The sequence below is a fragment of the Momordica charantia genome (genome assembly GCF_013281855.1).
Source record: "Momordica charantia cultivar OHB3-1 chromosome 10 unlocalized genomic scaffold, Mcharantia_2.0 BLBB01000010.1, whole genome shotgun sequence".
NCBI lineage: Eukaryota > Viridiplantae > Streptophyta > Magnoliopsida > Cucurbitales > Cucurbitaceae > Momordica > Momordica charantia.
Window position 1 is genome coordinate 20,121,813 of NW_028275158.1, and position 72,089 is coordinate 20,193,901.

Consider the following 72,089-nt stretch of genomic DNA (forward strand, 5'->3'; position numbering starts at 1 on the left):
ATTCAGGCATTTTGAGATGACCAAATATATCTTACCTTCCTATAAAACAAACATGAGATTCCAGATAACCGTCCAATGAGACTTTTGGATTCCAAATGACCTCTTAAAAGTTAGAAGTTCAAACCTACACTCCCACCCTTTCGTTGATGATGAAAAAAATGTAACTCAACCATTATCAACATCAACAACATGCCATCTTCGGTTTAAAAAATCATAACTTTTTTGGAAAAAATCTTAACTTTTGAAGCTCAATGAACCTTCAGAAGAATTTTTTTTAAATACTTTTCAAGAGGCTTAGGAGCAAAAAGAAAAAAAAAAAGAAGAAAAGAAAACGTATATTAGGAAAATCAAAGGTTCATTGTTAGTATTATTATTTTTATAATATAAAAAAATCAAAGGTTCTTGATTTAGAAAAAACATGATCTAAAATGGAAAAGATTCTCCGAGTTTCTTTGGAAGTGTAGGAAGATATAATATTAAAGTATTTGGTGTCTAATACAGAAATTTGGAAATAAGAGATTAAATAAAAAACAAAGTTATATTCGTGTTTCATAATATATATTTGATACTTGGTAGCAAATTTAGAAATGGAATATCAATTTAAAAAATTATTCAACGTAATATATTTGATAAACTAGTGGGAGTTATCAACTAAATATTTAGTTTAATCTAAATAATATTAATTAATTTATCAACAATTTTTTTTGTTATAAATTTTGTTTAGAATTATTATTTTACAATATTATATTTTACGTGCATACCAAGCCGATCCTAAGTCACTGTTTAAATCCAAATATTTCATTTTATGAGTTAAGGTAAATTTAATCATTTATTTATATTTTAACACTCCCCTCACTTGTGGGCTTTAAATTTGCACAAAATCTAACAAGTGGTTATCAATATTAATTAGAGAGGAAATGACATTATAGAGGTTCGAACAATTTGCACTTATATCATATTAAAATCATCAATTCAAAAGCTTATAGATATTGGGTTTGTAAGGTGAATGCAAACAAAGTCTCGCATTGACTACTGAATAGCATGATCCATGGTATATAGATAAAGACAATTATCTCGTATGAGACTTTTTGGGTGAAACTAAGAGAAAAGCCATATAAGATGGCATAAACTGACCTGAAGAGTTACCCATATAAGATAATTAGGTTATATGATAGATATTAAATGATTGGAGAAAAAAAAATCACTTGTCATGTGCACCACAAACAAATTTATCCAAAATATTGATTATGGAAAAAAAGGTGCCTTCTTTTTACTTTTTTATCCCAACAAACTATGTTTGGAATTGTAAAATTAAACTTCTATAATTTTATTCGAAAATATATAACTTAATTAGTTGAGATAAATTCAATACAGAATATTAGTTGACATTTATTTACAATAAATTTAAAGTAAGCCATTTGTCCCCCACAGCAACCAATCGTGCGTATTAAAAGCGAACCATTCAATAAGTTGCACTTTCCAAAATATCAGAGACAATTTTTTTCTCAATACTCATCAATTTTTTGTTATTATCAATTATCCATTCCTAAAAATAATTATAACAATAGATTATCTAATCTCGCTTTTTTACCGTGGCAACTCTTATTTATGTCTGGGACAAAATTTTACATTCTTTTTTCCTTGAAAAAGAAAACACCGAACCATTAATTCAAAAGGTAGGTGAGAAACATATAATAAGAAGAGGCTAAATAGAAGTGTTACAGTGAGATGATGGGAATATCATAATTACAAAAGAAGATCGATTTGATGGACCTAGAGGAAGCAGTCGTCTTAATATCATCTCACAGAGAGCCTGCAGATCTATATTTATCTGAGAAATTTATTTCTCTCCAGCCAAATAAATTAAACCAAATGACAGAACAGAACCCATGACATGAAAAAGCACATTTCTACTATTTGAGAGAGGTGTATTTATGCATTCTACTGTTTTGACAAGATTTTACATTTAACTTTCTAAAAATGTATATAAACACTCAATTTTGAAAATTTAGGAGACAAAATAAAATTATCCCTTTTTATTTAATCCATGTGCAAATATTACTCTCTTAGATCGCGTCAAAACTTTTGTTAGTATAGTAACAAACATGTCAATTCTTAACTTTTTAGAAAATAATAATCTAAAGTTCAATGGTTTATGATTTCCACGTAAAAGAAAATTTAACATTTGCACGTAGTCAGAGTTTGTATAAAGTACAAAAAAGTAAATAAATAAAAAAGCATATACCAAAAGTACTTTTTAAGTTAAAAGCACTCATTAATTACCTCAAATTTTTTTAGCACTGATTTATATTCTTTTTATTTTTTAATTTCTTTGTTTCTTTTACTATTTGAGAAAAAAAAATTGCCATATTTTATCACTTATTTTATATATTTTTTTTAGTACAATACGTGGGTGGGTATCGAACTCACAACCTCAATTATCGTTGAACTATGTCCGTTTTGGCATTGGCATATTTATTAGAGTTACTGATTTATATATATTTGGTGGTTGCAAATTGTTTACACTAAGAGAAAAGGAAAAAAGGACAAACATCTTTGTTTTTATTACAAAACTAAGTATCAAGATATATTTATATTATATGTAATAAAGAACATTGCTATAATGAAGCTATAGAAGATGGTGGAATCTGAGAAGGATCTCCAAACCATCCCATCACAACAAACGATCAAAAACTGACCATTATTGAACCATAACGCAACCAAATATAACACAATCCAAAGGGAAAATCCAAGAAGAAAACACGAACTTAGAAGGTAATTAGGGAGAGAGAGATCAAGCTGGGCATTGGAAGCCATATGGAACCTTCTTTCCACAGTAGTTCAAAAGCAAGCTTAGAGAAACCGATAGGTCAATGTTGAGTCCCAAAGCTTTAGCCTTAATCGCGGTGCAGAGGCAGACAGCAGCTTCAAGATCAGCCAGGCCCTGGATCAGCGTGCAACATGGGGTTTTCGGTGGTGTGCCGATCACCACGTGCACCAAACCGTCTAGCACGTCGGCGCAAACCCCCAACTTGAGGGTGTCGGTTGGGCACCGGGGCTGTGGTGCGTGGTGCTTCGGGGGGCCGCCCTTGTAGGGCTTTGATGGCGGTGGCGGGCAAGGGACACGGGTGGAGGTAACCAGAGTGAAGAAGAGGAGGTTGAGGAGGAGGAGAAAGGAAGTGGATGATGTGAGTTTGGAAGCCATTGATGGAAAGATATTGAAGCTTTTTTGTGATGATTTTTTCTTGAAATGGATGCCAATGGTGTGGAGAGTGGGGAGGTGAATTAGGGTTTTTATAGATGGAGGGATTGAGATTTTTTTTTTAAATGGGGATTATGATAATGAGCCAAAATGGCCAACTTGAGCTGGGCACATTGGATTGGAGAAGGGACAAGCTTGGCAGCTCAAGATCATATGAATATGAGACTTTTTTTTCATCTTGGAAATTTGGCATTTTCCTAAAGGATTGGTTGTCAATTAAAAAGAATATATAATAATAATAAAGAAAAATCTTTTTTAGAATGGTTGGTTGTCAATTGTACCATCTATCTCTCTCAAAAAAATATTTAAATTCAGTTCATACTTTGTAATTTCTTGTTATGATCTTTTTTTCTTTTTCTAAATGAGTTATGATCTTTGTTTAGGTTTACATTGATATGATTTAAGAGTTGTAGTGATTAAATTTTTAAAAATTGTTAAATGAATCAAGTAATTATTGGATTTTATCCAAAATAGCAAAGTCACTAAATCACTTTTTATTTTTTTATATCAAAGTTGATACTAAAACTTTATAAGTTCATCAAATTGCACCTTCAATTTTGATAACTATTGCAAAACATTCACCTTAACTTTAAACAACGTTATGATAATTGAAAAAGACTCTATGTCTTATGAATTATAAAACATTTGGTATGAAATCGATTGAAGTTCATACAAAAAAGACACTAGAGCTCGTGTTCATTTTTTTTTCTTTTTTAAAGTATTAGTTTTGATATAGTTATTTAAGGGTGGATTATGTACATTAATCCAACTTAATTTTGTACCAAGATTGTTTTCATTAAATTAGCGAGTTTTTAGAACTTTTTACATTTTTTTATTAAACTAATGAGAGATTTTAAAAAAATTGAAGTGATTGGTAAAAGTCGTAACACTTATCAAAATTTTAACTATAATTTGATTAAATTAAAAATTCATGGACAAAATTGATACATCTTTACCAAATTTAGGATCAAAATTGATCTTTTGCCTATTTTTAACACTTAGGGGTAACTATTACATTTTGCCAAAATGAAAATACTAGATTATTGTTGCAACAAGTATAGGAAAAAAAGTATTAAGGGATTCTACGTTGAAAAGATGAGGGACCTAACAAGAGCTTATAATAGATATAGGTTACTTCTCTCATTGCCAATTAGTTTCGAAATGAAATCCTATGGATATTGATATGGTATCAGAGTCCAAAACACTCAAACAAGCATCTGATCCAAAAAATAATATTCGATCCAAGATTGGTGAACCCAAAAGAGGCACCATCATAAAGGGGTCCGCTAAGGATCCCACATTAAAAAGATAAGAAAAAAAAAGACTCCGACATAAAGAGCTCGTTAAAAATGAATGTATATGGAACGCCCAAGTTTTTGGTCTACTTAATAAAGCTTTAAGGTTAGAGTTGAGAGAGATGGGATTTGAATTAGTTTTGTCTGTGTTGAAAATGAAAAGACAATACAAGAGCTACGAAAAGCTTATTGAAAAAATACTTTGAAATGCAAAGATGTACGAAACTTCCCAAATGGGATTCGATAGCTTTTTCAATGTCAAATTGTCAAGCAATGAAAGAAACAAAGCTCTTCGACAAGTCCTTTCGACCATTTAGTCTTTTCAAAGTTTTTATTTTATCCATTTTTAAAATAATAAAGAAGTGGTCTCTGTTTAAATTCATGGTTTCATCTCAATGGATCATGAGAGGAGTAGTTCATACCCCTTCGAATGGTAGTTCTTTTTGGGGTCATCAAATCTTGGCCTGATCCAAGTTTTGGACTGATTTCATTTGAGTTTGCCAGGTTCTGATGCTCTATTAAGATTATAGTGCTGGTTTTGACAATGAAATGTAGTCTATCTTTTCAAGGTAGTATCCCGATACTAACGCTCACAACGGTAAATTTGAATTTTTTTTATGACTAAAGTCAAATCTAAAGTATTTAAATAAGGTGGGATATTTAAGTGTCAGTGTAGGAAGTGTTTTCTCTCATTTCACGATTTTAGTTTTTCTTTCAGTATTTTTGTTTATTTAATTTTTGTTTTTTAAGAAAGAAAACCAGGAAAAGAAATGTCTTTTTAGAAATTGTGTTTAATTGAAAAATGTTTTTTTTACAAAAAAATATTCAAAATCATTGTCATCTTTTTTCTTTTTTCTATTTATTTTAAAAGTTAAAAATAATAAATTATTGTCAATATTTATGTTCTTGAAAATAGAAAAAAAAAAATTCCATTTCTTTTTCCTTCTACAACTTGTATACATAAATTTAGAGACAATTATTACACAATGAACCATTATGTGTCATACACGTTTCCCAAAAACTAAAACAATGAAATACTATACGAGAAACATGAACATTGTCAGACAACTATTTTTCAGCATAAGGTGTCACAATAGTCACTTTTTAAACATACACAAGTGAACAAAAATTGAAATTACAAAGGTATAAAAAAAATTGAAAACTACATATACCAAAATAAATAAAAAATCGAAAGTAGGGATATCAAAATAGTATTTAAACTTGGAAGAACAAAAGATCTCTTATAAGTAAATGGTATTTTGATAATTATGAAAAAACCCTCCAAGCTAGTTAATGGATAATTGATGACATCCAAAAACTTTCCAACCTTAAATAATGTTTATTAGAGCCAAACCGAACATAGCTCAAATGATTTAGACACTTATCTCTGACCAGAAGATCATGAGTTCGAACCTCCACCTCCACAATATTGTACTAAAAAAATAATGTTTATTAGAAGAAAGATAATTATTTTGCGAAGATAACTGAGTCTTCTCTATGTTTATTCATATTAATATGTTGCTAATAACTTTAAGTTTAAGTTTACATGATTTATTTTTAGACTCTACTTAAAAAAGAAAATTTTATATTGACAAAGATGTTTTCCTTATTTATAAAATTCATGGTTGTTCACTCCCAAATTTCCAAGTAAATTGTTTTAATCTATTTATGAAATTTGGGCCGACGTCTAAAAGTATGTACATTTCATCATTGTTTGACTTCCTAAGTGTACGAATCGTAACAACTAATATAGAAGATAATAACTCATTGTCTCCGCAGAGAATGATAATTACTAAATACTAAACTCTACCCTTCAATTTTATTTAAATGCTGAAAATTTAATGGCGCGCTCTATTAAGGATCCCACAGAAGAAAAAAGAGACCTTACATAAGTTTGTAATAGATATGGACTATTCCTCTCATGGTCAATTGGTTACCCATGAATATTAATACCCTCCTCTCTGCTTTTGGCATAATCTTCGTGGCTTTACTTTTGATTTCACCAAAAAGATCTCATACCAATAAAGATAATTACCCTTACGTATATACCATGAATCAATCTCTTTATCAACTATTGAAGACACAAGAAACGCAATTACACAAAGCAATTACCTCTTGCATATGTACGATTATAGAGATATTAGGCATACCCCAAGTATAAGGACAAAAAGGTCAAAGGGCCGCCAACTCCTAGGTAATAAAAAAAAAATCTCTTCCTCAACTAATGTGAGACTTTCTTTGTACTCCTTACAAGCCCGAAACTTAAAAAAAGTAAAACTAAACGCTCGAAAGCGCCCCATTTTTACTAATTCCAAAATTAACGCATCATTCATCTAGCTATAGATGTCTAAATCAGAAGGCATGTGATTACTTTGATACATGTTCTTGTCATATACTTGGGAAAGTGAGAGAACAATATATAATTAATTAATAGTGTACCAAAATATGAAATTTTATGCTTCAATACTTGATGTTTTGGTGTTGTATGGATCAATGGAAGCACATGGGTTGGGGACCTAATCTTCCATTAACATGAAAGATTCTGATCTAATGCTTCATCTATCATAGGAGAAAAAGAGGGTATCATTTTACCATTTTAGTCATTTCTATTATTTGGATTTAACTTGGGTCCATATAATTTTAAAATTATTTTTAATTTAATGATTCCTATCATGCAGTCAAATCTTTCAAAACATTCATGTTGTTATCAAATTTGAATAAAACCTCCATATGACTATTACAATTTTATCGTTGTAGTCCTTTCTATTATTATAATTTTTGTCCATATAATTTTAAAATTATTTTAATTTAATAATTCCTATTAGGTAGTCAAATCTTCCAAAATAGTCATGTTCTTATCAAATTTGAATAAAACCTCCATATGATTATTACATGACATGCTATTTTGGATATCTGCGGTAAGCTCACATCCTAAAACTGTTGGACAAAATTACTCTCTCGAAATTTTCTCAAACCGTCGGAAAAGTAAAATTTTCCCTACCATATTATATTAAAAAAAAGTCGAGAAAAGTGACATTTTCTCGACCTTTTCTAAAAGATTGGGAAAATGTAACCGTCGGGAAAAAAAGATTTAATTATTTTCTTTTGGAAAATAAAAATTCTTAATTATCATGTAACTACGTTTTAACAATGTAAATTTTTTTGTCATAAAAAGAAACGTTGAATATTATAATTTTTTTTCTTTGAATGATATTAAATATTTCTTTATTTATTAAATTTCTGTTTGTCTCGACATTTTTTAGTTTTGGATACGTTATTGTAACAAAAGTTAATAGTTTGATCTCTATCTACCGTTCTTAAACCAAAAATAGACTACCTCGTCGATATGGAGTGTTGGAGTTTACCATTGCCATAAGTGTATTTAAACTCGTTTTTATGATACTTTTTTAATATTATAAAAACTATAACTCATTATTAGCTGTATTTTTTGTGATATTAAAAAAAGTTATCAGAGAAAATAATTAAGGATTATGGTTTTCCAAATTTCTATTTCTTCCTATTTTCTTTGTTTTATTTTTTGTTTTTATATTTTTCTTTTCTAGTTGATAGATTATGGTTTGTTTTGTTTTAATCCTAGTTTTATAAAGCTAGGATATGGTTTAATTTAATTATAGATATTCATGACTTTTGTTATTTTTTATTAAGTGCATGAATTATTTCTAACATGTTGGGCGTTTTTTATTCTGAACTTTTGTAATTATTTTAACCACCACTTGCATGATTTAAATATAATCTCATACTGACAGATTATTATTAAATTAGTCATTGTATAAATAACCACAAATATTTTTTCATAAAAATAGAGATTATTGGTTCATAAAATTATTAATTTTTTTCATTTGGGCACAAATGGAAATTTTAATAATGTTAATTGAAGGAGTGATATTGAATAACAATCAAAAGTAAGAAACGAATTGTGAGAGAGGGAGGTGGAAAAAAAGTTACATATAAAATTTATAATCCAAATTGATAGGATTTATTTTAAGACTTAAGAGAACAATTTACTCTCTCTGACGTAAAATTCTAAATCAAATAATTTTTTAACATCAATTTTTTTTTAATACTTAGTTGGTCCTGTACTTTCGAATTTGTTTCATTTTAATTAGTCTCTATACTTTCAAAATGTCTATACTAATTTGGTTTTTATAATTAAAATTTTTTTATTTTATTTGATCTACTTTCAAAATCGATTTATGTACTTTTAAAAAGTGACAATTTTGATTTCTATTTGCAAAATTTAAACACAAATTTTATACATAAGAATACCTTTGATACAAATTTATGGATCTATTTGAAGAAATTTAATTAGTCGAGTGTTATGCTAAAATTGTGATAAAAATTAAAATGAAAAAATAAAAAATGATCATTTTTAAAAAGTAGAAGGACCAAAATGTACGTTTTGAAAATACAAAGGACTGAACAAAGTTGAAGAATGTGACCTCAATGTACCAAAAGTGAAAGTACTGGAACCAAAATAGTATTTCAATCTTTAATATAGGGAGAATATCATTTCCAAACAAATTATTAATTAAAGATATTTCTCAATTTGCTAGACACCCAAAGAAATAGTTGTATCACACATCCAAAACTTCCACCCATTGAACAATATATTCAAATTTAGAAGCATTCATGGATCAATTCTTTGGTTATTTTTTTCTTTTCTTTTGACTCTTAATTTGAACCTTTTTCCCCACTTGGATCTTATATTTAGAGCATTATAATTCTTTTTTTTTTTCCTTAATCAACCAAAGAGCCATGTGAACTCTACCAATAATCTCTCTTCAGACAATGGAAAGATTATGTAGTTTGCATGTGAACAACAAAACTTAAATTGCAAGCATTATATGGTAGACCATACTAAATGATAATCATAGAAAAATTTTATTTTCTTGGAATTTGAAATTTGGTTCTGGAAGAGTATATATTTTTATGATTTTATATATCTAATGCACTCAACCTGCTATTTATTTTTAGGTTAAATAATTATATCTTTGTTTATCTACATTCTTTTTTTTTTTAATTTCCCCCTAGAATTTTTTAAAGTTTTAATTTTGTTTGACTAGTCATATCTATAGATGTTAATGGGTGTTAAATTAATGGTTAAATATATAATATTTTTATATATATTAGACCACATCAATAAATTTTGTTAGTTCACACCGTTAAAGATGAATAAACCATCACAAGCTGATGGATTGAATAAATTTAATTCATTTATATAGATTATCAACGCACGCTAACAGTATCATTTGGCATCCTTAGGCGAATTTTCTAAGATGTAGCTCAAAATGCAAGATTAAATAGAAGTGATTTTGTCCATCAAAATCACTTCAAAATATGTTCTATTGTTTAACAATGATCCAAAAGATCCACTTTATTTTATAATTATGATATCAACATGTACTAGTGCTCTTATAATTACATAAACCTCATTTATTTTGTTTTATTTACCTTACATATAGGAATAAAATGGTTTCTAGTAATTAAAAAAAAAGGTAAAAATCACTTTTAGTCTTGTAATTTCGTTGGAGTAACAATTAGTTCCTAAACTTTAGTTAAACCAATTAGTTATGAGAGGAGTAGCTCATGTCTATTATAAACTATTATAAAGTCCCTTTCTATTCAATGTGGGATCCCTAATACTCTCGATGTAACAATTTAGTTCTTGTAGTTTAAAATTTATAACGATTAAGTCCATATTCTGAAAAATGTTAATAAGATTTAATGAAATGTGTGATCAAATGTGTTCATAAACTACAAAGTCTAAATTGTTACAAAATAAAAATCGACACTTATAGATAGAGACTAAATTGTTACATATTAAGATTGAGAGACACTATAAATTGTTACCAAATTTGAAAGTATAACGACTAGATGATTACAAACTAAAATTCATTAACTAAATTGATTAAAGTATTGAAACAAAAGTGTTTTTTAATTGGAAATTTTTTTTTAAATCCAATCAAGCCAAAACTCATATCAAATCAAGAAGACAAAAAGAAGCTCAAAATTCTAGATGGATTTGATCTGTTTTTCTTCTTCTTTTTTGGTCTGCCTCATGTTATGCAGCAAAATGAGACTTTTGTATTATGGAATTTGAAGCTTTTCTTCCGAGGCCTCATATAAGTATTTTTTTCAATGATACAATTTGTGCTGTGGTTTCTCTCCACATAAATTAAAAATATTACAAAAATCAAAAGCTAAGAAATAATTATCAAAGCTGAGACATAAAATGACAACAATCATATGGCACTCCATCGTCTGACCCTCCCAAACTTTTGATTTCTTTTCAACCAAAAAAATAATTACAGATGAAATTCAAATGTTGGAAAATCACTAGTTTTTTTAAGTACAAATAAGAAGTTAACGAGAGAACACGAAAAAACATCGAGTAGGATCGGTGAAAAGAACTCTTTCTACCTGCATTGGGTACTCTTTTTTCAGATCCTTGAATGTTGATGTCTAAAATCACTGGTTAACTAGCTAGATATTGATGAATTAGGTCTCGTCTGATAACCGTTTTATTTTTTGTTTTCTGTTTTTTAAAATTAAACTTTTACATCATTTCCATCCATATATTTCTTTGTTTTGCATCTGTTTTTTTAATTGCTTCCAGAATCTAGGCCAAATTTTAAAAACTAAAAAAAACAATTCTCAACAACTTTTTTTTTTTTAAATTTGGTTAAGAGTTAGAAATGTGAGAACATAGCAAAGAAATTGTGATCAAACAAACATAATTTTTAAAAACAGAAAACAAAAAACGAAATTATTAACGAACAAGAGCTTAGTAATTTTATTTTATTTTTATTATAATTCATATATGGGAGTTGGGTGAGTACTCAAACCTACGGTTTTTGAGGAGAAGTTACTAATGGTCTCGACCAATTGAACTAATACTCAAGACAGATCACATTCATTCATTCTTCTTTTTTTTCCTGATATTTGTAATTATATTTTTTATTATTAGCTCCTATTTTGGTTACTTTTTATCTCAACTATATTAGATATATAGTCATCCCTAAATATAAATAAATATTCATCAGTGGAAAGACTTTTAAGTAGAGTTCAAAAGTAAACTATGTAGACTTATCTCTGAAAATGACTATATATTTGCATTTTGAGGTTTTTTTTTTCTTTCTTTCTTACTAATGTTGAAGAGTAACAATTCAATTTCATTACAAATTCATATAAACAAAAAAAATTTAGTTAATTGATCTCAAATCTAATAAATTATTTGTCTTTGGTATTTAGAAAGAGACAATGAAAATTATTCTTTTGTCCTTTGATATTGTGGTGAATCTTCATTATCTTTATTCTTTTGCCTGCTCCAAAATTAAAGTTCAGATCCATTCTGATAAAAGTACAATTATTTTGAGAAGTGGTTGAAGACAACCATTTGCGTTTAAAAGAGAGAACAAAAAATAAATAAATAAAAGTTATTGATGGCTTGATAATTAAGATGTTCATATAAATTGGAATAACACCACCTTTGATACAATAATTATGAGCATTAATTCAGATTTAGATTTTAGGAAGGGATCTTTTGATTTATTTAAATCCTATTTGCCATTACTTGATCTACCTTTTACCTTTTTCAAATATAAGATTAAATGCTTTTTTTAATGGTTTTTAGTACTATAGATACGAAGGTACGGTATTTGACCATCAAATTTCAAAAGAAGAAGTATATGTCAAATACTATTGAGTTAGGTTCAATTTCGATTGTTTATATCTACTACTTTTGAATTTCAAGCCCTAGTTCGTAGTTCTTTTTTAATTTTATTTTTGTGGATAATAATTTTGATTTTATTTCTTGATTTAAAAATTATGCTTGTATACTTTCAATTTCCCTTAGCAAAAATACTTTTAAATTTTGACAAAATCTCAAAACCCAGAAATGGACATTCGGAAACTATTGTCATGTTTAAATTTAGCTAGAACTTTAAAAATAATATTGATTTAACTCAGATTAATAGCTTAAAATCAATTTTTTAATTTGCCAAACATAATCAATAGAAATGAAAGTGATTTTCACCCTAAGGTGCCGTTTGTTTTTCGGAAATGTAGATAACCGGCATGTAGAGATGCCCGGAATTTCAGATGTCCCGAATGTTAGATGTCCGACATCTTCAGATAACCACCTTTGTTTTGTATGAATATTTTTTAAAATATCCGGGAATATTTAGATAGCGAGGTTTGTTTTGCAGGATTTATTCTTAGGAATGTGTTAAATTTATAGAATGTTCCAAAAATACCCTCACAAATATTTATATAATTTATAAATTCATCTAATATAATAAATTTATTTGAATTAATTTAATATTTTTATTTCTTTTTATGTTTTTTTACTTCTTTTATTTTATTTTTTATATGTTATTTTGTAAAACAAATTAATTCATTATTAATTTAATATAAGTTTCATTTTCAACTTTAATCGTTTTCTAAAAAGACAATTATATAATTTGGGTAAAATTTATTTATCCTATCAAAACATTATATATTTTTTTTAAGAGGAAAAATATCGTGTTGGCTGTAAAAAAAATGTTGCTTTACAATTATATATTTATGATAATAAATATTATTAATAATGTAATTCCTTCACAATATTAAAAATAAATGGATATATTATATAATTTAATTGTAGTTAATTTTACATGTAAATCTAATGTACAAATATACTTAATAGCATAAAGTTAAACTATGGTTATATTAATTTATTTTAATTATAAAATAAAAATAAAGAAATCTTTTAGGAAAAATTTCAAAAAATTGATGAAAGAAAATATATGGAGAAAAAATGGAGGGCAAAAATGTAAAAAGTGGGTGCCCTCGACCTGGGAATCTCTGAAACTCATGTTTCAAAAGGGCATCCAAAACTCGTAAGATGCCTCCCGTATGGACATCTTAGGATACTCGGGATACTCATGTATCTTACATTACTGCAAAACAAACGTGAGAATTTAGATGTCCGTCTCATGGGAATCTTGGATTCCCACGAAACGAAGGGCCCCTAAATGGTTTAGGATCAAAAGTCTTTTAAAATCCTGATCATGGTTGTATTAAAATATTAGATATTAAAATAGATATATACATAGGTAATTCATTTATATTAAGATATTTTTTTAATATAAATAAAAAGTTGAAGTTTTACCCGAATTAAGAACTTGTAAAGTTTTAATTTACTCAAGCAAGTTTATAACAAAATTGGGTTTGTGATCAAATCTTTTTTAAGTAATTGAGTTTTAGAAATTTTCTTTTCTTTTCTTTAAACATAACATAGTTTTTAAATGATCAAAATAGTTCAAAGGTACAGCACAAATAGCTTTCACATTTTCCTTTTTTCTTTTACAAAGATAACATAGCATAATTCTTTAAATATGTGAACATGTTCAAAACCATTATTTTTTAAGTTTAATATTTAAAACCATTTTCTGAACAGGAAAACTTTATGAACTCCAACTTCCATTTCATTTCTGACGTTTAAACAGAAGATCAAAAAATCTCCAAATTACCGATAAAGATGATTAATATAAACTAAAATCACATGTGAAAGACAAACGAAACGAGAAATCGACACGTTATCAAACAATAGAGTTCATTTGAAGAGTGATTGAATTAAATAAGATTTCTCATCCAATCTCAAAATGGTAACACCTATTGAAATATTATTCAGCATTGATGGCAAAAAGTCTTGAGAATCTCATCATAAGAATCAAAATATAGAAGTGATTTACACAGTGCCAAAAAGAGATTTCAGCACAGGCAACAACATCCATTATTTTGATGCATAGAAAATTCCAAACGCTTACAATTCAACAAGGACTTGTATCTGAAGAAACAGTACCAAAATGGAACGGTCGTTCATCGTGAGGTCTACCTACGATTCTGGTTCTCCGCCAAGCTCAACTCTTAGGTTGTCATAAGGATACACTTTTGGGGCCTGAATAAAAGAAGGGTTGAGCTAATATCAATAATCTTAAGAACAGTAAATAAATGAGAAATCTCCTAGCATAAATTTAATATGTATTTTCAAATATGTCACAACTTTTCATTCTTTTCAAATATAGCCTAAGTGTGCTTTTTCTCAGTATGTTTAGTCATATCACTGGGAAGATGGCCTACAGATTGGTTTCTATGCAAATATCAAAGTAAAAGTACTGAATTGAAACCACCTTTAAGAATACAAAGCAACAACCATAACAAGAACATTTTGAATTATTTGATGCATGTCAGAGAGATTAATCAAAAGTATATCATGCGCTCTGGTGGAAGAATTCCCCCTCACATTTTGTCACCATGCGAGCATTTGGGAGTAGTGGCCTGGTTGCAAAGATAACACATCAGTGTTCCTTTTTTAAGTAGTAGAGGGAACGGAAGGAAGGTCATGATTCGAGAGAAAGGGGTGGTCCAAATCTTTAGACAGGACAAATATCTTCGCAGAAGGCTATGGAAGTTGCTGGTCCAAATATTTCTGGAAGAAGAGAAGATTATAGTTGGCCTACATTCTCCTTTTAATGTTGTCCAAACAGAAAGGGGTATCATCATTCCACTGCATACATCACGAGAGTTTGATAGCCTATCATTCTAAGTTGAACTCTTCTTAGTTCTTCCTCGCCCAAAAGGATGTAGATAATCCGGCATCGACAGACAGTTGTTTGTTTCAAATGGTGATAGGCCCCTTGGTGAACTATTTCCTATTTAACCTTTCTCTTGCAAAGAACTACCCATCTCTCATTTTATCCTAGGTTCGGGAGTTAGCTTAACCCATCCATGAAGGTAAACAGGTTTAAACTCTTGAACCTTCAGATCTTTTCTCAGTCGAATCTTTGTTTGGAGGAATGGCTTGCCCCACACTATACCCATCTCCTTCTCCTTTTTCACAAAGCTATGGAAAGCTTACATTCCTAAGAAGTTGAGTTCTTTGGTTTGTCTCTTATGGGAGGATTAATGCCCCTATGAAACTATCTAGAGATTTTATCGTTTTATGTTAGGGCCACTGTGGTTTGTTATATGCAAACATAAGAGCGAGAGTCTGAATCATATATTACAAGGATGCTCCTTCATTGGGATATCCCAAATTGGCAGAGTTTCTTTAAGGTTTTTGACTGGTCGAGCCACCTCTCTTGAGATATCTTTAAAATTCCAATGGAAGCAATTCTTAATTCCCCATTTTGCAATAGAGGATTTTTTTTTTTTTTTTTTTTTTACAGGATAGTTTTTTGGTAATTCTATGAAAACTTTGGCTTGAAAAAAATAAGAGTGCTTAGTCTCCTAAAAAACAGGTAGTGGCCCTCTCAAATCTACCTTCCCAAAACTACACAATGTAGCTAAATGAAAGGAGTTCACCATTAGTCGTATTCCTCCTGATTAGTCACTACCATATATTAGACTCCAAAGCCTAACCTAATTAGCCACTACCAGCCCATAGCACCCAGGAAGACTATAGACGGTGAATAATCCACAGCAGTGGCTCCTTAACAGTGGGCTCTTTCACCCCCTACCTCAATGGGAGAATGGCGGCTCGTCATCAAATCCCTAATCAGTGTGATTTGGAAGGCCAAGAAGCTGAAAGTTTTCTATTGGATATTTATTCGAGAAAGAACTGAAACACTTGCAATAGGATCCAAAGGCAGCTCCCTAATCTGCTAGTTTCCTCTAGCTGGTACATCATGTGTAAAAGTAATTTGTCCCTTCGGGGACATCTGATCTGTAAAAGTAATTTGGTGAGTCGACATCACCCATTTTTCCAATACCCCTTTGTGCCTACTAGTTGATCCAAGCTCCTTAATTCTTTTGGCTTAGGCTGGTGTTTCCTACAAGGTTGTGAAACCGCCATTTCCCAGCTTTTGGAAGGCTCTCCTTTCAACAGTCAAGCACTTATTTTGTGATCCAATGTCGTGACAGCCAATCTTTGGAGACTCTGGTTCGGGAGAAACCAGAGAGTTTTTAAATAGGCAGAATCTAGTCTTGAGAAACTATGGGATCTTGCAAAAATCTTTGCCTCCGCTTGGTGCACTCTCTCTAGTGTTTTTTGTAATCATGATCTTATGCATATTGTCGGCTGTTGCTAATTGAGAGTTTTTTTTGTAACCCATTACATCTGTGGGGATATCTCATTGCTCTTTCTTTGTATGGGATTCTTTCATCAATGTAAGTTCAGTTTCTTATCCTGAAAAAGAAAAAAAAAATAAAGGTGATTAGGAGGATGTCTGGAATATTGCTCACAATTTAATTCCTCTGTTTGGGCTTTTGCCTTTATGTGTTCTCTTTTTCTTTTTCTTTTTTATTATTTACCTTTCCTTGTGATCATTGATCACAAAAAGCACTTTCCTTAATTTTTTTGACTATTAGGCTTACCAATCACTCTTGTTCGGGCCCCGAGTATTCCTACCACACAGCTAGGTTGTATTCCTACCACACAGCTAGGTTTTTTTACCATGGCCACTTTCCTGTAATTATTTTCTAATGGCTCAAGTGTTTCTGTTGGCCTGTGCTCTGTATGGAACTTCTTGTAACTTCATTCCTCTTAATGAAAGTGCCTTTTTAAGCTATTCAATAAAATTTCTTGATAAGGGTATAGAAGGTCAATTCGCACAGTTTTTTCATTTAGGGAGGGAGAGAGAGAAAGAGATGCCAAAACTGAATTTCTAAGAATTGAACCAACTGGACTGACCAAGCCAACAAACCAACCAAAATCGAACAAATCCGACTGAAACCGACAAAGTCTATAAAAATGAGATCAATACACTAACTTTTTATTTTATATTTTATGAAATCAAACCAACCAATACATGCTGTTCGAACAAATTAAACCAACTCAACTTGCAAATTTCGTACTTTTTGAGATACAGGTTGCACCTGCAGAAACCCTCTTTCCCCTTGATGGTTTCAAGGGACATCAAACGCAAGAACAGAACGGAATCATCTTGGTCAAGTTTGAGGTTAATTTTTCTTTTGATTTATCCAAAGTTGCATTGGTGACCACCGTGTTCTCTTTTCAAGTTAGAGTGTTGGTGGCCATTGGCCAAGCTGAATTGGAGAGAGAGTGTGGGTTGGAATCAAGCTCGATTTGCAAAATTCCTTGGGAGTGGGCCGAGTGGCTACAGTTATCAAACCTTTTTCAGACATGGCGAGGGCTGTAAGGTAGTCCTTACAAATTCTTGATATTCAAAAGTAAAGTTGCCCTAAGGCTTACAACCGCCAGCCAATCCGAGAGGGCTGGAGTCTCTCCCAATAGCTAGTGCTATTCCTTTACTAAAGCAAAAAACTGACTACCCTAATCCCAAGGGGATCCTTTCATATAACTCCCCCCTTACATCCGTACCACCCCTCCCCATAACTAACTGCTATGAGAAATTCCCATCCTGCCCCTCCTAGTGTAAGTATTCACAATGGGTGGATGGTTTCCCTATGTCAATGCAGTTATGGGGCACAAAGCTGGTGGCTGAAGTTTGCAATCTAGAAATTTCTAGAGGCGGCATCATTGCTATAGATGTCCCCCTCCATTTGAGATCACAAAATGTGGTGACGGAGTTGGCTTCACTCTGTAGAGGGTTAGTGCAATGGTGGGGATCTATGCTGAGGTTTGTTGGTCAAAGAATATTTTATTTTTGGGACAAAATGGATACAGGTAAAAAAAAATCTCAACAAAGATGCCTCCCTCATCAGATTCTCTCTTATTTCGTGCATTCCTGGTTGGAGGGGGTAGAGTTGGTTGGTGGTGGGTTCAATTCCAGATTTGGTTTTCTCGATCACCAAAGATGTCGTTGTTTTCAACTTTTTACATCTCCAGCTAAAAATGCTTTATGTTCTCATTATCTTAGTTATGCTACAACCTTCCTTTTTCATCTCTCTTTCAAAAGTTGATTTTGATGTCTAAGACAGATAGGCCAAGTTAAACCCAATAGTTGATATGCTTGAGGGTATTCTAGCAAGCAGGTGAGATGTTTCAACCCAAGAGTCGCTCTCTCCATTAGCTTCCAAGAGAACGTGTGTACTTACTGTTAGGATGAATATTTTAAATCAGGCTTATTTTTCAGAGAAGATTATATTGGCCGAAAAGAAAAGGAGGCCCAATTTGCTAGTGAGCTCATTAAGCTGGGGAACAAAGAAAGGTGTCCTCATGTCAATTCTAGTGCATCTGTCAAGGAAGGCGCAACGTTTTAAAAGGCTAAAGGCGGCCTCGAGGCTTTTTCTCTTGAAAAGGCGAGGCGTAAGCCTCAAGGCGGTATGAGGCGTAAGCCTCAATTTTAATTAAAAGAATTAAACAAATCCTAAATTTGTGTGGTCAAGTATTACCAAACATAATAGTTATATAAAATTATCAAAATATCCACTTGTTACTTGTCACTCAAAAAAAATTCTAAAAAAACATCATAACATCACTACTATTATCACCAATAGAACTTACTTATTCTATAAATTGTTGTCTTTCAATATTTTTAAAGTCTAGGTAGTAAAAGTAGTAATAGATTGAATTGTTACAACTCCTGCTTAGGATTCCATACAAAAAAAACCTTGATATTTTTTAGGAATTGGAAAAATTAATAGTATTCTTGTAATCATTACACGAGACGTATACTTTAAGCCTCAGTGCGTTTTCAAAGAGGCGTAAGCCTCTTCTATGCGAGGCGTAAGCCTCTTATAGTCCAAAGAAGGCGTAAGACTTGAGGCTAAAAGTTAGAGCCTTGCCTCGAGGCGAGCCTCAAGGCGTAAGCCTCAAAAGCCTTTTAAAACATTGGGAAGGCGTACACAATCCTTCCATTTAGTACTACGCCAGACTCTTATGTATCTTCACTGATGCTATGGGGTCACTGCATTGCAGTGGACCATAAGAAGTTTTTTTTCTAATGCTAATGAAGCATCATCTTTTCTATGAGGGGATCAAGTTTTCCCTTTTTTTATAATAAGAGGAATGAGACTATAAAGGCAAACTAACATAGACCAAACTGAAAACAAAAAAGACAAATTACAAAAGAAAGCTCCAACTATTAATATTTAATAATCAAAGGTGATGGAAGTTAAAAAGAAAGCTTTGATTATGAATGCAAGAGGCATTAAATTGCGTTAAACAGTACAATTCAACATAGTATTAGAGCAGAAGATCATGTGTTCGAACCTTGTAACGTTATTCCCAATTATTTTTTATTATTATTTTTTTATATCCGTGTGTCAATGTCAACTTGCGCACACCTCAACTAATCACGGGTCAACTACCTAACCCTATTACATTTGGTTGACAAGGAAACTCGTAGGATATTAAATCCTAGGTAGCTGGCCACCTATTAGCTTAAGCTTATCTTTCAGTTATTTAACACCCTAGACCATCATAATACCAAGTGTCTACCAATAACAACCTCACACATTTGAAGCAAAAGAAAAGCCAAGCAAAGAGACTATACAATATACACCAATTTGGGAAAAGAAGAGACTCTCTAGATAAATCAAAGGTGTTAAATGTTAATCCTCCTAAGGTTACAAGCCAAGCAAAGGATCATCAATAGAATCGGAATGAAGATCTTTGAACTCACAAGGGATGAACCGCAATAATATTTTTGAACTTCTTCCAAATCTCCAATCAATGTTAACTGTTTTCTTTGCACAACATAGGAATCCCCCACACTTGTCTCCAATGGTTAAATACTTCCTCCTTCCACATATTGATTGGTAAACCTCTCGCTTTAATCCATACTCTATAATAAAGGTATAACTTTTGCTTTCCCATGAGTCTTCTTTCCATATTTCAAACTTCACCACAAAATCTTTTGCCTCCATCCACCCAACATAGGCACATAAACCATTTGGCAACTCTCAAACTGAACATTTTAATGGCGCAATTTCTGCACTAATAGGACTTTGCACAGAATTCCCATTGATCATCTCCTTCATTCTCCAAAGCTTCAAGATGAAACAACATTTGGTAGTGATTATCATTTCTTCCCCAACTTGATATTGAATCAGCGATTTCCACTCCCTTCTTTCATCTTTTTTCCTTCCTTTGTTCCTTTATACCACACTCCTTCCTTATTTGGAACTCTTTTAATCTCACCACGTCCCAAGATTTGATTGTTATAATTGTAGGCTACTAGACTCCTTTTTCCTTCTTCAGAAAACTACAAACCAAATCCTAAAACCCTTCCCAACCTACCAAGTTCCTTCCTTCTAGAAAAAATAGGAACTTCCTTTTCCACCGTTTCAATTTATTTTACAAATCTCTACCACTGCTCCGCTTTTGTTGATAGCCTTCTACATCCACAAAACATAATCACATCTTAACTGACAAAAAAATATGTTATTCCTTGGACTACCCAATAAAAATCCTAAGTGATCTCTAATGCAAACTGCCAAAACCAACTGAATTGATAACTATGATATTATTCTTCCAAATTTCTCAACCTTCACTCTTCCAACCATATCTTACACCAAAACTAAAAGACTTGGACTCGACTAAAAATGAGGAAGGAAGCATAAGACTTCTATTCACTCCTACTTCCCTTTTCTTTCCTGCATCTAATTCCTCTAACGTACTCCACTTTTCTCTAGTACTCTCCCAAGACCTCATTGCTTGAATAAAGAAGGGAGAATAACAGTCCAATTATCAAACAAGGTATGCACATCAGTAAGAGTGCCTCGAATCAGGCGGGGGTCAAAAATCCAAATAATTGTGTGAAATAACAAGCTCTTTTGACCTGCTACTATGGCCATTAAAACCTCATATTACTAGCCATGGTAAACAGATACTCTCAGAGAGAGAGCCTCCAGAGCCATAGGATAAAATTGATCTAAAAATTTGTTCTATCATATTATAAGTTAGCCTTCTCAAGAGTTATTTTTCTAGCTCCACCCATGTTTCCAACCCTAAACCTAAGGAATAAACACAATATGATTTCATGGAAAAAGAGACCTTCACAGTTCGCACTGGATTGTGCACCATCATATTTCACAATATGCACAATGATGAATGAAAGATTTTCCCCTGTTCTCAACAGTCACCCACCTATGCACCTGGGATTTCAGATAAATCTAACAGAGAACGGAGCACAAGAGATCCGCAAAATAAGTCCAGTTCAGTAAACTTACAAATGGTATCTTAGAGGCTTTATCGTTCCACACAGCCAAAAATCCCAGAGATGCAAAAAATCCCAAGCCCCCACATAACCAAGCCAGGGCTTCGTACTGAACAAGAGAGAAGAACATCAACAACAACAAGATAAAGATACAAATTGGAGGAGGAATTAAAATACAGAATCCTCAGAAGAACCGATACACCTACCTTCCCAACCGTATCCGCAATGCGATCAATACAGGGCTCGGGCAAATTAGTCCCATTGTCCCAAACCAGTTCGTCGTTCACATGAAGCTGAGAAGGGCAAAAAGTAATAAGAAATCCCACAAAATTTGAGTCAAATGATACTGATTTCGCGAGGAAATTTAGCGATTAGGCTTACGGGTTTATCGGGGACGATGTGTTTGCCGACGGGGAGGCCCATGCCGGAGCGAAGTCGGAGAGATGAAGCGATTGAACGAGTAACAACGCCATCGCCGCCGAGGATCCTTGAGCCAAAATTGCTGAGTCTCCCTGCCATATTTCGGTGCCTTTCCCTCTTTCGAACTCCTAAATCGTCGTCTGTTCCTCGTTTTGAGTTCTTCCCAGATCAGAGAAATGGGCCAAAATATTTACGAAAAAACCACAGAATTGATGCCCTTGAATTTAATATTTGCCCCCAATCAAAATTTGGTACCTGTTTAAAATATTCATTTTTGACAAAGCGAGCATATACCTCTCATCGAAAGGTTGTGAGTTCGAATCCCCTCCCCAACATGTTGTATAAAAAAAATAATAAAATATTCACTTTTATCCTATAGTTTCAATTTTGATCCATTTTAATTCGTGTATTTTTGCTTGATTTGATTCAATACTTTTAAAAAGATATTGTTTTTTCGTGGCATTTACTTTTTATCTCATTCTTTTCCACACAATTTTAACACAATATTATACCGAATATATTTTTTTAAACGTATTCATAATATTAAAGGGTTTCCACTTTGTATAAAATTTGTGTCAGAATTTTACGAATAGAAACCAAATTTTTTACTTTTTAAAACGAATGTTTTGAAAGCAGAGAACTAAAATGAACCAAAGTTTGAAAAATAGTAACCAAAAATTGACATTTTAGAATTAGAGGGACCAAAATGAACTAAAGTTATAAGCACAAAATTAAAATAGTATTTTAATCTACTATCTAAAATTTTCTTTGTCATCTTTATCCTCAACTAGTTAAAAAGTTAAGATATCACATTTTTAAAAGATAGGAACCAACCCTAGATTCAAAATAAATAAATATATATATTACCCAGGATAAAAAGATTTTGTAGCTGGCTTAAATATAGTTCACCAATTTAAAATATAGTTTAGTAGATAAAATATCTATTAATATCTCAAACGCGAGAGTAAATGAATTGAATCTTGAAGCTAAAGTATTGTAATTGGGTACATTATCACAGTTAACTGCCAATTGTCAATTGATTAGAAAGATTTTATAGGCATACAAATTAATTCCAACAAATTATAAGGAAAACTTTCATTTCTTTCAATTCAGAAAGACAAAACCTCTATGTATTATTTTAATATAATTTTAAAAGACAAAAGTAATTAAAAATTATGTTAAAAATATATCAGATAAGCAATAACAAGTTTTCATGAACATATATTCAGAAGGTTATTCCTTGAGACTTCAAGCCACCCAAGCTATCCATTAGGGACATCTTTCATGATTGTTGTATGAGATAATTTCGTAATTGGATGATGATTCCTAGTATGAGATAATTTCGTAATCGGGTGATGATTCCTACTTACGTAACATTCGAGCACCTTCTCCCCATATATAAATCAAAATTTTCATAATCATTTGAGGCATGCATTCTTTTATGTGTTATATATAGAGGCTCCATTTGTTGGGTTGTTAAGTGAATGCAAACAAAATCCCACGTTGGCTAAGGAAGGGAATGATGATGAGTATATAAGAGAGGACAATTATCTCCATTGGTATGAGACCTTTTGGGTGAAACTAAATTCAAAGCTATGAAGGTTATGCCTAAAGCGGACAATATCATACCATCGTGGAGACTATTAACATATGATTTTAGAATTAGCATCACTCCAACAAAGTTAATGTTGAGAATGTGACCAAAGTTTCACATTGGCTAGAAAAATATCATGTGTATATAAGCAACGACAACTATCAGCTCTATTGGTACAAGGTTTTTTTTAATTTTTTTTTTTGAAACAAAAAACAAAATCTTGAGGGCTCTTACGCACAAAGTAAAAAATATCACATCATCGTAGAAATGTTGAGATCAAGAACATTGTCCTATCAAGTGGGGCATCAAAGTCCATGTCTCAAATTTAACTAGGTTGGTAGAACCCTCAGAGTGTAGATCCGTGTTGAGCTCTATTGGATAGGCCGAGAGAAGTTGTCCTAAGGTAGAGTCAAATTCTTAATGCAGAGAGAGCTAATGTAGTAGAGCCAAACTCTTAACGTAGTAAATGTGTTCATAACTCAAAATTTGCCACAAAAGATTTCAAGAGATAAATTAAAAGTTGAACTGAGTCTAACTTGAAAACATGAGGCGCACACAAAGAGAATTGATTGAACAATAACCACACAACGCATAAAAATTTAATAAATATCCACAAAATTCAAAGTAAATAAATAGATAGAGAGTTTTGAAAATGAGAAAAGTCATGTGATTTGTGTAAAATCCCTGTGCGAAGTTAACAAATGTGAGATAGAACTACTACTTTCTGAAGTATTTGTAGGACAAAATATACGAGTTGGAAGGAATGTGAAGTTCATAAAGGATAGGGAAAGGTTTAGAGAACAATGACTTTTCGTGACAATTAAAAAATGTCATAAATGATTAGTTGAAAAATAATTATGACCTTTTGTGACACTTAAAAATTGTCATAAATCATGGTTTGAAAAACAATTATGACCTTCTGTGACAATTAAAAATGTTATAGATAATATGTAAATGTTTAAAAATTGTTATGGGCTAAATAAATAGAACCCAACAAAGCAACGAGTCGGATGTTCGAACGACCAACAACCTGAGCCAATAGGTTAAGACCAAACAAGCCCAAGGCACCTCGACCGACCCGGGCTCGGTGCCGACTTGGGCTCGGTATCAACCCCACCAAGCAGCCCTAGGCCCGATGACAATAGCTGTATCCCTCATGATGTGTATGACTTGAGCGAGACGACATCTCCTAAAGACCTAGGATTAAATCTTCGTAATTCCTCAAGGAATTAGGGTTAAAACCCTTATAAATAGAGAGGCAAAGGAAGCCCCAGAGGTAAGTCTAATCTTCCACTATCCATACACAACAACTCCAAATGCTAACTTAAGCATCATATGGCAAGAACCACGTCGGTTTTAGTGCTATTATGTTTTGCAAGTCTTGTCGATTGCCTTAATTTCAGTAGATTGGTGCAAATTTGGCGAGATTCACAGAGGTCAAATTTCTACATCAACAAAAATAATTATGACATTTCGTGACAGTTATAAAAAAAGTGATAAAAATTGGAAAAATTCATAAATCTCCGTTTTTCCCTCTAAAATTGCACTCACACCATTTTGTGACAATTTTTCATTGTCGTTGAATAATAAAAAAAAAATTCCAGTTTTCGTTTTAACTTTCAATTTTAAAAAATCCGCAAAGCTTTTTTTCCCACAAAAAATGCGCCCCCCAATTTGTGACAGTTTTTTCTCCCCAAACTTTTTTACTGTTCATACTGTCATGGAAGCCAATTTTATACTAAGGAGTGATATTTTAAGGGGGGCTCAATGGTCTTTCATTCAAGAGAATGATTGTTTAGGAATGCAACCAAAGTTCTACATTGACTAGACAAGGAAAAAATCATGGAATCAAGAATGCAACTATCTTCAATTATATGAGTCTTTTTTAGTGGAATAAAAATCAAAGACATATGAGAGTTTATGTTCAAAGTAGACCATATATTCATACATTAATTACGGAAAGATCTCTTATCCTAACCCACCACATTTTTAGTTTTAAAAAGGGGAAAATTCAAACCGCCAACCTATGTAAATAATATCATGACCAATTAAACTATACTCACGACAATACATCACATTAGTGTTAGTTTAACATTTATATTTTGGTAAATTTGAACATAGTTCAACTGGTTAAAACATTTCTCTCCCGTTAATGGACCGTGAGTTTAAATCTCTGTCCATATTGTATTAAAAAAAAGTACTGAGAGTTTTCTATAGTTTGCATGTTAATTACTGAAGGATAGAGAGTAGGTTTCAATAACTATTGCAACAAAAGTCAACTAATTAATTATTTATAATTGATTAATTTTTTTTGAATTCATTTATAATTGATTAATTACGTTTAACGACTTAGTCAAATTAATGGTTTATATTATTAATAGTTTATTTACTTATTTGTAATAAGTTATTTGTTTTGTTCTTTTTACAAATTTGCTTTTTGATTAATTGTGAATTTGCCAAAACATACCACTCAATAGTAATTGACATATATCTCAAAGCAAGAGGTTGTGGATTCGCTTCACATTCCCACATGTTAGTACTAAAAAAATAATAATAATTGCATACTCATTTCATTTTTTATTTCTAAAGAAATACTTGTTTAATTTTATGTTTGATATTGTAGCCAACTTAAGCATAGGTCAACTGGTTAAGGTACCTATATTCGACCAAAATATTGGTAAGTTTGGATTTCCACCTTCATTGTGACATGAAAATCCTAGCCAATTGGAATTAAGAGTCATTTGGGTATATGAACCACTAATTCACAAACACCCAAACCTCCAAGTCGAATTTGATTTCAACCTTAAGGTTTAGGTTAGACACGGACTGCCTTAAGATTAACGCTCTCGAGACAAAGAATAAGTCCTTGGCCTAATAATCGAACACTCCACAAGCTAGTGACCAATCTCACTCTTGAATATTCTTGGTATGCAACTCAAACAAACATGAAATTACAAAGGTTCAAGGAAAACTTCCGCTAAACTTGAAAAGAAAAGAGCTTGATGGTTAATTCATCATCGAAATTGATCTATCTTCTGAACAACCTAATGGCAAGGCTTTAGATAACTCAACTAAACCTTAAATGCCACATCATCAACCCCATAACAAAAAGATGAAAATACCCCTAATTAACATGTTCGAGGAAGGGTAAAAATTGAATAGAAATAAAATTACACAGCAGAAACTCTTGTAAGCAGTCTTAAAGTCATAGGAAGGAAATTGTATAACTCAGTGGGCTTCTCTTGGATGGTCTCCCTTGTAAAGCAATGTTGTAGTCAAAAGATGTCAAAACTTATCTCACTACTACAAATTCGAGCTTCAACGACAGTTAAAAACTGTCATTAACATAATTCGTGATAATTATAAATGCCATATAGATTAAGCCATCGAGGAAAAGGAGAACGTGACAGTTTTCATTTGTACATTTACAATGATAGTTATAATTTGTCACGAATGGATCTTTTACCACAATTAAAAAATGTCATAAAAAAACTCATCTGATGACAGTTTATAAATGTCACTCAAACAATCAAAGATTTTGTTCTCCTATCAACAAAAATTTAATGACGATAGTTTATAATTGTCATGAAATGCTTTTTAACGATAGTTTATAATTGTCACGAAATATTTTTTTACGATAGTTTATAATTGACATAATCTTTTTTTAACAATGTTTATAAACGTCAAAATAAACGTAATAATGGCCAAAGTGAGCATAGCTTAGTGTTAATTGGCATATATCTCCAACCAAAAAATTTTTTTATAGTGATAGTTTTAACGATCAATATTAGAAGTAATAAATGTCATGAAAATCTTTATATTGACAATTTTTAATCATCATGAATACCTTTGTATGACAAATTCAACTATCACAAAAATCTTATATATGACAATTTTTTTAATCACAATTTGTGTTTAATAAAGGCTTGCAATGCCACGAAGAGTTTATATATGACGCTTTCATAACTATCATGAAATATATTTAATAATATTATACACATTTCGAAGAGATTCTTTATACCTATAAATTCTAAAATGTAACGAAGTTGCATATAATAAGATCAAATTATTCATATACTTTGGTTCATTTTAATTCATGTACTTTCAAAATGTTCATTTTGGTCCATGTAATTTTAAATAGTGAGCATTTTGGTCCCTTAATTTTATTCTTAAACTCATTTTTTCTATCAAAACTTTAATACAACGTTACATTCAATATATTTCTTAGAATATAAATATTACTTTATACTAAAGAGTTTTTGTTAGGTGTAAAATTTGTGTTAAAATTTTACAAAAAGTTACTGTAATGAATATTTTTTAAAAGTACAGGGATCAAAATAAACATTTTCAAAGTACAGGGACTAAAATGAGCCAAAGTTAAAAGTACAGAGACGAAAATAAAAATTTTCAAACACAAGAACTAAAATTAACCAAGGCTAAGACTATAGAAACCAAAATAGTATTTTAACCAAAACAAAAGAAGAAGAAGAAGTTTTTACATTACAACCAAGTATGAAAAGTCCATATAATAGAAGTTTTAAGTTTGTTATTATAACGCTAACATTGATTGACCTAGTAACCTCTTAGAATGTGTCGAAAAAAAATAAATAAATAAAGAAATTTTAAGAGAATGAGTTCAAACCCTATTTTATAAACCGTCTAAATAAGATAGAATTAGTCGGAAATGCATACAATATATGATATACTAGAAGATATTTAGATTAAAAAAAAATCAATCTAATTTAATTCAGATCTTGCTTACTAAGCTTGTGTAACTTGGCGTGGGTTTAGATAATTTAGTTTTAGAAAAATGATTACTTCATTGATAGATGAGTATATAAATAAGATTACAAAAAAGCACTCTAATTTAGAGCTACGGTGGATAGTCAATAATTATATAATAACACATATTTAGATGACCCATTAATGAAGCTTTGATAATAATGTCATCCCACGGTTGAGAGTGTTTCTGCCAAATTTTGATCGGACAAAGTAATAGTTTGAGATATCGCTCTTGAGACCAGGAAATCAAAATTGTATATCTGTGTATAGAGCGAGTCTCTTGGTTCTGTCACGTGGCAGGTAGGTTGTTTCAATGGAAACATGAAATTAATGTTTAGGTAGGTGGTCATTATGGGGGTTGAACTCATTCACTCTAAATCATTTTGATTTACCTTAGTTCTTTTGACCAATAAGCCAACCCATGATAGTTAAAGGTGAGACTATTTGAACCTAATCTAATTGTTGTGGTTGCATTGTTTGCAAACAAAGTCCTATATTGGTTAGGGAAGAGAGTGATCCATGGTATATGGATGAGGACAATTATCTCCTTTGGTACGAGCGTTTTGCATGAAACAAAAAACAAAGTCGTGAGGGTTATGTCAAAAGCGGACAATATCATACCATTGTGTAAATATGGAACTGAGTCCATTGTCCTTAACAAGTGGTATCATGGTAAAAAAACCTAGCTGTGTGAGAGAGAAATCATCGGAGACGAGAAACTGCACAAGAATGATTGGTGTGAGTCTTATACTTATTTCAGAAATTGTGGGTGAATCTTCAAGTTGAATAGAAAGTACTTAAAAGTTGAGCAGGACGATCTATCAAGTCATGGAAGTTGATATGCACCAAGTCTCTTGAGTCTAAGTCTTAGGGGTGGGCCCGAGTGTCTTTGACTATAGGAGTAAATACTAAAGAACTAGAGATTCCGAGTCATACAAGAAAAGATTTCTCTGCGAACTAGTATGCGAAAAATTTTGGTAGAATTGGGTTTGGATTATAAAGAATTGTTAGTAGAAGAAGAATTGGAATAGGAGATTAGAAGAAAAAGGAAATAGAAAGCCGAAGATAATTAACCCGTCTGTAACCTCTGATTTGGAGGGTTTTCAAAATCTTAAAATCATTTTCAGTGTTTGGATAATTAAAAAAAATTGAAATCTATTTCAAATTCTGTTTTTGATTTAATTACTTTCCGTTCTAAATAGCTGAGATTTTGTGAGGAGTTTAGTTTTAAAATGTAACAAATTCCTATTTTGTCCTATTTTTTATGGGAAAATATATATTTAATTTTGCTTATCATTTTACCTACCTACACCGTACAACCTCTCTTTTACCATCATCAAGCACTCTCTTCTACTATCATCAAGCACCTTCTTCTACGATTATCAAGCAGAAAGTTAGTAATTTTGTAGTTTTCTTATTTTAATAACTATAATCTAAATCTCTAAAATAGAGTTTTTGCATCATCATCCAAGTAAACTCCAGGTTAGATTTCTATTTTGTTATGAATTTTCCTTGTATTTAAATATTTTTTAGATTTTGTTTATGGTTTTTAGGTAGATTTTTCTTCTTTTTTATTTTTCTTTTTCCTCCTTAATTATATATATATATATATATATATATATATATTCTGCTAAATTGTGGTGAAAAGAGATCTTCATAGGTGTTTTTGGTAAGTTTTTTCTCTTTTCCTTTTTAGTTTTAATATTTATTCAATTCTCTTAGGAGATAAATAACAATTTAATTTTTTTTATTTGCATTTCTGGAGGAGTACTATATTTTCCAAGCCAGACAAAACAAAAGGAAAAGAAAAGAAAAAGCTGAAATTATTAGAATCTCTTCCCACACCAAAACATTTATTAGAAAAAAAATATATATATATCAAGCAATCCCATCATTTAACTTTTAACTCTGTTGTTGTTTTTTTAATTAATATATTTGAATCAAGCCTTTTACAATTTTTTTAAGTTTATTTTTTAAAATAAATATGACATTATTGCAAGTTTTAATTTTGTTGGGTTGATTTGATTAAATTATTTCATTTTTTCATCATTGAAATTACTGCTTGAGATATTTCAAATAACAAAATATTATAGGCAAATCTTATACTTTCTTTTCAAACATCCAAACAACAAATTAATTTTAGTTTCAATGATTTAGAATAAATTTTGTTCTAAATAAAATCAGAAATTGGAAATCATTTCCATAATTTTAAATCTTGAAATTGAAAATCATTTTCTACCAATTCCAAACACTAAATGAAACGTAAAAAAGAATAAGATAAGGAAATGAAAAGACAAATACATAATGAAAAATGAAGAAGAGTCAAAATAGAAGGAAAACAATTTAAAAAGAGAAATGAAAAAGCATGTATTTTTTTTTTAAACAATGAATTGTCAATTTTTCAAAACTTAATCGAAAACAAAATAGTTTTCAAAATAGGAAAAGAAGAATAAATAGAAGGAAGAAAAGTCACGTAGAAGCACTTAAATTCGTACTCTCATAGATATATATACGTGTAACCTACATATTTAATATTTTATCAAAAAAAAAAAAAACCCTACATATTTAATACGTAGGATTGCTTGATGATATAGGATGAAACAATGGTATTTTCCTTTGAAAAACAAAGAGAGAAATAAATACATTTAGTTATAAATAGGTTTGGGAGTGATTTTGACATGACTGAATCATTTTTACTAATGTCAAATTCACTTTTATTTTAAAATATAATATTTGTCAATGATTTCTAAGTGATTTTGAAAAAAATCTAAACTCATCTTAAGTCATTTCCAGTCAATCATTTCAAGGGTGATTCTCCAAGTGATTTTTGATCAAAATTGATAAAAAAAAAAATTTAATTTTTAAAATTGCTATTGTTTAAATTTTTTGAAATTGTCTTTCTATTCACCTTGAATTTTAATATATATATATATATATATATATATATTTTCTTTTCTAAAATTTTTGTCAATCTCTAATTTTATTTATCTTCTCTTATTTTCGTCTAATTTTTTTTAATCTCTCCAAATTTTTAGTTCCAATCTTTTTCTAAGTTTATTTTGTCTAAAGTTTTTGTCTCTCACACCCTAAAATTTTTCTATAAGATTTTTGTTTGCCACTAACTTCTCTCCCAAAATTTTATCAAATCCTCACTTTAAACTTTAAATATTAATCATTCAAAATCGTTTTTAATTATATAAAAATCACTCCAAAAAGCATGGAACCAAATGTTAAAATAACTATTCCAAAATTAATTATTATTAAATATCTTCTACTAAAATCACTAATTCTAAATTCATTCCAAACAGATCCTAAATCACTCCTAAAAAATCAATCGTAATCGTAATTAAATCTCTTTGTTGAAACCTACCCTATCTTAGTTAGCTCAATATCAAAGTAAAAATGTTAGCTAGTAAATAATGTAAAAAGATGATTTGAATTCAATCTAAATTAGAATACATGTAATTTTCCTTGTATCTATAAATTTGAAGCTCATGGAGCTCTTTCTTTGTCAACCAAAGTTGTTCTAAAATTTAAAAAAAAAAAAAACAAAACAAAACAAAAACCTCGTTCTCCAAATCTCCAATAAAATGGACTCTCAAGTTTCATATCTACTTATTCCTCAAAAAAGTTCATCACCCATCAACGGTGATACTCGTCGATCAGCAAACTTCCCACCAAATATATGGGGAGATTATTTTCTTTCTGGCACTTTTCGTTCCACGGTATAGTAAATCGTTCCTTCTCCTTAATATATAATCTATACATTGATTGGGTTGTGTTAGATATCCAATAATATACGAATAAGTTGTCCTAACTTGTAAGCTTAAGCTATTGGGTTGAGTGGTAGTTTATTCATCCTTAATATGTATTAGAACGGGAGGTCCTGTGTTCCCAACCCATCAACTTAAACTTTTGGGTTGAATGATGCTTTATTCAATTTAAACAATATAACTTTAAATTTTATCGAATCCAATCATACTATTATTATTTTTTAAAGATTTGTAACTAGCTATCACCATTCTTTTGTTTGATATTTGTAATTAAGATTAAGTATTTTATTCTTCAAAGAGAAAAAAAAAAGATTTTAAGTATTTTATATGTTTTGTGGTTAGGTTTGGATATCTTCACGCTTGAACTTGGGTATTTCATGGGTTGATTAATTTTGAGTATTTTGTTGGTTATATTTAATGTAATTTATTGGTTTGTTAGTATCAATCTTAAAAAAAAATGTATTAATTTCACCAGTTATTTAAATTAAGATTTAATTTAATAAAATGAAAGTTTAAATTTAAAATTGAAAATCTTGCTTCAACCCAAATTTATGTTGTTTTTTCTTTTTTTTTTTCTTTTTCAGGAAATAGAAGATAATATTGAGGAAAAAGTTGAAGCACTAGAGGAGGAAGTGAGAAAATTGTTGTTTAGTTATGTTGAGAAATCTTCCCAACAACTAAGCTTGATTGATTCAATCCAACGGTTGGGAATCGCTTATCATTTTGACACCGAAATCAATGAAGCGCTCGATCATGTTTATAAAAATTATAGTTTCGTTAGCAATGAAAGCCAAAAAGATCTTCACATTGTTGCCCTAAAGTTTCACTTGCTTAGACAACAAAGATACTCTATTTCATGTGGTAAGCTCTCACTTATTTATCATTAAAGTTTATAATTTTCTTTTGTCTAAATTAAAATTTCGTTTCGGAGTATTGTGTAAATTTTAAATAGTTTTAATAACATTAGAAATAAAATTTTTTAAAGTAGACAGATTTATTAGTTATATATACTAAAGTTTGGACTTGGTTGTGCGTGGGAGTGAGTTTGAGATTAATACTTTTTAAGTGAAACATTTTTCTATTATTATTATTGTTTATTTATTTATTTATTTTTCGAAGAACAACACTAATTACAGAGCTTATTCTAAAACACTTTAAACTTGTGAGTGCTTTAGAAATTTTGAGCATGGGACTAAACACCATGAATAACTAAAATGATTTTTCTTTTTTTTTCCCTAAAAGTTTAGGGATTGAAATATATATTTTGAAAGTTTAAGGGCCAAAATGGAACAAATCTAAAAATTTACCAGCCAAATTAAGATTTAAGCCTAGGGTTTATATTGTTAAGGAATACACATTGAAAAGATAAAGACCTAATAATAGTTTATAATATTAAGTCGGCTACTCATCTCATTGTCATATTGGTTTTGAGGTGGAATTCATGAATATTGATGGTATCAGAGCTCAAAATCTTAAACGAGCATCTGATCTGAAAAAATAAGGGATCAAATTAACAAGAGTTTATAATATAAATAACCTCCTTCTAAGATGAACTCCATAAATTAAATGATGAACTCCATAAATTAATGTTAATATATATCTCATTAACAAAAAGGCCTTGGAAACAGAGATCTTCGACAAGTTTACCAATGATGAAGGAAATTTCAAGGAATCACTTGCAAATGAGGTACGAGGAATGTTAAGCTTATACGAAGCGTCTCATATGAGGATGCATGGAGAAGACGTGCTCGAACGAGCCCTCACTTTCAGCACCATAAACTTAGAAGCAGCCATTAATAATGGAAGCCATGAAGGGAGCTGTGGGTTTGGAGCTCAAGTGAGGCATGCATTAAAATGGCCAGTCTTCAAAGCCATGCCTAGGCTTGCAGCAAGAAGTTACATATCTTTCTACGAGGAAGATCCATTGCATCACCCTGCCTTGCTTTCCATGGCCAAACTTGATTTTAACATCTTGCAAAAGCTTTACCAGAAAGAACTTCATGAAATCTCAAGGTGAAGGTCATCTCGATATCTTTTAGCTTTCTTTCGAGCTTTTTTTTTTCTTTCCCGATATTTTAAATTACATATGCATACGTATAGCTTCTATGCTTGGTTAAGTTACAAATAATTTGATTCCTAAACTTTTAGAGGTGTGTTTATTTAATCTTTATTTAAATCTTAAATGTTGATATATGTTGAACGACAATGTTTTTTAGAAATGACATTGAAAATATTGATGTTCATTGAATATTCATTCAAAAATCATACAAATCAAGAAATTCATAGAAGTATATTGAAAATCAACAAATACATATTTCGCTCTTTTTAAATAATTTTTTTATTAATACTATATTTGCACTAATGATATTTTATTGATATAATGTCAACTCAACCTTTTTTTCTTTCTTTTTGATAACTATGTGAACTTTCAATTTTACTTTTAATAGATCTTTATTGTTGACTCCCGTTAGTTTAGTGTTTTATGGCACCCATGAGTGTATTATTTAATGATTACAACATATGACATATTGCTAATTTTGAGAAAGTCCAAGCCTTTAGTAAATAGTAAATAGTAAGTTAATATAAAGATTTAATTAATATACACCAAATTGAAAAGGATTTTTTTTTAATACAACATGCGATGAAAATTCAAACTCACAATCTTCTAATCGAAGATGGTGCCTTAACAATAAGGCAAGTTTCGATTTGCGAAAATTGTCTTTTTAAAGTATATGGATTAAATCCACTGCCCTGAAAGTGATTTAACCTTTTTGTGTTTTTGTTATTACAATTTTTTTTTCTTATTATGATTTTTTATTGTATGCACTTGAAATATCATTGTTTATACGAGCCCAGGATTGTTTTTAAGTTGTTTTTTTTTCTCATACCTATATTTTAAAATAATTAAAGTAATTATTTTCTCCCAAAATCTTAGAGATTATAAATAGTGATTCCAAAGGTATGGTAAGCTTTGGTTTTAGAAGTAAAAAAAAAAAAAACCATCTACCTTTTTAATCCATAAATTGATGGAATAAAAATATAAATCAATCGGTCCTAAAAGAATAAGAGATAGAGATAAAAGAACTTAACACAGTTCATGTTACCCTAGTATGATATTGTCCGCTTTGAATAAAACCTTTACAGCTTTGCTTATAGCTTCACACAAAATATCTCGTACCAATAGAGATAATTGTCTTCTTTTATATACCATGGATCACCACCCTCTTCCCTAGCCAATATAGGATTTTGTTTGCACTCCTTACAAACCCAACATAAATAGCTCGAAAATGACTAGCGAACCAATCCTTCGTCTGACTGTTGAACAATAATACTAATTTCAAAATGGTTTTATGTTTTTGTTTTCAAAACTATTTTTGAAAATGGAATGACTTATGCGTTCTGTTATCTCACAAAGTCAGACTTTATATAATTCCAATTTTTGCAAGAACAGTTATCCAAACAGATCTTGAACAGAACTTTGATTCTAGAAAAAAAAAAAAAAAAAGACTTGAAATCAATTTCCAAACAATTATTCTACTTAAATTTTACTTATAGAATGTGTTGCCTCAAGTGGTGGAAAGAGTTGAAGTTGGTGGAAAAGCTGTGTTTTGCAAGAGACAGATGCGTGGAATGCTATACTTGGGCATTGGGAACATACTTTGAGCCTAAATACTCTCTTGGTCGAATAATTTTATCCAAAATTGTGGTCATTACTTCAGTCTTGGATGATATATTCGATCTACGTGGTACATTTGAAGAACTTCAACTCTTCATTCATGCAATCGAGAGGTTCGGTTCCCTCACCTCGTTGAAGATTTTGTTTGATAATAATTTTATATTTTGAAAATCGAGCTCTATCATAATCAGAAGGGCCTTTTTAAATCTCTGCCAAATTTCGGCTTTTCTTTGGTTCATACTTTGATTTTTTAAAAACACTTTACGGAATTATCATGAAAGAAAACTACTTTTTAGTTTTTAGTCTATGGTATTTTAAACATTATATTTATTTAGTTTCTAAATTTTAGAAAGTTTAAATTAGGTTTTCGAACAGCTTGGATCATGTTTCTATTTAATCCATATTATTGTTACTACTAATGAAACAATGATACAACGTGTCCAAAGATAATGAGGATGTCATGTAGTTTGTTAATAATGTAAACATAAGTACAATCTAAAGTAGGGGTGTAATATAATTTTGTTAAAATTTTTTTGAGTTATAAATAAATATAATATTCAACATATACAGCGATATTAATTTGTAATTTAACCATAAAGAAAGTATTAGTAATTAAACGGCGTATAAATTTTAATCGGTATCAAATCTAACTTACTAGAACTATTGCTTGGTCTATAGTATATCTCTTGAATTACAAGTTAAGTTTACATTTTGTTACCACTTTTTAGGTGGGATGATAATTGCATTGACCAACTTCCAAAATACATGAAAGTGTACTGTGAAGTTCTAATGGACACATACAGAAGAATTGAGCAAAATATTAGAAAAGATGGCATTCCTTATGCCACTCATTATGCAAAAGAAGCTATATATTCTCTCTTACCTTATCTTTATTCTTAGTTTCATGGAAAAAAAAATAGTAGTTCTTTCTTCTCCTTCAACATATTTATAAACAAGAGAAAAAAAAACAAACAAACTTGACACGACCCGCCCCAGATTACATTGGAATCTGCTATTGGCACGTCATGTCCTAGGTTGGATACGGTGATCTGGGTCGGGGCAGGTTGTGTCAAAACTCTCCTTCTTTTTTTTTATTTTAGTATTTTCCTTACATGATACAATTCTTTTTGCATACCCAGTGTAGACACCGTATTTGGTCCGACTCGCTTTCGTTTTTTTTTTAAAAATTTATTACTGATTTATTTATTATTATTATTTTTTTTATGTTTATTGATTTAGTTTAAAATAACATAATTTACTTTATTATAAAATTTAATGTAAAGTTTTAATTGAATCAAATTAAGTTTTAAAATTAGATTTTATTTTAAAATAATTGATTTTTTTTAAATTGATTTTAAGATAAAAAAAAAAACAGTTTTTCTCCCCTTTGATTTTTTCCTTTCACACCTGTATCCCGTCCCCTTCTTCTCCTCCCTCTTTTTCTCTCTTCTCTTCCCCTTTTTCTTTTTTATCGTTAGTTTAGTTTTAGGTGTATTTAAGGAGGGCTGCAAGGAGGAAGGGAGAGAGAACCCATACAGAGAAGAATTCACTTCCTTCTTTCTCTCTACCATCACCTTCTCTTACTCTTCACCCAGGCCGGCAACCCCGACGATACACAGACTACACACGTCCCCCGGTGATCACAAGTTCAGACCAACCTGCACCACAGTAGTCCAGCGCAAAGTTCTACACGGATCACCGACCGCCTGAATCCGACCTCGAGTGCTCCTTCACGGTTTCAGACCCGTGGGCACGCCCAGAATTTCCTCACTGCAGTAGGTGGTATAGAAAATGGTTGTTTTAGAAATGATTTGATTTTTTTTATTTGTTTTAAATAAGCTTGTTTTAAATTTGATATATATATATATATATATATATTAAAATAAATTTGTTTAAATATGATTTGGTATATTTTAAAATAGATTTGTTTAAATATGATTTGATATATTTTAAAATAAATTTGTTTAAATATGATTTGATATATTTTAAAATAGATTTGTTTAAATATGATTTGATTATTTTTAAAATAAGTTTGTTTTAAACATGATTTGATTATTTTTAAAATAAGAAATATGATTTGATTATTTTTAAAATAAGTTTGTTTTAAATATAATTTTTTTTTATTTTAAAAACAAGTTTGTTTTAAATTTTTTTTTTGTTTTAAGGAAGTTTGTTGGAGGAATTTCAAATCTAAAATAAAATAAATTTTTTTTATATTATTATTATTATTATTTTTCGTTTTAGTTTTATTTTTTTAGTTTTATTTTTTTTAACATTTTTTTAAATAAAGATTTGTATGATAAGAATTAATACTAAGTTGTATCATATGGTGTTGGCATAGTGGTATGTTACTTAGGAGTAATTCACACGTTTAAGGTTCGAGTCTTTTCTTGCCTAAATTAATATTATTTTTTATATCATTATTTTACCAAACAACTATTTTAGATAAAATGTTTTTTTTAATTTAAAAAAAAAATTTCGTTTTTATAAGATTTCAAATCTTAAAACATTTATATAAAATATTAAGTAATATCTTAGTATGTTGGCACATTGATTAGAAATTTGTATATGGACTCTCACATCACAAGTTTAAGTCTTGATGGCCCCTACGCTAAAATTATTTTTTATTTATTAATTTTTCTTTTCTACTAAATAATTATTTTGAAAATCCCAATGACAGAAATTGGATCTTTCCAATATTCTCGAGGTGATAATTTGTTTTTCTAATGGTTTTTGCGCCACTCATGCTTGTTGGTTCATATTTTATCATAAAATATGAACCAATAAATTTGGGACATTTAAAAATCAAACACAAAAATATTTTTCTTTTTGGACCAATGTATAATAGGATAATTATTGGCAAAATATGGTACCGTTTTCGAACGGGTGTCGTAGGGTGCTAACACCTTCCCTACACTCAGTCAACTCCCGAACCAAAATTCTGTTTTCGTAGACCAACTTTTTAAAAATAGGTGACCAATCACACCTCGTAGATGATTGGTGGCGACTCCAAACCCGAATCTCAAAAGAGACCCGTCAGGGGATGACGTCGGCCGCTCCGCGTCGCGATGACGTTGCGACAGCTTGGCGACTCCACTGGGGACCTTTAGATAGTCAAGCCATTATTTTTGTCATTTATTATCTTATTATATATTTTTTTCCTTTCTTGTTCGCTTTGTTTTTTTTTTATTTATTAGTTTGGTTTGGCATCATATGCATCTCGCACAAATACACAAGCCTCCTACCCGGGCTTTACCTTTAAGATTAGATCGGGGACTGAGTAGTGTGACCTTCGTGGAATTTCGGTTCCCGTGCAGGCGCATGAAATTCTCCACTCAAGTTGACCATACCGCGCAAGCGTATGGAAGATTTGGGGGCCGCTTCCCTCTAGGTTGTGTAGGCATTAACTTTACACTCATTTTAGCATCAGATTTCTGCTATTTATTATTTTTTTTTGTTTAGTTTGTTTCTGTTGGTGTTAATAAAGTGATTTGTTTAAAAGAGTCTCATACATTCTCTCACTTAATAATCGTTTTTTTTACAACAATAAAAAAAAGAGTTTCGCAACTTTCCCTTTAAATTTATTTTCTTTCAATTTTACCAAAATTGAACTAAGTCTTAAATCATTAATATTGACAGTAAATTAAAGCATGAGTTCCAGTAAGGTTCCTACCCAAGAGTGGAGAGAGCAAGACCAAGAAATTGTCCGTCAATGGTCAGAGAACATGCAACATACTCATGGTGACGCATTATCACAGAATGTAATCATGCCATTTCAAAATGTAACGTTTCCAGAAAATCAGTTGGATACCTTGAAACGTTTATGGGAGGGTTTAAGACCAGATAGAAAGACCCAGTTCATAAAAAAATATGGCCACATAGCGCAGCTCCTGCACGTGCGAGTAAACTTCTCAGTGTTGAGAGCATTAGTTCAACATTGGGATCTGGCCTATAGATGCTTTACTTTTAGCTCAATGGATATAACCCCAACTATAGAGGAATACCACACCCTCTTACAAATACCACTGCAAGAGAAAATTGAGGTTTATTCATATGATGGTGGGTTTACATTGAAAAGGGCAGTATCGCTGCTTGTAGGGAAGATATCTGCTGGTGAGATTGAAAAACATGTGAAAAGGAAAGGAGAAAACACATGCTTACCGATAGAATATATCCTGAGTCTTCAGCAGAGGTTCGTTAATGAAGAAAGGGAGCTATCGCTATTAGCTCTGTGCTTATTTAACTTGGTTTTATTCCCTAAAGTTAGTGGGTACGTTGAAGAGCGGGTGGTCAAGCTATTTGTCAAGGTAGAAATGGGGGTTAATCTCGTAATACCCATCCTGGCAGAAACCTTCCGTGCACTAAATTTTTGCAGAACGCGAGGAGTAGGGAAATTTATAGGCTGTGCTCAGCTGCTATACATTTGGATCCTCAGCCATATAAATTGTCCACCAGAGTTCAAGAGTCCTCAAGTCAAATTTTCAAGATCGTGGAGTAGATTACAAAATCTCATCCTTGAATTCAACCAAGCAGATTGGAGTCAAATTCACCCAGGAAAAGAAGAGTGGAGCATTCTCTTTGCAGGACTAAGGCCAGAAGACGTAGAGTGGAAAGCCCGATGGGTGTCAACCAAACCTATGATGTATAGGTGTGGTAAATTTCACAGTCTGCCGTTATTGGGTCCATGGGGATGTGTATCTTATGCCCCATTGATGGTACTGCGTCAGATATGGGTATGTCAGTTTATCCCCGCCACACATGACTTAAGAAACTCTGAATTTGCCTATGATATTGGGTTTTGCAAAAACAAAATTCAGGAGGTCGTAAAGGCGTGGAAGACGATTGTCAGAATCCAAAGTGGCAATTACCACGATAATATATTTGAAGGATATGAACAGTGGCATTCGAGTAGAGGAAAAATTGTGGTTCTCCTACCAACCGACAAGGGCAAAGGAAAGCTAGAGGTTCCAACTAGGAGAATTCTTTCTGAAATGAGCCCAAATCAATCCACTCAGCGAAAGGTTCGCATAATAGAATTCGAGCTGCGAGAAAGGAACCCCACATCAGCTAAAGAAAGACTACAACTAGGGTTCAATCAAAATCTACCTCGAAACATTGAGCTGGAATTACAGCAGGCAAGAAGGGAGGTCGGTTGCCAGGGGAAAGAAAACAGACCGCTAGAAGTAGAGGTTCGGGACCCTAACAGAAGAAAGTACGAAGAGAGCTCACAAGCAGCCTTGAGGGCGCGAAACAATCAAATATCACAACAAATGTCTTCTCTACAAACAGAAATCATGTCCCTTCGTGAAAAAGTCATTGTGCTGGAGGAGAAAGAAGTACAGTTAGCTCAGTATGCTCAAGAAAATCAAAGATGAAGGGAAATTGTTCAGGCGCTTTCAAGCCGTCTCGACAAAACCCATAATGCTGCTGATGGGTTAATGCATGATTATGCCCATATCAAGGAACAATACAACCAAGTGGAGTATGAATTAGACCATGTGAGGCACGATAACACATTGTTGCGTCATAATTCAGAACATGTACTCACCCAAGTCAGACAGGCAGCCCGTAGGGCAGATGGTTTAGCTGAAGAGGCACGAGCTCTCACATCTGCCATTGCCCCTACACAGCCGAATGGCAAAAGCACACTCAAGTTCTTGGGCAAACTTCGACGAGATCTAGAGCATTGGGGACAGTTTTATTGACACTCTGCTTTAATGTACTTTCAATTCCATGATTTAAGCATTGGGGTTCAAATTTGGCATAATTGTTGTTTTCTTGTAATCTTCATTTATTTATTTATCCAATTTATAATAAAGTCACGAACTTATTTATTTATGGTTTTCTTTCTCTTTCTTTTTGTCTTCTATTTTTCTAAAAAACAAAAGGGATTGTTCAAGATAGCTCGCTCACTGGCACCACATCGCACTTACCGTACCAGACACAGGGCAAGATTAATGATGGAAGATCAAAAAGCCGAGCAGGAGAAAACAAGGAAAGATATTGAGGAGTTGCGAGAAAAGCTAGATGCCATCCTCCTCGCGTTGGAAAAAGGCAAAGCGACTGCAGATCCTGCTACATCTAGCAACCCTATCCATGAGCCGCAAGAAACTCCGCCTTATCCACCTGGGTACGGTCCACCTCTTAGGCCAGTGGCAGAGGGTTTCGTGCCACAATATACAACGTACAACCCTCTGTATGACGTCCCGGTTGGTCAGTATCCGCATACCTTTGTTAAGGGAGCTCAGCAAATCCCAACCAACATCATTTTTCGAGAGCCCGAGCAAATGATGTCACCCCCTACAGTTGTTAACCTAGGTGGTTTCCCAGCCAAGACAGACCCAGTCAGACAAAATGCTTCCAGTAAAGAGAAGTTCGAAGTTCTGGAGGAAAGATTAAGAGCAATAGAGGGGACAGACGTTTTTGGCAACATCGATGCCTCACAATTATGCTTGGTGTCTGGATTAGTCATCCCTCCAAAATTCAAGGTGCCAGAGTTTGAGAAGTACGATGGTTCTTCTTGTCCTAAGAATCATCTTATAATGTACTGTAGGAAGATGGTAGCGTACGTCCAAAATGACAAATTGTTGATACACTGCTTTCAAGATAGTTTATGTGGTCTGGCCTCTCGTTGGTACATGCAGTTAGATAGCTCTCATGTTGGCTCGTGGAAGAATCTGGCCGACTCCTTCCTAAAACAATATAAGCATAACATAGACATGGCTCCAGATCGCTTAGATTTACAGAGGATGGAGAAGAAGAGTACAGAGAGCTTTAAGGAGTATGCTCAAAGGTGGAGGGACACGGCAGCTCAAGCCCAACCTCCTTTAACAGATAAGGAGCTATCTGTCATGTTCATCAATACCATAAAACATCCTTTCTATGATCGGATGATAGAATTTCTCTGATATTATGACCATCGGAGAAAGGATTGAATACAGGGTTAGACATGGGGGAATAACCAGTACTGCCGATGAGCCATTAGCAGCAAAGAAGGCAAGTCATTCCAAGAAGAAGGAAGGTGAGGTGCAAATGGTGGGAGCAGACCGACATTCTTGGAAGCAACAACCGTACAGTCGGACACCGCGATACACTCCGTATTATTACCCAACGCCATACGGGTATAATCAACCATTTGTGAATAATGCAACTTCACATTACTCCCCTTATGCTTCCCAAAATTTTCGACCCCCAGCCAGTCAAAATTTCCAACCTAGGGGTCAGCAGCATAATACATTCTATACTCAAGGGCAGCAGACTAATAGAGAGGCACGTAAACAGACCCAGTTTGACCCAATCCCCATGACTTATACTGAGCTTCTGCCTCAGTTATTTCAAAATAATCAGCTGGTGCCTGTACCTGTAGATCTGATCCAGCCTCCATACCCAAGATGGTATGATGCAAATGCTCGTTGTGACTATCACGCAGGAGCCATAGGGCATTCAACAGAGAACTGCACTGCATTGAAATACAGGGTTCAAGCTTTGATCAAGGCAGGTTGGTTGAACTTTAAAAAAGAAAATGGGCCTGATGTAAGTAAGAATCCACTGCCGAATCATCAGAATGTCCAAATAAATGCAATCGAATGCCAAGGGATCGAGTCGAAGAGTAAGGTTGCCGATATTAAAACCCCTATGGAGGAACTATTCGAAATTCTCTTGGGTAGTGGATATGTATCAGTGGAATACCTATGCCCAAACCTCAAGTATAAAGGGTATGATGAAAGTCTGACGTGCCCGTTCCACGCTGGGGCAAAAGGTCACTCCCTAGAGCAATGCAACAGTTTTCAGATGAAAGTCCAAGAGTTGTTAGACTAAAAAATCCTTACTGTTGCAAATTCTCACCAGAAGAAAGGGATAAATGTCATAGAGGATGTCTCAGTTGCTGAAGGCTCAAGTGATGCTCTTAAGCCAAAACGTCTCACCATCTTTTACAGTGAAAAGCCAGATGCACCCAACTGCAGTCGGAAACCAATCACTATCACGGTCCCAGTCCCTTTCGAGTATAAAAGTTCCAAAGCAGTGCCTTGGGAATATCAGTGCAAGGTAACTGTAGGGCAAGATGTATCATCTCCTCCACTCCCAGTTGACAATATTACCGGAGTAGGAGGTTTGACACGAACTGGGAGATGTTATACACCGGATAGCCTGCTGAAGCGCGTGAATGAAAGTACTAGTGAAAAGAATAAAGAGAAAGCAAGTGAGAAGAAGAAGGAGAAAATGGAAGAGGATAAGAAAGGGAAGGCCAAACTCCACGAGGATGTCCATGATGAACTGGTGGAGGCAATTGTTGTAAAAGATGTAAGTCCTAAACAACCCGTGTCCGAGGAAGAGACTCAGGAGTTTCTGAAGCTAGTGAAGCAAAGTGAATACAAAGTTATTGAACAATTAGGTCGGACACCCGCAAAGATCTCTATATTATCTTTATTGTTATCCTTTGAAGCGCATCAGAATGCACTGTTGGAGGCCTTGAAGCAGGCTTTCGTTTCACAAGACATCACAGTGGATAATTTGAGCAACGTTGTGAGGAATATAACGGCATCTAGCTCCATCACTTTTACAGATGAGGAGATACCACCAGAGGGTACAGGACATACCAAAGCTCTCCACATCTCAGTTAAGTGTAAAAACTTCCTAATAGTAAAAGTCCTTGTGGACAATGGATCTTCTTTAAACATAATGCCAAGATCCACGCTAGAGAAGTTGCCCATTGATATGTCCCATATGAGACCCAGTACTATGAGAGTAAGAGTTTTCGATGGAGCTCGCAGCGCTATTGTTGGGGATATTGAGATCCCGATCCAAATAGGTCCTTGCACCTTTGACATAACATTTCAGGTTATGAACATCACATCAGCTTATAGTTTCTTGCTGGGGCGACCGTGGATACATTCGGTAGGAGCAGTTCCATCCACTTTACATCAGAAAATTAAGTTTACGGTTGACCAAAAGTTAGTGATCATATCGGGACAAGAAGACATTCTAGTCTCAAGGCTTGCTTCGATGCCATACGTTGAAGCAGCAGAAGAAGCTTTTGAGTCTTCATTCCAATCATTCGAGATTGCAAATGCTACAACTTTACATGGGAAGTTTGGAAGACCTAAGCCACGACTTTTAGAGACCGCTTTTAAAGGAGACAATGAGAGCTTAGACAAACTGCTAAGGATGGCTAAGAATACAAAGAAGTTCGGGTTGGGGTATAAACCAAGTAGAGGCGACATCATTAGAGTGCGAAGTCTGGAAAAAGCAAAACGCCTCTCAAGATTTGAGAATGAGGAGCGTGATTACCCTAGGAGGACTGTTCCACCTCTCAGCCACTCTTTCAGAAGTGCCGGCACAATCCATCAGGAGTACAATGAGAGCTCTGTAGTGGCAGCAGTGACAGAAGAAAGAGTGCAAGTCGGACCTTTTGTCTACCCGTGCCCAGACGGTTTCGAGCTAAGCAATTGGAGCGTGTTAGAGCTACCGTCTTTTGTAAATAATAAATCAAAGTAATTGTCCTTTTTTTTTCCTTCCCCTCATTTTCTTAATTAATTAAATTAATTTTCTATTTCCTGTACATTCCATCCAGACCTATTATTTGTTTATAATTCTTCCATATCAATAAAGTTTGAGTTCATTCACTTTGTTTCTTTTCTCTACTATTCTCTGGGCCAATTTATTCATTTATTTATGTTTCTTTTCTTTTCTCCTTTATTATGTCTTAAACAGTAATACTGAGATTGAATGCGATAATGATTCAAAATACGCGCTCGATACACCTATATACAATATTGAATCTGATGAGGAAATAGATGACGAGCCCTCTGCTGAGTTATGGAGAATGCTAGAAGAAGAAGAAAAGATGTTGGAACCCCATGAAGAATTAACTGAGACAATTAACTTGGGATCACAAGCCGAAGCCAAAGAGATTAAAATAGGCACTCATATGTCTTCAGAGAGTCGCAAAAAGTTGATAGAGTTACTTCATGAGTATGCTGATGTTTTTGCTTTGTCCTATCAGGATATGCCTGGTTTAGATACAGACATCGTAGTGCACAAATTGCCGATCAACCCAGAGTTCAAGCCGGTGAGACAGAAGTTACGGAAAATGAGGCCAAATATGTTGATCAAGATAAAGGATGAAGTAAGGAAGCAAATCGATGCAGGGTTCCTTACGGTATCTAATTACCCTGAGTGGGTGGCAAACATTGTCCCTGTACCAAAGAAAAATGGACAAGTAAGAATGTGTGTTGATTATAGAGACTTGAATCGTGCAAGTCCAAAAGACAACTTCCCGCTTCCTCATATCGATGTGCTGGTTGATAATACTGCTGGGTTCTCAACTTTCTCCTTTATGGATGGGTTCTCAGGCTACAATCAGATCAAGATGGCACCTGAGGATCGTGAAAAAACCACATTCATTACACTATGGGGAACTTTCTGCTACAAAGTTATGCCATTTGGGCTAAAAAATGTTGGGGCAACCTACCAGCGTGCCATGGTTACTCTCTTTCATGACTTGATGCACAAAGAAATTGAAGTTTACGTGGATGATATGATTGCCAAGTCAAAACAGGGCGAGGAGCACACAACTATTTTAAGGAAGTTGTTTGATCGATTGAGGAAGTTCAAATTGAAACTCAATCCCAACAAATCCATATTTGGGGCAACCACTGGAAAACTCCTTGGTTTTGTAGTAAGCCAAGAAGGCATTAAAGTTGACCCGAATAAAGTCAAAGCAATCTTAGAGATGCCACCTCCAAAGACGCAGAAAGAAGTCAGAGGATTTCTAGGACGACTCAACTACATCGCAAGGTTCATATCTCACTTAACAGCAACTTGCAAACCCATCTTTAAATTGCTCCGCAAGAACGATGGGGTATGGAGTGAAGATTGTCAAGCAGCATTCGATAAGATTAAGCAGTATTTGCAAGACCCTCCAATTCTTGTGCCACCAACTCCAGGACGACCCCTTATTTTGTATCTCACAGTGACTGAAAACTCAATGGGATGTGTACTGGGGCAGCATGATGATTCAGGCAGGAAAGAACATGCTATATATTATTTAAGTAAGAAGTTCACCGATTGCGAGACTAGATACTCTCAAGTAGAAAAAACTTGTTGTGCTTTAGCTTGAGCTGCTCGACGTCTAAGACAATACATGTTGTATTATACCACATGGCTCATTTCAAAGATGGACCCCATAAAGTACATTTTTGAAAAGCCGTCTCTCTCGGGTCGAATTGCAAGGTGGCAGGTCCTCTTGTCCGAATATGATATTGTTTATGTGACTCAAAAGGCTATTAAGGGGAGTACTTTGGCCGACTACCTAGCTCAACAACCTATAAATGACTACATACCGGTAAAGTTCGATTTTCCAGATGAGTATATCTCCACCATAACTGCAAGTGAGGAAAGTTTAGACCCGCAAACTTGGACCATGATGTTTGATGGTGCCTCTAACGAGTTAGGTCATGGGATTGGGGCTATTTTGATATCACCCAAAGGGGAACTGTACCCTCTTACTGCTAGATTATGTTTTGACTGCACACATAATATGGCCGAGTATGAAGCATGCTCAATGGGCGTCCAAGCTGCTGTTGATATGAAGGTTAAGAAACTTAAAGTTTTTGGGGATTCTATGCTAGTAATTCATCAACTAAGAGGAGAATGGGAAACAAGAGACGTTAAGTTGTTGCCTTACAAACAACTCATAACAGAATTGTCACAAGAATTTGATGAAATCTCATTTGATTATTTGCCAAGAGAAAATAATCAAGTAGCAGATGCATTTGCCACATTAGCGGTGATGTTCAATTTAGAACTCAATGAGGATGTCCGTCCGATTAAAGTTGGGAGGAGAGATGTCCCAGCTTCTTGTATCAGCATTGAGGAAGAACCCGACGGTAACCCCTGGTTTCATGACATCAAGCAATATATAAAGAGTAAAGAGTATCCACCAAATGCTTCAGAAAATGATAAGCGCACCCTTCGCAAGTTGGCAATGAAGTTTTTCTTAAACGGAGAGATACTGTACAAGAGAAACCATGCCATGGTTCTCCTAAGGTGCGTCGAAAGAAGAGATGCCAATAGGATTATGGAAGAAGTTCATGAAGGAGTTTGTGGCACTCATGCAAATGGACACATGATGGCTAGACAAATTTTAAGAGCTGGCTATTACTGGCTGACTATAGAAACAGATTGTATTAAATATGCAAGAAAATGTCACAAATGTCAAATTTACTCGGACAAGACTCATGCTCCTGCTTCTCATTTGCATACTTTGACAGCTCCTTGGCCTTTCTCTATGTGGGGCATGGATGTGATAGGACCTATCGAACCTAAAGCATCAAATGGGCACCGACTCATTTTGGTAGTCATAGATTATTTTACTAAATGGGTAGAAGCAGCTTCTTAACGAGATGTGACAAAAGGAGTTGTAGTCAAATTCATCAAGAAGGAAATTATTTGTCGTTATGGTCTTCCTGAAACTATAATTTCCGATAATGCAAGGAATTTGAATAACAAATTGATGAGTGAGCTCTGTGAGCAGTTTAAGATCAAACATCTCAACTCAACCCCTTATCGACCTAAGATGAATGGTGCAGTAGAAGCCGCCAACAAAAACATAAAAAGAATAGTTGAAAAGATGACTGTAACTTACAGAGACTGGCATGAAATGCTTCCATTTGCCTTACATGGTTACCGCACCTCAGTCCGTACTTCAACTGGGGCAACGCCATTTTCTTTAGTTTATGGTATGAAAGTTGTTCTCCCTATTGAAGTAGAAATTCCATCATTGAGAGTTATCATGGAAGCTAAGTTACAAGAGGCTGAGTGGGTCCAAAGACGTTATGAGTAGCTAAACTTTGTAGAAGAAAAGAGGTTGACGGCATTATGCAAAGGACAACTTTATCAAAGAAGAATGATGAAAGCCTATGACAAGAAGGTGCACCCAAGAAGGTTTAGAGAGGGAGATTTAGTTCTAAAAAGAATTCTCCCATTACAGAAAGATCATTGAGGCAAATGGACCCCGAATTATGAAGGACCATTTGTGGTGAAAAAGGCTTTCTCCGGAGGAGCACTAGTTCTGGCCAACATGGATGGCACTGAATTTTTAAATCCAGTCAACTCAATCATGTTCGAAAATATTATGCATAGTTTATGATGTATTTCAAAAAATTTCACTTTGATTTCAATATTATGCTTGAAAGGCAGTTTTGTGTATCCATTCTCTATTATAGCCTATAAATTTAAACCACATCTTTGAGACGTGTGTCTCTTGTCATTTATAAAGTCTGGTCTCCATTTGTCTCTTTCTATATACGAAGGACGGTAGCTTTTTCACGTCTCCAAGGCTATGAGTTACTCGAAATCAAACATAAGGGCACAGGAAGCCTGAGGGACATTTTGTTCTCTGGAACATTGGGGCAAGTACGACATGGGCAAAGTCGTCGTCCCATTTGTTCTGGTTACTCTCGATCCAGTTAAAAGGATTTTTGAAGGAAAGCGAAATGCGATGATCGAGCTATCTGAACAATCCCAAGTTTTTATAAAAGCAAGTAATTTCACTCTATTTTTGCATCCAAGACAAATTTTCCTGTTATCATCATGCATCAAACGCACATTTCATGCACCGTTTCATGCGTCATTTCATGCATTTGCCTTGGAGAAGCCTCCAAAAAGCCCTATGGCAGAGAATTTTATGACGACTCATTTTTGCTCAAGCAAGCCTGTTTAGTTTTATGTTCGAACCCGATCAAAGATCGTGGTTGAAGCCTGTGTCAAGCCAGGTCCGTTTCTTTTAGGTTTTTGTTGGTTAAATCGAACCCGATATATCGTGGTCGAAGCCTGTGTCAAGCCAGGTCCGTTGCCTTTTAGCTTTCTGTTGGTTAAATCGAACCCGATATATCGTGGTCGAAGCCTGTGTCAAGCCAGGTTCGTTGCCTTTTAGCTTTCTGTTGGTTAAATCGAACCCGATAGATCGTGGTCGAAGCCTGTGTCAAGCCAGGTCCGTTACCTTTTAGTTTTCTGTTGGTTAAATCGAACCCGATCAAAGATCGTGGTCGAAGCCTGTGTCAAGCTAGGTCCGTTTCTTTTTAGTTTTTTGTTGGTTAAATCGAACCCGATATATCGTGGTCGAAGCCTGTGTCAAGCCAGGTCCGTTGCATTTTAGCTTTCTGTTGGTTAAATCAAACCCGATAGATCGTGGTCGAAGCCTGTGTCAAGCCAGGTCCGTTGCCTTTTAGCTTTCTGTTGGTTAAATCGAACCCGATATATCGTGGTCGAGGCCTGTGTCAAGCCAGGTCCGTTGCCTTTTAGCTTTCTGTTGGTTAAATCGAACCCGATAGATCGTGGTCGAAGCCTGTGTCAAGCCAGGTCCGTTACCTTTTAGTTTTCTGTTGGTTAAATCGAACCCGATCAAAGATCGTGGTCGAAGCCTGTGTCAAGCTAGGTCCGTTTCTTTTTAGTTTTTTGTTGGTTAAATCGAACCCGATATATCGTGGTCGAAGCCTGTGTCAAGCCAGGTCCGTTGCATTTTAGCTTTCTGTTGGTTAAATCAAACCCGATAGATCGTGGTCGAAGCCTGTGTCAAGCCAGGTCCGTTGCCTTTTAGTTTTCTGTTGGTTAATCGAACCCGATCAAAGATCGTGGTCGAAGCCTGTGTCAAGCCAGGTCCGTTTCCTTTTAGTTTTCTGTTGGTTAAATCGAACCCGATAGATTGTGGTCGAAGCCTGTGTCAAGCCAGGTCCGTCACTTTTTAGTTTTCTGTTGGTTAAATCGAACCCCATAGATCGTGGTCGAAGCTTGTGTCAAGCCAGGTCCGTTGCTTTTTTTTTTCCCCCGCCTTCCCAATACTCTGTCTTTTGCCTTTGTCTACCCTTTTTCTGCAAGAATACACAAAAGGGGGCAAGCTGTAGACACCGTATTTGGTCCGGCTCACTTTCGTTTTTTTAAAAAAAACTTTATTACTGATTTATTTATTATTATTTTTTTTTATGTTTATTGATTTAGTTTAAAATAACATAATTTACTTTATTATAAAATTTAATGTAAAGTTTTAATTGAATCAAATTAAGTTTTAAAATTAGATTTTATTTTAAAATAATTGGTTTTTTTTTAAATTGATTTTAAGATTAAAAAAAAAACAGTTTTTCCCCCCTTTGATTTTTTCCTTTCATACGTGTATCCCCTCCCAGGAGGGCTGCAGTGGGGAGGAAGGGAGAGAGAACCCATACAGAGAGAAGCATAAGTCTTTGCTTGCCTAAATTAATATTATTTTTTATATCATTATTTTACCAAACAACTATTTTAGATAAAATGTTTTTTTTTAATTTAAAAAAAAACTTTCGTTTTTATAAGATTTCAAATCTTAAAACATTTATATAAAATATTATGTAACATCTTAGTATGTTGGCACATTGGTTAGAAATTTGTATATGGACTCTCACATCATAAGTTCAAATCTTGATGGCCCCTACGCTAACATTATTATAAATAATGGTCTTTGCGCCACTCATGCTTATAGATACTAACATTAAATTTCTTTAATTTATAAGGACCCAATTGAAAGAATCAAATTCATTTCTACTGGTGCGAGTTAAGACTAAGAGGGATGGATTTAAGATTTTTCAAGTCCAAATGAAACTATTAGAATTATGTAGGGCCATAGGTATTCAGGCTTACTGTACATGGCGGAATGGTTTCCTGGAATAGACATCCGAACCAGCGAGGGAACTATCAGATTTGGATAACGAGAACCGTGATGTATTTTTTCAGTCTCAGCTTTTCATGTAGCGCTCGCGCATTTATTACTATTTTAGGACAGTAAATTAAGGTTAGATCAGTTCAAAAGATGAATATTATATTGATTGAAAAACCAACAAAAAAAGAAAACCCGAAAAGGATTTCAACATTCAAGGGTGCGTCTCTGAAAAATTCGAACTGTAAAATGTGTCTTAAATGAAAAATAAAGAACTTTCTGGTTATAACAAATAAGTTCATAAATCATAGTTCTTGCAACAAATGATGTATTTTAAAGTACAACAATGAAAATAAAAAAATGAAGACGATATAATAGGTAGTTCAATTAGTCAAACTATTACTTATCCTCATAAATGATCAAAATTTGAATCTTGCACCCTTTGAAGGCCTAAAGATTAGGCTTGAAAATTTGAACCTTGCTGAGAGAATTCACACCAAATTGAAAATTCTCTCCGAAGGCTTGAAAATTCAAAGACCAACATGAAGACTTGAAAACTTTTGAAGAGTATAGAACTTTGATCCAAGTTCAAGAACAAGCATCTCAATTTTCACAAACATCACATCAAGTTTGTGAGGAGGAATCAGATGATAAAAATTAGGGATTGAATCCACTAGACAAATATATAATAACATAAAAGTTCAACTCCACCAAATATAATTTCTTCAAAAATCTCGTGCGAACACTAATTTCAAGATTACAATATTAATTTCATTAAATTTAAACCTTCAACTTAAGTTGGAGGTAAAATATCTCGCGCATTTGTCCTCTCCGTGAAGATTGAGTTTTTTCAAAGAAGTTAGAGAAAAAAGCGTGGAGGAGGATGGCCAGTGGCTTGCTCCCATCCTCTCCTTCTCCTCTCTGTGAAGGGTGTGCGTTCTCTCTCAATCCTCCGATTGAGTTTTTTGTCAGAGGTGTTCATCTCTGCTCCGTTCCAATTCTTTTGTGATTTTTTTCAAGAAGTAAGTAGCATGCATCGAGATATAACAGGGACCTCTCATTGTCGTTGTAGAGAGGGTTTCGAGGGAGTACAAGCTTAAGCACTTTTTAATATTACTACTTCATAAATATCCAAGCCTAAATATGAGATTGTGTGATACAAACACACACAAATGCACCAAAACACCCTAATATTGCCAACATGAGCTTAATTCAGTGATAATTGACATCTTTCTCTGTTAAAGAGGTCATGAGTTTGAATCCCTACCTCCACTTGTTGTACTAAAAAAACAAGTATAACAAATTCTCACCACATGTAATCGAGCGAAGATGATGATCAATCGTGGGTTAATGGTGTTGTCACAAAAGATACACTTGATCTACTTTAACTTCTTTTGTTCGAGGTCTTCTGTTTGTACACAAAAAAAGAAAAAAAATAAGAACACAATTATAAAAAGAGATAATGTCTTGGACGGGCTATTTTAGAAACTTATTTTCACGTTTTTCAATTTTACACTTTTAGATTCTGGATTCAGGAATTTTTATTAATGCTAAATTTATCCTTATTTATGATATTTATATTTATTATTGTTAGTTTTTTTTTATTTAAATGTAAAAGATCTAATTTCCAAATTTAATTTTCTAAATCTTTAATTATCGTGGCTCCTAACTCAATTATTTTCATAATCACTTAATTTCCTCCTTTATTTTACTAAAGAATAAAATTTATTACAAAAATATTTACCCACGATTTCATTCTAATTTTAATTAGATTTAACTACATTTCAAATTCAAAATTTTGCACCATGTCGGCATCCAAAATGCAACAAATTCGAATTCTGGTTATAGACTTATTTGGAGATATAAACTATATCTAGCTATAAACTATAATGGTACACTATAAATCAACCTCATATAAGATTATATATGAACAATAAAGTATATATGCCTATATCCCACTCAAAAAACAATAATTCTCGCTATAGACTTATTTGGAGGTATAAACTAATTCAAATTTGTCCAATTCTTTTTAAGGTAGTATTTTTTAGCAGACTGAAACAAATGGATGAGATTTTCATGAATTCGTTAAGTTAACTCTTGATATGCATGATTAAGATGCACCCTTGGTATAATAGAAGATAAATTTCTTAATTATGCGGCTAGTGTCTAGTGTTCCAAAATGCAACAACTTCGAATTCCGATTATAGATTTATTTGGACATATAAACTATATTCGGCTATAAACTATAAATGTAAACTATAAATCAAGCTCAGATAAGATTGTATATGAAGAATAAAGTATACACCTATTTACAATCTTATTGAAAGAATTTTTAAAACTTCTATGCCTAAAATACCTTATCAGTGACGAGCATATGAAATCGATAACCAAAATTCTTCAAACTACAGTGACGAGCATATTTTAAAACCTACATAATCAATTTTAAAATCTACAAAATTCTTCCAACACATGGGAAATTCTAAAACCTATAAACAGTAGAGCATATTTTAAAACCTACAAAATTCTTAAACTGCAGTCCCCTAATTTTAAAATCCCAAAAAATACTACCCACATCAAAAACTATATAAACTACATGGCACTTTAAAGTCAGAAAATCGAATAGTTTTTAAATACCACATACCCTCACTGAAAATCGAAAATTTTTTAAATACACCAAACTCGAACACCCAAAATCTGAAATAAAAAATAAACCTGAAGTTTTAAATAGCAGAATCTTGAAAACGGGTTGGTGGAGACGCATGAATCTGAAATGGGACGAACGAGACGGACAATAGTGAGAAGTGACGGTAAATTTGGGTATTTTTTTTAGGGGAGTGGATTTAAAAGTTTAACCTCCCAAATCAACCCTTTTAATTTTCATAATTTAATAATATTTAAATGTATATGAAAAAAAATATATTGGTAAATTGTTGACATCTTAAAATGTTTATTTTAAGACAAAAGTATAAATTTTGTATTACAATTATAACCTCTAAAAGGCCTATAAACTACTCAACAAATGAGAAGGATATTAATTTCAGCACTTTATTTAACTTTTTAGGGTTCTATTTCATGAAATAAAAATTTTAAAATTTAAGCTTGATTCATTCAACTCACTATAGGAGTAAAAAATAAAATTTTTCCTTTTTCAATAATCCTTACCCCTTGTTTGGAATCCTTGATGTACAATGAATTATAAATCATAATAATTTTTAAATCATTTTCGTTGTTTTTGAAAAGAAAATAAAAGAATTAATATTTTTTTTTGTCAAAAAAAGTTATGTTCTAAATAGGTCGGATTTAGAAGGATTTGAAATTAAAAGTAAAATATTCCAAATTTACCCTATTTTTAGTTGAAAAAATAGGTCTTCTATTTTTTTTTTAAATTTATTCACATCAGTCCACTTTACACCCATATAATTATTTTTGAATTTTTTCTACACAAATTGTCAAACATACTATTTTCTCTTTTGTGCCCTTCTACATACATCTTTTTGAATCACCATTCAATCAAAATCCAAGTTGATTTCCTATTTTGCTTTCTGGTTTTAATTAGTTTTCTTTTGAAGGTTGGTTAAGGGCTTAAGTTTGGTTAGTTATAAACAATATTGATTATTTTTTGGGTTTTAAAAAAATATATTTGAATATAAATATTTATAAATTGTTTTTTTTTTGGTTTATTTGAATTTCATTGAAAGCTGTAATTTATTAAGTTGATTTGATTAAACGATTACATTTTTGTACGTAACATTACTATTTCATATTAAAATATTTTATTATTTTTAATATAATATTATAGAAAATTACAAGGACATAATAGTCAAATGGTATACATTCTTTTCAATTCTCGTAAATATACAAACAAAAAATTTTAATTTCAATGATTTAAAATCAGTTTGATTCCAAATGCAATAAGAAATTTGAAATCATTTCAATTATTTAAAATTATAAAATTTGAGATCATTTCCTACCAATTCCAGACGCCAAACAGAGCATTAGAGTTGCCATATTTGGGAGCAATTTTGGCATAGTTCAACATCACTTTTACCATTTCTTATAATCATTTTGTATTTCATTGTCAAACATTAGGGCACGTACTCGTGACTAAAAAAAATAATACACTCCCAACACGCATGTTTTTAATCACTCTTTCTTAAAAGTTATTTTTCTTAGATTTATTTTAGTTTATTTCTATAGCTTGCTTCTTCGGTCAATAAACAATTGACAATTAAACAGTAAAAAATTTTAACATCTAAAAGAAAAAATCTATCAAATAAAATTAGTTCTATGAACAACCAACGATACGTTTGAACAGCCTCACCGCCTTTAGTTTGTGAGTTATTGCCCTATCAATATTTACGGGTTCCATTTCAAAATCAATTAGCAATGAGTGGGTAGTAACTCGCTTATATTCTAAATCATTGTTAGATCACTTATCTTTCTAATGTAGGATCCTTAACATGTCTCTTTAATTGTGTCTCTTTTGAGTTCACCAATCTTCACCATATATCATTTTTAGACCTACATGCTTGATAGAAGAGCGCAGGGTTTTTTTTTTTTTAAATAACATTTTTTTTAAACTTATTTTCGAAATAATGCTTTTTTGAAACATATTACCAAAAAAAAAAAAATTGCAAACGTTAAAATAATTATGTTCAAATCACTATTCCAAAATCAATTATTATTAAATCTCTTTTACTAAAATCACTAATTCATCAACTGTAATTAAATCTATTTGTTGAAGCCGGTCAATGTCAAAGGAAAAATGTTAGAGAAATTTGGTCTCTTAGGATTCCACCAAATTCGCACCAATCTTCAAGAATAACAAGAATCGACGAGACCTGCAAAATAGAATAGTATTAAAGACCGGTGTGGCTCTTGCCACACAGGCTCCGATGCTTAAGTAAGAATCAGATAGAGTGTTGTGAGCATCGCCAAGAGTAGAGATTTATAGCATACCTTTAGGGTTTGACTTACTTGAAGTTGAATCCTGATCCCTCGATTGTGGAATTTGAATCCTCATACATCTAATCTAGATCTTCTCCTTTTGAATATAATATATCTTCTCCTAAATCTGAAGGTCATCAAGATATCTTCCCTTTTGAATCCCTTGAATAAATGGAATTGAGATTTTCTCATTCATAACAATAGTCCTTACTCTCAAAGTTGAAGATTATCAGACTATTTTTGTGTTGTGTGGTTGGCTGCAATAAGTCTCTTGGGCTCAGCTACATGGTTGGTTTTAATCTAACCCTTGTGTTTCTAATATATTTGGCTTCTATCGGTTTTTTATGAGTTTAATCAATACCTTTGGGTTTCTAACCTATTTTGGCTTTTGCCAAATGGTTTTATACCCTGGGTTTTGTTGACTGGTTTGGCATGCTTGCTTTCTGAGTCTGTCCTAGTTCGAGTTCCTTGATCAGCTGTTGATTAGCTTACCCATGCCCCCACTTGAGGATGTTTTGTTTGGGAATCAAACAAATAATTTTCTCAAGTATAAAACATAGGAAATAATTAATTTACCTCAAATTTGAACATCATAGTAGAATAAACAACATGCTTAATTTTTATTTAACAATTCATCACCTTCAACCATCCTGGGCAAGAATAATTCTCAGTTTACCATCCTCCTCGAATGACAATCATCGTCGGAACGTTGTTGATCTCTCCAGAGTTCATATTGTTGGCTTTTAGATCTTAGTCATTCCCACATACGGCGCGAATTGTTGATGCTTGGATTCTGGTAGACCGGTTCACTCCACCTCATGCATCAAACTCGAATATCAAGGGACCAGATACCTACAAAACCGAACAGACCTAATCCGGTGTGACTTCTGTCACACCGGCTCCGATGCCTAAGTTAGCTAAAGGAGAAATCACTAAACAAAGGCACTTGAAAGTGTAATTTTGGCTTACTTTCAATGGGTGACCCTCTCCCTATTTATAGTGGATTCGCCCCCCTAGGGTTTCACAAGATACCAACCCTAGGTTTGACACTCGTGGGCTTATGGGCTGGGATGCCTAGCATCAGTAGAGGAACAGGGACAGAGCTCGGCTTTGGGCTCGAACATCATATAACTCGAATGGGGACCGAGGGAGAGAGAAAGGAGAGCACCGAGGGCCTTCTCGTCCTAAGGCCGAGAAGGGGTTGGCGCCTCGGCGCCAAGGTGGGGTCGGCACTTCGGTGAGCCAGCCTTTGTGCTTTGGGCCGGTCCTATCTGTCGGCGGTCCTGATTGTCCTTCTTCTAATCTAGTTCAACCCTCTACCATCATACGAACCATACTACGCCGTATAACATAAATAATATAAACGAGAGGATTTAATTTAGTTTAAATTAGAATACATTTATATGTAATTTTATCCTTGTGTCTATAAATGGGAAGCTCATGGAGCTCTTTCTTTGCCAATCAAAGTTCAAAAAAAATCAAAAGCTCCCTTTTTCCAAGTCTCTAACAATGGACTCTCAATTTTCATCTCCACTTAATTGTGTCATCCATCATCAATGGTGATACTCGTCCATCAGCAAATCTTCCACCAAATAGTGATTATTTTCTTTCTAATACTTTTCATTCCACGATAGTAAATCGTTATTTCTTCTTCTTAAAATATAATCTATATATTGACTGCATCGTTCGTTGTTTTTTCTTTGTTCTATTTTAGCCTCTAAACACACAAGTTACATGCAAAACTATTTGAAATTATAATATTCTTTATAAAGTTGGCCTTCAAAAAAATAATCTATATATTTATAAAGTCGCTAGTTATGTAAAAAGCTCCGCACACAAAAATATAAGTGGCCGCTTTTGAGTCTAAAAACTTCATTTTCACTTTGTAATTGGCCACGTGAGTCAATTTTAACCATAAAACTTTGAATTTTATCGAATCAAACCATATTATTACTTTTTAAAGATTTGTGATTAGCTATAACCATTATTTTATTTCATACGTTAATAAATTAAGATTAAGTAAATTTATTGTTGAGTTGAGTGTTTTCTTAACCTTTTTATGTTTTGCGGTTAGGTTTAGATATCTTCATAGTCGAACTTGGGTATTTTATGGCTCTGATTAATTTTGGGTATTTTATTGATTATATTTTATGTAATTTATTGGCTTTTTAGTTACAACTATTTGAATTTAATTTAAAATATATATTAATTTTACCACTTATTTAAATTAAGGTTTAATTTAATAAAATGAAAGTTTAAAATTAGAATTGAAGCATTTGTAAAAGTTGAAATCTTCTAATATTGAGCAAAACGTTAAAGCGCTGAAGGAGGAAGTGAGAAAATTGTTGATTACTTAGGTTGAGAAACCTTCCCAAACAACTAAGTTTGATTGATTCAATCCAACGGTTTGGAATCGTTTATCATTTTTTTTTATAAAAAACTTAATATATAATGAAGAAGCAAAGAGGCAAAAGACAGCCTAAGGCTAAGGGAAGAGGGCTCCCCCTCCCAAAAACTAGTAAAGTAAAGCACTCCAATCTTGCATGATCGACGAGAGCCTATAATTACAAAAGAATTTTCTATGCCTATAACACCACCAAGAAGCATGTAATTGAACTATGTAATTGAATCGCTTATCATTTTGATACTGAGATCAATAAAGCGCTTGATGAAGTTTATAAGGATTACAATGTAGTTTGCGATGAAAAGTAATGAAGATCTCCAAATTGCTGCTTTGAAATTTCGCTTGCTTAGAGAATAAAGATACTCTATTTCATGTGGTAGGTTCTCACTCATTATCATCAAAGTTGATTATTTATTTAGTATAAATTAAAATTTAATTTTGTATTTTGAATATTGTGTAAATTTTAAATAGTTTTAATTACCTTTCTAAAATAATGAGAACTTGTAGACAAATTTATTAGTCATATATATGACCTCAAAAATACAAAGCTAAAGTTTGCACATGGTTGTGCGTGGAGTGAGTTTGAGAGTAATCCTTTTAAGGTGAAACATATTTTTTTATCAATCATTTTGAAGAACAACACAAATTAATTAAAGAGCTTAATCCAAAAATACTTGAAACTTATAAGAGATTTAGAAATTTTGACCATGTGACCAAACATCATAAAAAAAAATAATAATAAATAAAAACTTAAAAGGTACTTCTAATTAGCTATAAACGTTAACACTTCTTACAATTTAAAAATTATGTCAAATTCACGATTGTCGAGTAGCTGTTTAATAACCCTTTCACGTTTTTTATTTTTGGTTTTTAGTTTTTGAAAAACAGGTTAGTATGATAACGAATTTAATTTTTTTGTTTTCTGTTGAAGGTTGGAAAAATTCTAACTAAATTTAAAAAACAAAAAATTGGTTTTAAGAATAGAGTTAAGTTTCTCAAAAAAAAAAAAAAAAAAAATCTCCTTTCAATGGTCAACTTGTTTTTTTCACATATTTCTCTCCAACAAATTTTTTTCTCACGTTAAAATTTTTCCAACCTAAACTTCTCCTCAAAAAATTTATCTTTCTATCTCTAAAATTTGCATCACTGGAAAAATTACTATTATGTACTAAAAAAAATACTATTATTTTTCTCTCTCCAATATATCCATCTTTATATATTTTTATTCCTTTCTCTTTTTTTTTCTCTAATATATAACCTTCGTTTTTCTCTCTCTAAATATTTAATATTTTCCAAAAATTTTCTGTCTCTCAAATTTTACCTTTTATAACTTTTCTTTTTCTTTAAAAACCATAAGTTTATTTGATTCGTTTAGTACTATAAAATGATGATATAAGCTTGAACATTTGACCTCCTAGAAAGAATTAGATGTCATTAAGTGTAAGGGCAGTATTGTAATTTTTCAGTAAAAAAAAATTTAATTAAGATATCTTAGTTGGAAGGGTAATTTGGTCTTTTGAAAAGAAAACAAAACATGGGACACGTGTGGTGTGTGTGTGTGTTTGTGACGTGTTAAAAAAGAAAGAAAAGAGTAGGAAAGGGAAAGGGGAGAAAACGTAGGAGGAAAAAAAAAAAAGAGAACGGAAAAGAAAGAGAGCAAGGAGAAGAAAAGAAAGCAAAGGGGAAAGGAGAAGAAATTGAAGGTGAGGTTTGTATTTATGGGTTTTGTGAAAAATGTCATGAGAAGTTTGAGTTCTATGGGTATTCAATGAACGGGAAACTCCTGTTGTTCTTGGCTGAGAAGGAACGGTAAATTCGTGGGGTTCGATTTTGCAAAGGATGTATGTTTTGGTTGGATTTTATGGTGGAAATGTTACGAGGGAGCGTATGCGCGCAATCTTTTATGGTATCAGAGCGCGCATAGAAAGACTGAAGATCCTGTCTCGTTCTACATCATCTTTCCCTACCTCACTCTGCATTCTTTTTTCCTTACTGTCATGGCTTTACCAGAAAACTTACTGACTGTGCAATCTTTCCACCAATGTTCCAGCCTTATCTCCCTAAAATTAAACTCTTCAAATTACTTGTTGTGGAAATCGCAAGTGTTACCTCTAATCAGAACATTGGGATTGGAACATCACCTCATGGAAGAAGCTCCGGTCGTTGATGAATGCAAAGGAAAAGAGGGAGAATCAGCAACCAATACACAAGTACGCACTTGGATCAACAATGATGGCCTCTTAACTTCATGGTTACTAGGAATCATTGCAGAAGATGTGTTGACTCTACTTGAAGGGACTGAAACGGCAAAAGAGGTATGGCACTCTCTTGAAGAGTTGTTACTTACCATGACAAAAGAAAATGAAATACATCTAAATGAGGCTCTTCTCACATTAAAGAAGGGCTCCTTATCTATGGATGAGTACATTAGAAAGTTCAAAAACTTGTGTGATAGATTAGCAGCCATGAAAAAGCCATTGGATGACTTAACCAAAGTATTCCATTTAGCAAGAGGATTAGGAATCAAATATAAAGATTTTCGAACTGCCATGTTATCTAAAGCCCCTTATCCTTCATACAATCAATTTGTTCTTGCCTTGAAAGCACATGACCAATTTCTTACTGATGAAGAAGAAGAAAGATCCAGCCAAGTGAATTTAAATCAAGCATTTTTCTCAAATCGAGGAAGGAGCAGAGGAAGAGGCAGACAATTTTCATCAAGGGGAAGAGGCTTTTATCACAGTAAACACCCAAAGAATCAAATCAGCTATAAGCAAGGAATTGTTTCACAAAAGATGAATAATGCTCATCAACACTCAAATGGAAGTGTAGGTTTCAAACAAGAGAAACTAGTGATTTGTCAAATATGTGGTAAGAATAACCACACTGCACTGGAATGTTGGAATAGATTTGATCATGCTTACCAATCCGATGAAATACCTGAAGCACTTGCTGCCTTGACTTTAAATGAAGTTGCGGACAATAATATCTATGCTGACTCTGGAGCGACTTCTCATGTGGTAAATGATCCAGGTAAAATCCAATTCTTACAACCTTATAAAGGGGCTGATAAGATCTATGTAGGGAATGGAAATGGTTTACACATTACTCACACTGGACACACCACTTTTGGAACTTCTGAAGGACACTTATCTTTAAATAATGTTCTAATTGTACCTGCTATGAAAAAAAATTTATTGTCAATTAGTAAATTAACGAAGGATAATAATTGTTCAATAACATTCTATGCTAACAAATTGGTTGTGAAGGATCCACAGGGGTTAATTCTAGCTGAAGGATATGAAAAGCATGGTCTTTACAAGCTGGGAGAATTGCAGCCGTATGTCAAAAATACTGCTGCAGCCTTTACTACTACTGCTGTTTTAAATAAAACATCTTATGCTGTGTGGCACAAGAGATTAGGCCACTTGAATAATTATTATTTAAAAACTCTTGCTAATAAACAGTTGATCAATGTCACTTGTTGGACAAAGAAACAACTAGTTTGTGTTAGCTGTCAATGAGGCAAAAGTTGCAAGTTGTCTTTCAATTCCAATAAAACTTATGCTTTGAAACCTTTAGATAAAGTTCATTGTGATTTATGGGGACCAGCTCCGATCTCTTCTTGCCAATTTTTCAAATACTATGTTAGTTTTATAGACGATTATTTTCGATATGTATGGCTCTACCCTTTGAAGAAAAAATCTGAGTTCCTATCTTGCTTTATCAAATTCAAACTCCTTGTGGAAAATCAATTTGAAAGAAAGATTAAGGTTTTCCAAAGTGATGGTGGGGGAATTTCAATCCAACTCCTTTAAAAATGTTTTGGAACAAAGTGGCATCCATCATCAATTTTCATGTCCTTACACTCCTCAACAAAATGGAGTAGTTGAAAGGAAACATCGCCACATAGTTGAAACCGGCCTCTCACTTTTATTTGAATCTCATATGCCTCTAAAATATTGGGTGGATGCTTTTCTTACGGCTGTTTATCTAATAAATCGAATGCCCTCCAAAGTTCTAAGCATGAACTCACCATTTCAAAAACTTTATGGAAAAGAAACTAGTTACAATAACTTGAGGGTGTTTGGATGTAGATGCTTTCCATATCTAAGAAACAATCCAAACAAGAATAAGTTTAGTAAGCGAACATATCCTTGTGTTTTTATCGGCTACATAAAGGATATCGATGCTTAGACCCTACAAACAACCGGGTTTATATTTCAAGGCATGTTGTCTTTGATGAAGAGTTCTTTCCTTATGAAAAAAAACTTACTAACAGCTCCACCAAGAGCACATTTCCTTTAGTTGTTTCTGATTTTGCAGGCACGATGGACAAGGAGGATAACCTACCAAATATGGAACTTCTTGATGACGACGAAGGCAAAGCAATGGAGAACTCAGAAAGACATATGAAAATTATCAACACACCCATCTCACAGATGACAGAAAAACAACATGAGTTTACCAATGTGACTAAACCAAAGGGAAGATACATATGGCAACAAGAGCAACAAACTCACACTGAACAAATGGTTGCTTCACCAACAGAACCTGAGTCACAAGTGTCTATGGATCACAATGATGTAGACCAAGCCCATAAGCTGGTGCCATCACTAAATACCTCACCTCAACAGATAAACTCTCCTTCAACTTTAGCTACTACTATCACAGATTATGATAACACATCTGACACGAGTAATCACATTATCATTGATCTATCTCTTGCTCCTACAGGACAAACTTCTCTATCACAAGACATACCTGATAAGGCAGGCAGCAGATGACACCCCTATCGAACATCAAATAGAAGATCAAAATCATCAACTGCCAACATTAAACACATCTCTTAAAAACACAGATCTACCTCTAAATTTCTCTACTGTTTTGTCTAACATTCCTGTCCATCCAAAGTTTGGTAGTGTTCCTGATATAAGCAAACATATCTTTATTGATTTGCCATTTGTATCTACAGGATCGACCTTACCACCAAGAGAACAAACTGACGAGGCAACAACTCAATCCATTCCCTTTGGCACAACAGCATGTCAAACCTCAAGCCATAAAATGATCACAAGACATAAGCTAAACAAAGATCCATCTCTTGATCCAGATCTTGCACAGGAGGTTCAAGTCTTGAGGGACAACAAAAGTCATGCTCTTATTAGCAACATTCAAGACTCAGAACCAAAGCACTACAAGATGTCGTTGACTCTACCGCACTGGAAAGTAGCTATGGAAGAGGAAATGCAAGCTCTCTTACAAAATGACACGTGGAAACTTGTGCCCAGACCTTTAAACACCAACATAGTTGGGTCCAAATGGATATTCAAGACCAAATATAAGGAAGATGGAACTATCGATCGATATAAGGCACGGTTGGTCGCTCAAGGTTACACTCAAATGGAAGGATTGGATTATGAAGAAACATACAGTCCAGTTGTCAAGCCAACAACTATCAGGTTAATTCTATCAATAGCAACTAGTGCAAGTTGGCCTCTACGTCAACTAAATGTGAAAAATGCATTCCTACATGGTCTTCTAAAGGAAGATGTGTACATGGAGCAACCACCAGGTTTTATCTATCCTCAAAACTCACCACCTCACAAATCTTCTCTTGTGTGTAAGCTCCAAAAATCTATTTATGGGCTAAAACAAGCACCTAGAGCGTGGTTTGATAGATTAGCTAATTTTCTCCTGCACATTGGTTTTACTTGTTGTCAATCTGATCCTTCTCTGTTTGTCTACAAGGAAAAATCTACACTAACACTTATGCTGGTATATGTTGACGATATTATTCTTACAGGGAACAATAACTCTCATGTCCAGCAACTTATACAAACTCTTGGTTCAGAATTCTCCTTGAAGGACCTAGGCTCCCTTCACTACTTCCTGGGCATTGATGTCAAATCTACCTCTAAGGGAATTATGCTCTCTCAAGAAAAATATGCTCGAGATCTTCTCGTTAAAACCAAAATGGCAGGAGTCTCCACCATAAGCACACCTATGGCAACTTCAACACAAGAATCCCCAACTGATATGCAACCAACATATGTTAAACAATATAGGAGTATAGTAGGGGCTCTGCAGTATCTTACTCTCACACGGCCGGACATAGTACAAGCTGTCAATCGAGTGTGCCAACACCTACAACAACCTGTCACTAAGGATTTCAAAGCTGTCAAGAGGATCATTCGCTATGTCCAAGGAACAATAGACTATGGTATAACCTTTTACAAACATAGCTCCCTTAACCTATACGGTTTTTGTGATGCAGATTGGGGAGGCTGTAAATTGACGAGGCGAAGTACCACTGGTTATTGCATATATCTCGGATCCAACTGCATCTCTAAGTCATCAAAAAAACAACCGACAGTTGCACGATCAAGTTCAGAGGCAGAATATAGGGCCACGGCAAGCACAGCAGCGGAACTAACATGGATCGGTTTCATCCTTCGCGACATTGGTGTTGCACTACTTCAAACGCCCCAATTATATTGTGACAACATGAGTGCTCTCCACATGTCCATAAATCCAGTCTTCCATGCAAGGACAAAGCACATCGAGATGGACTACCACTTTGTTCGTGAAAAGGTGGCGCTTGGATCTCTCATCACCAAATACGTTCCCTCCAATCACCAAATCGCGGACATCCTCACTAAACCACTCACCAAGGCCGCTTTCAAGGGTCTCAGAAACAAACTGGGCGTTCGTTCTACCACTACCTTCAGTTTGAGTAACGATGTCAAACAATTAATACCACTATACTGTCAGCAGAATGGGTCTAGCACATCAACAACAAAATCTCACCAAAATCTTCATAATAACAGCGACGGCTCTTTTTTGACAGCTCGTCAAAAACCATTTTCCCTCTGACTAATCCATTGTAGTAAATTCTCCTTATTCTCATTTCCATATCAATTCTTACCTTATGTGATTCATTTATGTCATTACAGCTGGTATTAACTCTTCCCTTGTATAGGCCTATGATGATGTAACTACCTATTATAGTCTTCTGTGCCTTTATATTTCAGTTTCGTGTGGCTAAAAAACTTAAGCAATTGAGTAACGATTTCTTACTTTCTCTTGGATAGTACTAAATAATTATTCAGCCATAAATCTTTTAAGTATGACATTTCTTTTTATAAACACAACTCTCTAAATCTTTATGTTTTTTGTGATGTAGATAGGGGAGGTTGTCCAGATACTAGGACGAGCACCACTAGATTCTGCATCTTTCTCGGATCGAACTGCATTGCGCGGGCTTCAAAGAAACAACGTACAGTAGCTAGATCCAGTTTTGAAGTATAATATTGTGCTGACTATTGTTGGGAAAAATATAGATTAATCGATCCTCATGTAAGTTTTTCAAACATGAGCTATATGATTTTCCCCTTCCACAGGCTAAAAACAGATAAGTAAGTAACAATAACAAAGAGCAAGTTTAACACCATAGGGATTATACTGGTTCGCCCCTATCTTGGGACTGCGTCCAAGTCTTCTGCGAAAAATCAGGTTCAACTATAGTTCGAAATATTACAATGGAGATCTCACCCGAGATATTGCTATCTTGTCTCTAAGTATCCTAATAATGGCTACCTAGGATTACACAATTGAAAATACCCTCACTAAATCCACCAGATACAAACTCATTTGTCACACACTGCCCACAACCAGTCAAGTATCTCTTACTTGGATTTTGTACAAATGAAACCTTAATAAAAGGGTTTTATTTATAAGATGTTAAATATGTCAATCCTTATAGGAAAATAATATTGTAATCCTTATAAGACAATAATATCCTACTCCTTGTAGGAATTTGTAGTGGTGTTTGAAAATTCTTTTACTCGTAGGATACCGGTCATCTATTTTGGCTCCATTATCCCAACAGCTATAACAGTCGCTGAGCTAACATGGATGACTTTCATTCTTAAAGATGTTGGTGTGCCAATTCTCAATCTCTCCAATTGTTTTTTTGACAACATGAGTGTCCTACATATGACCATCAATCCACTCTTTCATGTTAAGATAAAGCATATTGAACTGGATTACCACTTTGTGAGGGAAAGTAGCAACGAGATTTCTCATTACTTGCTATGTCCCCTATCATCTGCAATTAGCCGACATCTTTATGAAACCTCTAGCAAAGACTACTTTGAAAGAGTTAAGGAGCAAACTTGCCATTTGTTCCACTCATTCCAGTTGGAGGAAGAATGTTAGAATTACAGAAGATGAAGCTATGGAAGCAAATATTGATTGATTCCCATAAAGATACCTTAGCTATTGCATTCCCTCCATGATTAATTCCATGGAGGAAATATATCACATTTATGAGTGATTGAGAGAATAATGGGATCCTTTCAAGAAGGACGGTACCAACCTTAAATCACCAATGGATATATCTTAGATGGAAATTTGCAACCTTATTTGACTCATTCTCTTTACCATCTCACTCTCTATATAGGAAAACTGATTTAATACTATTTTCCTAGCCATTGGAATCAATCTTCGGCTCCAATCAACAACTTGTAAATTCCCTTTTATTCCCTTTTTTTTCTTTCGTGTACTACTATATAGATCATGAAATTGTACTGATATTGGGTTAAGGAAATGAAACATGCATTTTACAAAAATTAGTTGGCTTGAATCTCTTTTATGTTAGAATTACAGAACATGGAAGCTGATGGAAGAATATAGATTGATTCTCACAAAGATACCTTAGCTAATGAATTACCTCTTCTTAATGTAGGAAATCAAGAAATTGGAAGACAAATACTTCACAACACATGCCGCCCGAGCAATCAATCATCACATGATCACCCGGAGCAACCTCAATTGGATCCAAATCTTCACCAAAAAGTGCAGAAATTCAGAAACAACAACCAAAACTTTATCCCTCATTACTACAAATTAAGCAAGTGAGCCAAAAAGCTACAAATTTGCTTTAAACACCCCCCATTGGAAAGCAGCAATGGAAGAAGAAATGAAGGTTCTTGAACAAAACCACACATGAGATCTAGTTCCAAGACCTCTAAATACAAATATTGTGGGATCAAAGTAGATTTTTAAGACTAAATTGAAAGAAGATGGTTTCATTGAAAGGTTTAAAGCTCGCTTGGTGGCCCAAGGTTACTCACAAGTGGAAGGCATATTATAGACTACGAAGAGACTTTCAGTCCAGTAGGAAAACCAACAACTATTCAGTTAACACTAGCCTTGGCAGTAACATTTGGATGGACTCTCAAACATCTAGATGTTAAGAATACATTCCTCCATGATTATCTCAAGGAAAAAGTGTTTATGGCTCAACCTCCAGGCTTTATACATCCTCATCTACTACACCATATGTGCAAGACCAATAAATCTTTATATGGTATCAGAGTCCAAAAGTTTAAATGAGCATCTGGTCAAAAAATGAGATCTGGTAAAAATCGAAGAGCCAAAAGAACCACGATCTTGAGGGGTACGTTAAGGATCTCACATTGATAAAAGAGGGACCTTACATAGGTTTATAATAGACATGAACTACTTCTCTCATTGTCAATTGGTTTTGAGATGGAACCCCATGAATATTGATAGTGACCAGAAATCACTCATTGCCTCGAACATTGGTAGGATCATAACGATATTACTTCCAACAAAGTACTTGTTATACTATGTTAAGATTTAAACTTTCTATGTATCAACAATTTAGTTCTCGTTTAGTAATTATTACAATTTTAGTTTTCCTTTCTGTAAAAAAAATATTAAGCTTATAAGCATAAATGTGATTCTTTGTTACTCTTTAGGAAAAAAAATAGATTTTGAAACTTTTTTTTAATCTAGCTTAAAATTAAAATTATGTTTTTTAAGAAAAGTAAAAACTATAGTAAAGAAATTAGGAGGAAGCAAGTATAATTAAGACAAACAAATTAAACATAAATTATTAACAAAACTGAGCTTATCTAAGTCTAGTGATAATCTATTATAGTGTTTAGGGGTGAACATCATACCCCGAAAAACTGTCCTGCTCAACTGAATTAAGTCAGTTCGATCAGTTTCAACTGCAAGTCGATCGGTATCGTCAATCGATCGTTCGGTGGTTTCAAATGAGGAAAAGCCAACCAACCGATCGATTTTATATTAGATTGAGGAAGAGGTGCATTTTTCTAGGTGGTTTTGAGAAAAACCATGGGTGCTCATGGTTTTCTTGAAACCACGAAACCTTTTTAAATTATTTTAATGGTTTCTCTTTCCTCTCTCGTCTCCCATTTTACCGAGTAACTAATTATTTACTTTTTCATTTATTACTCTTTCTCTCTCTCGTCCCTCAAAATCTTCCTTCTCACCATTCTCACTCTTCACCTTTATCTTTCTTTCTTCATCTCACCTCCATTTTAGATCTCTTTTCTTTACCATGTTTTGTTTCCTTTTACTCATTATCAGTCTCCAAGCTCCTTTTTTTCTCATCCACGCAATCTTTCGAAGTTTTCTTAGTTCTTAATTCACAACAACAATAAATTATAATGAGACACTCGTTGGATGCCTTCGTCGGTCGCCCACACCGTTGCAACAGACCAAACCCAGTCGATTTGTCGAAAATCGACCGACCGATCAATGTTCACCCATAATAGTGTTAGAGTAGGATCATGAGCTCAATTTCCTTCACTATTGTTTTCTTATGATTCAAAGTTCAAATTGTTCTTGCAATATTTATTTTGACACACTTTCAATGTTACCGCTTCATAAATATCCAAGCCCAAATATGAGATTGTGTGATGCGCACACACACACATATCCCACCATTGAAAACGTCAAAACCAAAAAACAAAATAAGCAAGGAAAAAAATGTCAAACTTTAGCACCAAAACACCTGTCAGACAAATATTTACCTCCTCAACAATGAGAAGGAACCTTGTCCTCCTTACTATTAAATGTTTGACAACTAAGAGAGAGAAATGCAAAAACATAAATATTTTTTTGAAATAATAATGAGTTGTCAAATATTTAGTGGTGAGGAGGACGATTCTCTCCTCATTGCTTAGGAGGCAAGTATTTTCCATGTTGCGAGCTTACCTCAATGGTAACTAGCATATTTCTTTTCCAGAGGTAGTGAGTTGAAATCCCCTACCTTTTTCTCCACAAAGAAAGAAAAAAAAACCAATACAATAGCCTTGCCCATTAATGCCCTCACTTTGGCGGAAAAAACATCATAGAAAACAATTCAACAAATGAGAAAGATATTAATTTCAGCACATTTATGTTAGGGGTTCTATTTAATTAAATAAAAATTTTAAAAATTAAGCTTCATTCATACAACTCAGTATAGGAGTAAAAAATAAAATTTTCCTTTTTCAATAATCATCTGCACTTTTAGAGCCTTTTGCCATTTTTTAAAACAATTTTGATTTCATTGTCAAACATGTTTGAAATTATTTTTAGCAGGGCTAAAATCATGTTTATCATGGGTTTTTTTTTAAATAATGTTTTTTAAAATTATTTTTTAAAATAATACTGGTTTAAATAAAATCAAATAAAAAATGTATTTTTTCAAATTTATTCCAAAAATAATGCTTTTGAAATTATTCCGATACTTGGTTGTCTCTTCAAGTGACGACCATGTTATTCTCAGTCACTTGGTCATTTCTCAGACATGACATTTTGAATTTTTTTTTTTAAATCAAGACATGGAGATGACCATGTGTTGTTTGCGGTCTTGTTTTTTAGTAAAAAAATACAATATTATTATGTTTTATATATTATACAGTAGCCATAATCTCAAAATAACTTTTAGCAGGGCAGTGGATGTAACACCTACCCTACATCCAATCCATTCCATGTTCAAATTAGAGCTTATTCAACTTTTTCATTTTTTTTAAACTATTAATCAACTTTTTTTTGCCTATTATTATCATTGTATTTTTTTATTTTATATATTATTATTTATTTATTAATGATAATAATAATAAGTTTATTTTTTTCCTTTTTTTCTTTTTACTATTAATCAACTTTTTACATGATTTCAAAAAAAAATTATTTATTATATTAAAATAAATAATAATATATAAAAAAAAGCAAGGAGGTGAGTTTCGTGTTACATCCACTAACCTACCACTTATGTATAATATATAATATATATTCTATTATTTTTTTCCTTAACTCAATGTCCAGGTAGTCGTCTCTTGAAGAGAGAACCAGAAATGCATGCCAATAGATGATTTATCTCTTGTCGACTTGATGATGCAAAGTAGAAGGGACCGCTTCTATGACACGAATCCATAGCCTTCCAAGTAGCAGATTGAAGGAAGTCGGGATGTCTAGTACCTAGAATTTTTTCTGAAACAGGACCGGCCATGCAGTTCATTCTAAGGTTAGGATGTCCATTACCCCCGTGTTGTCATACGCTCTAATGGCATGCGTTACGACTGCGAAATCTTTTTGCTGATATCACTTGCAACTCCCCAGGCTTGTTTGGTTTGGGAACCCAAGAGCGGTACATCGAGGAAAATTGAAAGGTAAATTTCAAAAAAAAAAACAGATGTGGCGCCAAAAAAGCGACACGCCTGATGGTCCAAGCGGTGGAATTATTTCAAAAGCATTATTTTTTAATAAGTTTGGAAAACACATTTTTTATTTAATTTATTTAAACCAGCGTTATTTTATATATAAAAAAAATTCATGTTTATCCTGTTCATTTTGAACAGCACGGTCTACCATGTGAGATATATATATATATATATATAAATGACACTCCCAATCATGCAGTTTTTGAATCACTCTTTTTTAGAAGTTATTCTTCTTTGGTCCAAAAAAACAATTGACAATTAAAGAGTCAATAATCTTAATTACCTCTAAAAAAATCCCATCAAAATTCTTAGAACTAGTTTTATGAACAAAACAAATAATACATTTGAACAGTCTCACGACCTTTAGTTGGTGAGTTTACTTGTATCATCAAAATAGTGGCTCTTTTGGGTTCACTAATCTTTGTCGGCTCTTATTTTTGGACAAGATGCTCTTCTGAGCTTGTAGGCTCTAATATCATATCAATATTCGTATATTCCATCTTAAAATTAATTCGGAATAAGGGAGAGGGGTCCACTTATATAATAAACCATGGTTAGGTCATTTACCTTTTCAACTGGGTTCCTTAACATTCATTACATACAATGCCTCTTTTGGATT

General features: G+C 33.1%; 4 protein-coding genes and 1 pseudogene across 4 annotated transcripts; 3 read left to right on the top strand and 2 right to left on the bottom strand.

Annotated features, from left to right (window-relative positions):
* Nucleotides 1-2,541: 2,541 nt before the first annotated feature.
* Nucleotides 2,542-3,281, bottom strand: LOC111021385 (Bifunctional inhibitor/lipid-transfer protein/seed storage 2S albumin superfamily protein). The gene has a single exon (XM_022298337.2). It carries the CDS (start codon nt 3,203-3,205, stop codon nt 2,795-2,797), a length of 411 nt encoding a protein of 136 aa, XP_022154029.1. The 5' UTR covers nt 3,206-3,281; the 3' UTR covers nt 2,542-2,794.
* Nucleotides 3,282-14,233: 10,952 nt separating this feature from the next.
* On the bottom strand, nt 14,234-22,261 carry LOC111021384 (NADH dehydrogenase ubiquinone 1 beta subcomplex subunit). Its single transcript, XM_022298336.2, has 4 exons — nt 22,026-22,261; nt 21,851-21,937; nt 21,658-21,753; nt 14,234-14,518 (listed from the first exon to the last, which is right to left on the bottom strand). The coding sequence occupies exons 1-4, from the start codon at nt 22,161-22,163 to the stop codon at nt 14,456-14,458; spliced, it is 384 nt and encodes a 127-aa protein (XP_022154028.1). The 5' UTR covers nt 22,164-22,261; the 3' UTR covers nt 14,234-14,455.
* A 9,769-nt stretch (nt 22,262-32,030) lies between these two features.
* On the top strand, nt 32,031-36,789 carry LOC111021373 ((-)-germacrene D synthase-like). The gene is made up of 5 exons (XM_022298320.1): nt 32,031-32,165; nt 32,798-33,074; nt 33,842-34,226; nt 35,769-36,002; nt 36,618-36,789. Exons 1-5 carry the CDS (start codon nt 32,031-32,033, stop codon nt 36,787-36,789), a joined length of 1,203 nt encoding a protein of 400 aa, XP_022154012.1.
* A 5,060-nt stretch (nt 36,790-41,849) lies between these two features.
* Nucleotides 41,850-49,039, top strand: LOC148208760 (uncharacterized; annotated as a pseudogene).
* Nucleotides 49,040-60,922: 11,883 nt separating this feature from the next.
* On the top strand, nt 60,923-67,145 carry LOC148208761 (uncharacterized). The gene is made up of 5 exons (XM_088119177.1): nt 60,923-61,958; nt 63,252-63,532; nt 63,663-65,633; nt 66,112-66,204; nt 66,741-67,145. Exons 1-5 carry the CDS (start codon nt 60,923-60,925, stop codon nt 67,143-67,145), a joined length of 3,786 nt encoding a protein of 1,261 aa, XP_087975303.1.
* The last annotated feature ends 4,944 nt before the right edge of the window (nt 67,146-72,089 follow it).

Coding starts and splice junctions, on each gene's coding strand:
- LOC111021385 (XM_022298337.2), bottom strand. CDS start 3,205: ATGGCTTCCAAACTCACATCATCCACTTCCTTTCTCCTCCTCCTCAAC.
- LOC111021384 (XM_022298336.2), bottom strand. CDS start 22,163: ATGGCAGGGAGACTCAGCAATTTTGGCTCAAGGATCCTCGGCGGCGAT. Junction 21,754..21,850: donor TTGCGGATACGGTTGGGAAG/GTAGGTGTATCG, acceptor TCTCTTGTTCAG/TACGAAGCCCTGGCTTGGTT. Junction 14,519..21,657: donor AAGCCTCTAAGATACCATTT/GTAAGTTTACTG, acceptor TCTTTTATTCAG/GCCCCAAAAGTGTATCCTTA.
- LOC111021373 (XM_022298320.1), top strand. CDS start 32,031: ATGGACTCTCAAGTTTCATATCTACTTATTCCTCAAAAAAGTTCATCA. Junction 32,166..32,797: donor CTGGCACTTTTCGTTCCACG/GTATAGTAAATC, acceptor TTTCTTTTTCAG/GAAATAGAAGATAATATTGA. Junction 36,003..36,617: donor TTCATTCATGCAATCGAGAG/GTTCGGTTCCCT, acceptor ACCACTTTTTAG/GTGGGATGATAATTGCATTG.
- LOC148208761 (XM_088119177.1), top strand. CDS start 60,923: ATGGCTTTACCAGAAAACTTACTGACTGTGCAATCTTTCCACCAATGT. Junction 61,959..63,251: donor TCATGTGGTAAATGATCCAG/GTAAAATCCAAT, acceptor CTGATTTTGCAG/GCACGATGGACAAGGAGGAT. Junction 66,205..66,740: donor GCGGGCTTCAAAGAAACAAC/GTACAGTAGCTA, acceptor TACTCCTTGTAG/GAATTTGTAGTGGTGTTTGA.